This window comes from Scomber japonicus, chromosome 18, assembly GCF_027409825.1.
Source record: "Scomber japonicus isolate fScoJap1 chromosome 18, fScoJap1.pri, whole genome shotgun sequence".
NCBI classification, from domain to species: Eukaryota; Metazoa; Chordata; class Actinopteri; order Scombriformes; family Scombridae; genus Scomber; species Scomber japonicus.
The window spans coordinates 24,625,598-24,694,251 of NC_070595.1; the positions used below are offsets into that span (position 1 = coordinate 24,625,598).

The 68,654-nt window shown below is 40.3% G+C and overlaps 9 protein-coding genes and 1 long non-coding RNA gene across 10 annotated transcripts; 2 read left to right on the forward strand and 8 right to left on the reverse strand.

Annotated features, from left to right (window-relative positions):
* The first annotated feature begins 1,012 nt into the window (after positions 1-1,012).
* Positions 1,013-1,938, forward strand: LOC128378961 (uncharacterized). The gene is made up of 3 exons (XR_008323376.1): positions 1,013-1,092; positions 1,608-1,640; positions 1,906-1,938. It is a non-coding gene; the product is annotated as an uncharacterized LOC128378961 (long non-coding RNA).
* Positions 1,939-3,056: 1,118 nt separating this feature from the next.
* Positions 3,057-7,277, reverse strand: LOC128378959 (perforin-1-like). The gene is made up of 5 exons (XM_053338548.1): positions 7,149-7,277; positions 4,810-5,388; positions 4,559-4,697; positions 4,250-4,461; positions 3,057-4,132 (listed from the first exon to the last, which is right to left on the reverse strand). Exons 1-5 carry the CDS (start codon positions 7,172-7,174, stop codon positions 3,253-3,255), a joined length of 1,836 nt encoding a protein of 611 aa, XP_053194523.1. The 5' UTR covers positions 7,175-7,277; the 3' UTR covers positions 3,057-3,252.
* Positions 7,278-8,245: 968 nt separating this feature from the next.
* LOC128378931 (perforin-1-like) lies at positions 8,246-10,614 on the reverse strand. Its single transcript, XM_053338517.1, has 4 exons — positions 10,061-10,614; positions 9,772-9,910; positions 9,457-9,668; positions 8,246-9,125 (listed from the first exon to the last, which is right to left on the reverse strand). Exons 1-4 carry the CDS (start codon positions 10,591-10,593, stop codon positions 8,246-8,248), a joined length of 1,764 nt encoding a protein of 587 aa, XP_053194492.1. The 5' UTR covers positions 10,594-10,614.
* A 2,731-nt stretch (positions 10,615-13,345) lies between these two features.
* On the reverse strand, positions 13,346-15,881 carry LOC128379303 (perforin-1-like). Its single transcript, XM_053338923.1, has 4 exons — positions 15,137-15,881; positions 14,855-14,993; positions 14,543-14,751; positions 13,346-14,225 (listed from the first exon to the last, which is right to left on the reverse strand). The coding sequence occupies exons 1-4, from the start codon at positions 15,709-15,711 to the stop codon at positions 13,346-13,348; spliced, it is 1,803 nt and encodes a 600-aa protein (XP_053194898.1). The 5' UTR covers positions 15,712-15,881.
* A 2,647-nt stretch (positions 15,882-18,528) lies between these two features.
* LOC128378929 (perforin-1-like) lies at positions 18,529-20,830 on the reverse strand. The gene is made up of 4 exons (XM_053338514.1): positions 20,271-20,830; positions 19,980-20,118; positions 19,661-19,872; positions 18,529-19,405 (listed from the first exon to the last, which is right to left on the reverse strand). The coding sequence occupies exons 1-4, from the start codon at positions 20,801-20,803 to the stop codon at positions 18,529-18,531; spliced, it is 1,761 nt and encodes a 586-aa protein (XP_053194489.1). The 5' UTR covers positions 20,804-20,830.
* A 3,220-nt stretch (positions 20,831-24,050) lies between these two features.
* LOC128378933 (perforin-1-like) lies at positions 24,051-26,445 on the reverse strand. Its single transcript, XM_053338519.1, has 4 exons — positions 25,889-26,445; positions 25,598-25,736; positions 25,283-25,494; positions 24,051-25,045 (listed from the first exon to the last, which is right to left on the reverse strand). The coding sequence occupies exons 1-4, from the start codon at positions 26,419-26,421 to the stop codon at positions 24,169-24,171; spliced, it is 1,761 nt and encodes a 586-aa protein (XP_053194494.1). The 5' UTR covers positions 26,422-26,445; the 3' UTR covers positions 24,051-24,168.
* Positions 26,446-31,224: 4,779 nt separating this feature from the next.
* Positions 31,225-34,598, reverse strand: LOC128378937 (perforin-1-like). Its single transcript, XM_053338522.1, has 4 exons — positions 34,042-34,598; positions 33,757-33,895; positions 32,409-32,620; positions 31,225-32,104 (listed from the first exon to the last, which is right to left on the reverse strand). Exons 1-4 carry the CDS (start codon positions 34,572-34,574, stop codon positions 31,225-31,227), a joined length of 1,764 nt encoding a protein of 587 aa, XP_053194497.1. The 5' UTR covers positions 34,575-34,598.
* Positions 34,599-38,420: 3,822 nt separating this feature from the next.
* Positions 38,421-41,954, reverse strand: LOC128378934 (perforin-1-like). Its single transcript, XM_053338520.1, has 4 exons — positions 41,397-41,954; positions 41,113-41,251; positions 39,569-39,780; positions 38,421-39,297 (listed from the first exon to the last, which is right to left on the reverse strand). The coding sequence occupies exons 1-4, from the start codon at positions 41,927-41,929 to the stop codon at positions 38,421-38,423; spliced, it is 1,761 nt and encodes a 586-aa protein (XP_053194495.1). The 5' UTR covers positions 41,930-41,954.
* Positions 41,955-45,438: 3,484 nt separating this feature from the next.
* Positions 45,439-48,039, reverse strand: LOC128378916 (perforin-1-like). Its single transcript, XM_053338499.1, has 4 exons — positions 47,507-48,039; positions 47,208-47,346; positions 46,608-46,819; positions 45,439-46,270 (listed from the first exon to the last, which is right to left on the reverse strand). The coding sequence occupies exons 1-4, from the start codon at positions 48,037-48,039 to the stop codon at positions 45,439-45,441; spliced, it is 1,716 nt and encodes a 571-aa protein (XP_053194474.1).
* Positions 48,040-58,362: 10,323 nt separating this feature from the next.
* paqr4a (progestin and adipoQ receptor family member IVa) lies at positions 58,363-66,112 on the forward strand. The gene is made up of 3 exons (XM_053338529.1): positions 58,363-58,543; positions 64,190-64,408; positions 65,679-66,112. The coding sequence occupies exons 1-3, from the start codon at positions 58,378-58,380 to the stop codon at positions 66,110-66,112; spliced, it is 819 nt and encodes a 272-aa protein (XP_053194504.1). The 5' UTR covers positions 58,363-58,377.
* Positions 66,113-68,654: the final 2,542 nt, after the last annotated feature.

Here is a 68,654-nt window from a genome sequence, read left to right on the forward strand (position 1 = left end):
TTAACATGTCTCTCTCTCTCTTTGGGTGTTTGTAGCTATTCTTACAAAGCAGCTGGGTGTTTGTTTGGTTTCTTTAACCTAAAACAGATCAAATAAAACTGAAAAAAAAAGAGATAACACAAAAAAGACAAAACTGTGATAAGACAACTGACAGGGGAGTTGTTTAACACAGAGTTTGAACTCCTAAGGACTTTCTCTCATATCTCTCTATTTGCATTACGAGACAGACCACAAGCACGTCTTGTGATCATAGATAAGGCTGTGCTGTGTGCTGTGCGTGCCTGCACAATATGTCTGTTATGTCTTATCACTGTTACCCATTGTAAAGCCCACATGTTCATTAGTTAAAAGCATTAATCATAAGAAATACAACATGTATTTGGATATGTCTCGCTGCTATAATAATGAGTCAGCTCTTTCTGAGTGTTTAAGCTGCAGTCACTCTCTGATGCAAAGTGTGTGTGTGTGTGTGCATGTCTTTCTATCTTTGCGGGAACCAATTTCATTTGAAAGCATTGTGAGGACATTACTGCGTTGTGAGGACATTTTGGTTGTTTGGCATTTTAAGGTTTAAGACTTGATTTTAAGGTTAAGGTTAGAATTGGTTTAGTCATTTAGTTGTGATGATTAAGTTTAGGGTAATGAGCGTAGGAATGCATCATGTCAACGAGGGTCCTCACAACGATATTAAAACAAACGTGTCTGTGTGTGTGAAACAGAATCGTAATGACTAAGGAAAAGAAAAAAGCTGGTTCGTGGTGACTTAACAGTTCCTAGTGAGCTGAACAAAGACGACGTGCTGCTAAAACATGAGCAGTAAATGCACCGGCGTCCTGCTTACTCACACAGACGGTGTCACGATTTAGCTCCATAAATGACGATCACTCGCAAATTGCAGCTAAATGCACGAGTTTTACAGTTTTGTTGCATCATAGTTAAACGTATCAAAATGAGTTGCAGCAAGTCGCAGTTAGCATGCTCCTCCAACTATTCTCCCTTTACTCTAAAATATCTGTCTCATCCTGGTCAATAATGCATTTTTTGTTTGGCCAGGTTACGGTGGACAGCTAGGACCAGCTCAAGAAATGTTGGGTAAGCAAGAAAAACCCAACCTTCCTCATTCACGACCGACTTCCACTGAATAAGCTGTTGCCTGTGACCTCATTAGTCACACTTTCCTGCATGGTATTACTGCACATTATGCCGTGCAACAAAATAGCCCTCATATCTAATTATTGTGCTACTTTGCATGTCTGTTTCGATATTACTGTGCTTACATACAAGACACACATTTTTATCCTGAGTAAAACAAGAAGAGGTGAAGCAGCTTTTGTTAAATGAACTCTGTGCTGACATATTCCTTTTTACATGCTTTGAACATGTACTTTTACTTTACAGTAGCATGCACACGAAAAGCACAACTGCATGCATTATGGATCATTTTTCACTCAAGGCTCCACAGTGAATTGGCTGAGCTCTTAAATACAAGTCAAAAAGCTTTTTTTAACCAACTCTAGCTGTCAAACCTTTTTTTGTATTTTTGTTGTTGTTGTTACTGCTGCTGTTTTCTTCTGAGCACATTATTAACTGGATTGATCCTTTCACAGGAGAGCAAGTTGGAAAATATGGCGGATACAAAGGTGAGAATGAAGGGAGGTTTAGAAATAGAGCATGAATGAAGTCCAATCAATCACAAAATTATAAAACTGTGTAGAAATTCAGAAGACTGTATATAAAACTCCTCTATGAGATGTTAAGGTGGACATTTTTTAAGTATGACATCTGATATTACACAATGTGTTCTTGTGGTAGTCTGACTAAACAAATGCATCAGTTTTTTACTAACTGAGTATCACTGTTATCATTCCCCGACCCCCATTGTCTTTCTCTCTTTGTCTTCATCAGGCTAATTCATATAAGCTGGACTTCTTCAAGTGGATGATTTCCATCATGTGTTCACTGTAATGTGTTTTTAAAGCTTATTTTTTGTGTGTGTGTGTTTCACTCCTTTCTGTCCAGTTGTGTTGTCTTTTTTGTCTTTTTTAAAGGTTTTTTTTAAGCCCCTTGTTTTTCTCTGTAAGTGGAGGTGTGTTAACCATGTTTGTCTTGTTTGATCCAAACCCTGCTGTGCCCCACCAGTCTGTGCTGAAAAGCTGGTGGTGAACAAGAATACACAACAAGTGCAAGAAAAGTGTCTCTATGTATTGAAATGAATATTAAAATGATGAATTTACTGTTTTAAACCAATAAATTATGTCACATGATGCTGAATTGAAGCCCCTGAGTCAAAGCTTTTTACATCATGTTGTCATGTCATTACATGTTTACCGGTACACGTTGTTCTCTTTAATAGCGTCAACAAAACCTCATCTGCGCACAGGAAATTTAACCACTTCCTTTCTCATAAAGGGCAGCACTGCCTAAGCATATGAATACTAACAGTAAAATCAAAACTAAAAGTAGTAATATGAAAACATTAAATTCAACAAAGACTTAAGATATTGTTTATTTAGAATAATATATGACAAAAACACAATATTTCCATTAAACTACTTACATCATATGAATGGTTATATATACACATTTTTTTTGCTGCAAACATAAGACACAAAACACAACACACACTAATCTGTTTAATCTAAATTATATTTAAAAAAGTGAAGTATAAATAAAGTTGGTAGTAAAAGCTGCATTGAACAAAACTCTTACTGTTATAACCAGTCTAGTGCAATATAATGGACACTGTCACACAAATGTATATACAGCTTATAAAAGTGATGCAAATATATTCCTTTTATTCACTGATGAAACTAATAAACTTAAAGCAATGTATTTCTGCTACATAACTCTTCTGTTCAATAATATTCTTCTGTCAAAACATAAATCATTCAGTATAATACAGAAGCTGTAAACTGGACAACTTGCAAATGATGAGATGAAACTAAAACTAAAACTGAGCACACAAAACATTTTTTTTCAAAATGTTGAGTTGCAACCACTTTGTCAACTTTATGTATGATAGATATACCAAATGAAGAGAGTAAGGTTGCTCTATAAGTCTCAGTGAAGCAGTAGATGGTTATTTTATCTCATCAACATATTTACAGCAGTCTGGTCTCTATGTGGGACTTGTTTCATTCACAAAAACCAACATCTTTAACAGCATGGCCTTTGGAATATGGTGGGCTAAATGCTGCCAAAAGATGATGGTAACACCTTGAATGTAAACCTCAGTAAAGCCAAATACAAGTATTATAACATATCAAACCTTTTTCTCACAGAAGTAAGATTCATTTTTCTCTGTGAGCTTGTTCCATTCACAAAAACCCCCATCTTCAACAGCATTTCCTTTGGAATACGGTGGGCATGACGGGACACATACAGCTTATGCAGACTTGGACTCATAGGTGAAGGTTTATAGTCCTTGCATAACTGTCCACTCAGACTTGGAGCACATATCACCTCCACTTTGTAGAAAAGCTGGCCATGCTGCAGATTGCAGAGATCCTCCTTCACTCCAGCAGATACAGGTCGCCCACATTCTCCCAGGAGGTCGTCGTCCCACTTGTTGTCCTCGTCCCACACTTCAAATCTCACTGCAGGTGCCTCTGACAAACTCTCGATGCCCAGGTCGACGACCGTGGCCCAGCGGGGGTTGTTGTTGTTGTAAAAGACAGGAGTACGCTGCACCATCCGCTTGTTGAAGAACACTTTCACGTACCCGTCTGTGGCAGTTGTGTGGTCTCCCCAAAGACCAGCGGCCCTTTTTACAGTTATGATGACACGTGCCATGCCTCTACGGGCCGGACAGCAGTCTGGGGTGACATTAGGGTTATTATGGCATTGGCAGACACAGGGATCCCTTGAGTCGGTCTTGATGCCAGCCTGACAGCGGTTGCTGCAGTTCCTCAACAGACCTTTCTCCAGGATGTAATGGCTAATGGCTGATCGTAGGTTCTTTCGAGCAGGGTTTTTGACAGGCAGTACCTCATGCAGAGAGTCCAGAGAATATGAGATGATGTCTGGATTGAGTGGTATTGTGGTAAGCCATTCCTTGTAGGCTGATGGATTTTTTTCAGAAGAGAAGAGAAGGTCTGGCTCCGTGGTATGGCCCCCCGTTATTTGTGTGAACCTGTAGAGAAGGAAGTTGTTTCAATTTGAGCCAGTTTGTCTTTTCTAGTGCTGAAAATAGTTATCTATAAGGAGTGTATTCAGTCAAAGCAAATGAATAGAAGAAAATGTTGTATACCTGTCGTTGAAGGTGCTGGAGAAGGATGACTTACTCTCCGTCTTGTCAATGTCATTCTTGCAGTGTTTCGCTTCAGCTTTTGCTGTAGCTTTGATGCTGGCGGACGCCTCCACTTCCAGGCACATCTGCACCTCATCCACACTGAGGCCCTGCAGGCTGGCCATGCACTGCCTGATGCTGGTCACAGATTGAACATCTCCTCCCAATTTCACCTGTAACAGTCAAAATGCGTTACTTTCTATAATTTCCTGGGGTTTTTTTGTGAGGGGTGGGGAGTTATATAATGTGGTTATTATTGATTTGATTTACCTTGGTGATGTAATGGGTGCCAAAGTCGTCAATCAGTTTGTAAAAACGTTGCTTGTACTCAGCACTGTAGATTTTGGGCAGTTCTTTCACCGCTTTGCGAAATTCTCTATGCAACTTGGGAGTCTTGGACACTCGGTAGCTGTTTCCAATGAGACAAGAAACAAAAAGACCAAAAGTGTATAAATTAGTAATAAATGGCATTTGTTTCTGTGAGGGTGTGTAGATATGTTTGTCTCTCATCTTCTTTTTACCTGTAGAATTCACAGGACATGCTTTGGGTTGTGAAACTGTACTTGTCATTCTTTGTTTTCTCCATTGAGTACTCAGCCAGTTTCGAGTCGCTGCCAGCCAGCATCAATGAACCACTTTTATCACCCACATCAACCTCTAGACCTGCCTTCCAGTCGTTGTCAACCTTGGATGTGCTGGAAGTGAGTAGAGACTCACTGGATCGGTGGACTGAAGTCGCCACTTTAGCATTGCAGGACTGCTTCGTTCTCCAGTCCACCACCGACAAGGGGAGCTTCTGCTTTTTGTTCTCCAGGTAGGGGTTGGTACACAGGGTGCATGTTTTGTCTTTTTTCCGTTTCCACAGTTTCATATCGAGCACATAGGCTCCTTTACGTTCCATTTTCGTGATATCGAAACCTTCCCCGGCCAAATTGGAGCCTGGAGCAAAATCTGCTTCTAGGCACTCTTTGGGTTTCCCATCTGTGCATGACTGATACGTACACTGAGGCAGGGACAGCACGAGGCCGACACAGATGCAAACATTCAACACGGACATGTTGATGTTAATTTGATTTATAGGTGCAAACTGATGGTTTAACCTGACAAAAAAAAAAAACCAATAACATTTTAGTTGAATAAACATGAGCAAGTGAAGCAGTTAGTAATTAGACATACAGTAATAGTAAGAACAAGTTTTCCATTTTATGGCTCAGAGATTTTTTCAACCAACATTTAAAAAAAACCATGTCAATCATGTAGTAATAGACTTTTGATCATAGTTTCTCTCCTTTGTAGATCAAAACATATGACTTCAGTGTTGTCTTCTTCATATTCTAAAGAAATAGGTCATTTTATTTCCTCACTCATGTCGTTGTAATCGGTGTAAGGCCTTGTGGTTTCTTATCTTAGATTGATATCAAGTATGAGTGCTGATTTTTCTCCTGCTTTGATTTTCTTCTTTTTTTCTTTTTTGTGGTGTACCTCAAGGCATGGTTTAAAGATTTATTTTACTATACTCTCACTGGGTTCTGTTTTTAGAAAATATGACATCCCATGTGGAGTTTTCAACTACCAGTACCGCATCGTAGCAACTTTGGCACCCGTGGTTAACCTATTTTGTGTGTATTGTGCATGCGCTCAAGGACGCACATGCTACTTCACTGACAGGCAGTAACAAAGGCAGTGAAGAAATGCTTGTAGCTTGTTTGTTGTTTGACGTTAAGAATACACACTACAGTATGTTTCAGGGTAAAAAAAAAAGCTAAATTTTGATTTTGATGAGGCACCTTTAAGCCTCTTCTAAGTTGCCTCGAGGATAGTCAACTACAGGATGGTTAAAAGCCTTCTCTAAGTTAATGAGTGAGACAAACTTCATTTTCAGGCCCTCAGTGGTTTCAACAACCTTCTTGGAGCTCTTTTCTCAACATACAGGAAATCCACGTGTCACTTTTGAATCTGCCTTAAAATTTGCCATCATTGTCATGCCTTCAGCTTCACTGGTACCAGCACCATCAGCAGGTTAACATGTTTTTTCGTGATATGTATACAGGGTGTCCACAAAGTGTCTTTACAATTTAAAAGAATCATTACAAAAACAATTGATGAGATATGTTAATCAGATTTGTTCTTTCTATGGGGTTAAGATATCGTGTATCGAACAAAGATACGGGACATCAACGACCTGAAGCAAAAGATCACCGATGCCATTGCCACCATTGATGATGCAATACTACAGTGAACATGGCAAGAAATCGAGTACCGTCTTGATGTGCTTCATGCAACTAATGGTCCCCAACATAGAGGTGTATTAAATAAGGCAAAAAAACTTCAATATCTACTCCTTATTTTGTGATAGTTTCCACAGATTTGTCTATTCAATTGCTTTTGTAATAAATGTGTTAAATTGTAAAGAGACTTTATGGACAGCCTGTATATCTCACTTTAACTTTGAATAGATTGCTATGAAACATAGTACAGACATTCATGTACTCATGAACACTTTGGTTTAGGACCACAAACACCTCCAACATTTATGTAATTCCCATCAACCTCTACTACACTTACACTACTACTGTAGTGTTTACCGCTGTGCCTAAATGGAGGCTCATAGAGTTGCTGCCATGACTCTTAGTCTTATAAATAAATTGATATAAGTTACAACACAATAGTTAGCTGAATGTGTGCTCAAAGGTCTGTCAGGACTACATTATAAGACAGCATTTTCCACTGACACAGCAATGAAGAGTTTCCACCACAGGCAGAACAACTCAAAGTTAAAACAAAGTTTAGAAAAGCCCACAGAGAATGCTACGTATATTAAATGTGAAAGAACATTTTTATATGAGCAAATGATCTAGACTCACCCTCGTCTTGTCCACGGTGCATGTATGAAATGAAACTCGTTGTGAGCAAGAATATCAGTGCTTTGTGTTAAAAGTAGGAAAAACTGAGCGGGAGGTGGTGAGGAGGTGAGGTGACAGTGGTCGTTAGAGCAGGGGAAAAAAAGTGGTTTGATAGTTTCATCGATGTTGAGAACATCCAGCTCAGAGGGGGAGGAGTTGGTGGTCTATTGAGAAACTGAAATATGTAGTCACAACATGAAAGTAAGGCTGGCTTTCCAGTTACTAACGAACGAAAGACCACATTGCTCTGAAGTGGTGGTGGGCTGTAGCCATAAAGAGTTAGAAAAGTAGCTTGTCTTCATAAATTAATATGGCATGTGGATGTAAAGTAGAAGATTAAATAAAACTTGAGTAGAACAATCAAATCTTTGTGATCTCTAGTGACAATTGGGCTTGTTCAGCAGCAAATATGAAGAAAATACAAAATGATTCATTCATGAAAAACCAGTTTATTAACCAGGAAGGAAAACATTAAAATAACAAGAAAGCAATGAATGAAAACCAATAAATGCAGATTCGTACAGACCACTAAAAATATATGTTGCACAAAAGTGATGGAGGATGAAGAACTACTGTAACTGAGGCCTTGTATGAAATCACATGAAGCTTCAATGTACAATTCTTCACTTCCCTCTCCTTTTCTTACATCATGTCAAAACCCAACAAAGCAACATATGTGAATGAAATGCTTAAAACATTCTAGTACATTTGTGTAGAAACATTGAACTGCAAAAAATAAATGTGGAAGTTTAAAACAGAGTCAAAAATAAGCCAAAAAATAAATTTGTAAAAGCTACATTGAATCACAGTAACCTTTTAGATGATCTTGTGTATCTAAAACCCAAAACACAAACTTTACTTTAAATCCATGAAGACCTTAATAAAGATTTAACTGCAATAAAAATTGAACACACACAATATAAAGCAAAGTAACCTGAATTGGAGCCACTTCATTATAATTCGTCACATCGTTTTTGCTCAGCAGGGATTTCATGAGGGGTAACGATGATGGTAATACCATGAATGTAAACCTCAGTAAAGCCAAATACAGGTATTATAACATATCATACCTTTTTGTCTCAAAAGTAAGACTCATTTTTCTCTGTGAGCTTGTTCCATTCACAAACACGCCCATCTCTAACAGCATTTCCTTTGGAATAGGATGGGCGTGACGGGACACATACAGCTTCTGTAGACTCTGGCTCATAGGCGAAGGTTTATAGTCCTTGCATAACTGTCCACTCAGACTTGGAGCACATATCACCTCCACTTTGAAGAAAAACTTGGCCTTATTCATATTACAGACATCCTCTTTCACCCCAGTAAACAGACTTTGGTCACAGCCTCCCAGTTTGTCGTCGTCCCAGCCGCTGTCCTGATCCCACACTTCAAATCTCACTTTATTGCCTGCTGACAAATCCTGGCTGCCCAGGTCGAAGATCGTGTTCCAGTGTGGGTTGTTGTTGTTGTTAATGACAGGAGTACGTCTCTCCTTATCATTGTTGAAGAGCACTTTCACATAGCCGTCTGCGGAAGTGAATGTGTCTCCCCAAAGACCAGTGGCTCTTTTTACAGTAATAATGACGCGTGCCATGCCCCTACGGGCTGGACAGCAGTCTGGGGTTACACCAGGGTTATTATGGCATTGGCAGACGCAGGGATCCCTTGAGTCGGTCTTGATGCCAGCCTGACAGCGGTTGCTGCAGTTCCTCAACAGACCTTTCTCCAGGATGTAATGTTTAATGGCTGATTTCAGGTTCTTATGAGCAGGGTTTTTGACAGGCAGTAAGTCATGCAGCGAGTCCAGAGAATATGAGATGATGTCTGGATTGAGTGGTAATGTGGTCAGCCATTCCTTGTAGGCTGATGGATTTTTTTCAGAAGAGAAGAGAAGGTCTGGCTCCGTAGTATGGCCGCCCGTTATTTGTGTGAACCTGTAGAGAAGGAAGTTGTTATAACAACTGATAGCCGGGGAATACATCAACAGAAGAGAGGCCCATGACTTTTGGATGTCTAACTCTACTCCATGACGCCATTGCATGCAATATCACTAGAATGAATATTGCCTTACATGATTTTCACAGTCTATACCATGTTTAATCTAGGAGATTTTGAAATTTCACATATTTCAGTTCTGGCATTAAAATCAATGACAGTTTGGCTCTTTTCTTGTTGGAAATGTGTGGCCTGTACTGGAGTGTACTTATTCAAGCATACAATTAATACAATGCATCTGACAAAATATATAAGAAAAAGGTTCTGTACCTGTCGTTGAAGAGGCTGGAGAACGCTGACTTACTCTCTGTCTTCTCAATATCTTTCTTGCAGTGTTTTGTTTCAGTAGTTATTGTAGCTTTGTAGGTGGCAGATGCCTCAACTCCCAGGCACATCCCCACCTCATTCGCACTGAGGCCCTCCAGGCTGGCCTCGCACTGCCTGATGCTGGTCACAGATTGAACACCTCCTCCCAATTTCACCTGGAAAGACAGATTTAAACACCATATACACAAACATATTGCTTTCTACAATATCCTTTCTGTGTAAATGCTTTGTTACAACCATGCCACCCTTGTGGTTTACCTTGGTGATGTAATGGGTCCCAAAGTCGTCAATCAGTTTGTAGAACTGTTGCTTGTTCTCAGGGCTGTAGGTTTTGGGGAGCCTTTTCAATGCTTTTTTAAATTCTATGTGTAACTTGGGAGTCTTGGACACTCGATAGCTGTTTCCAGAGAGTTACAAGACAAGACAAGACAAGACAAGACAAGACAAGACAGACCACAATGAAACAAATATATAAAAATATTTCAATTAGGCATTAAAGTTCATTGCATTTATCTGCAAAAAACATTAATTAAAGCTCTGATCTTACCTGTAGTACTCACAGGACATGCTTTGGGTTGTGAAACTGTACTTGTCTTTCTTTGTTTTCGCCATTGAGTATTCGGCCAGTTTAGAGTCGCTGCCAGCCAGCATAAATGAGCCGCCTTTATCACCCACATTAATATCTAGGCCGACCTTCCAGTCGTTTTCAACTGAAGATGTGCTGGAAGTGACTAGAGACTCACTGGATCGATGAAGCGAGGTTGCCACTTTTGCACTGCAGGACTGCTTTGGCCTCCAATCCACCACTAACAAGGGGAGCTTCTGCTTTTTGTTCTCCAGATAGGGGTTGGTACACAGGGTGCATGTTTTCTTCTTTTGTTTCCACCGATTCATGTCGAGCACGAAGGCCCCCTTACGTTCCATTTTCGTGATATCGAAGCCTTCCCCGGCCAAGTTGGAACCTGGAGCAAATTCTGCATCTAGGCACTCTTTGGGTCTCCCCTCTGTGCATGACTGATTCGTACACTGAGGCAGGAACAGCACGAGGCCGACACAGACGCAAACATTCAACACGAACATGTTGATGTTAAGTTGGGTGACAGAGGCAAGCCTGAGAAAACATGAAGTTGGAAAAAACATTAAGTTTCTTGTTGCACAGGTCTAAACTACTATTAATTCCACACATCAATGAACAGTTTCTACCCAGTTCTAAACAACTTAATACCTTATTCAGTCACTTCAGTAACTTCTCAGACAACTGCTGACTATTTCACTTTCAAAATGAACCACCTACTCTTATGACTGCATATCCCCCCTCTTTTGAAAGCAGCCTTTTAGACAGTCTTTCCAGACATCGTAGTCATTAAATGTCCAAATTTAAAATATGTCGCAGTTTACCCCCTCTAAAAGACACTATCCACTGAATATCTGTAATTTTAGACCCATCTCAAAAGCTGTGTACACCATGTTTAATGGATGGGAAAGATTAGAGAAGTGCCTCGCCTGAGGCATCTGCAGGCACAAAAAGAAAAAGTTGCTGGAGCTTTGACTTTTTGCCTTGTCCATGCACCTGGGAAGTGAATTAAGTTGTGCCAGAAACCTCTACTATGCTTCTACAGCATTGACAAAATTACATGACATCCATTAAATTTGGGTTTAATTACATTGAACAATGCACTTTGGCAGATGAGGTGTCCATGAGTCTTCACTTTTCAGGTACTTACAGTATATATGAGCTTTCAGAAAAATCCCAGTTTCCGAGGTGTGCAGTCATAACGCTTTTCACAAGTGGGGAACTGGTAAATACAGTAACCCCAAAAGTGGCATAAACTGGATTTATTTATCCAGTGAAGAAATATATCTCTACACAATTGGTGTAGTTACTTAAAAACAATAAAATCTAATCTTACTTTCACTCTCCACACAGCACTGGGACTGCTCTGGTCAAAGTCAGCAGTGAATTATTGCTCGGTGCTTGATGCAGGCATGTAATCCATTTTAATTCTCCTTGATCTCAGCTCAGACTTCAACACAGTGGACCACAATGTCTTAATCAGCTGTCTGGAAAAACTATGTTCCCATCAGTGATGTGGCTCTGGATCTATTTATCTCTTATCTGTCTGATAGATTCTTTTTTGTGTTTGTCTCTTTTGTGGAGTGCCCCAGGACCCTATCCTAGGTCCCTTTTTTATTCACATGCTAAGCTTTATTTATATAACTGTTAGGAGGTTAAAACACATCTGTACATCCCAATAAAACCCAGAACCACCAATGTTTTCTGTATCTTGCTTTTCTGAAATGAAGAACTGGATGTCCATAAATTTACAACAGTCAAATGAAAAGCGCATAACGTAGTTGTGGTTTTTCACTCTGAGTGACGTTCTGATGCTCAGGTGACTAAATGAATGCAGTTCTGCTGCATTTACATTGAACAAAAGATTAGGTCATTACTTTCATTTGCAGATCTAGAGAAGGTAATCTAAGCTTTTATATCCACCAGACATTACACTTACAATGTACAGGCACATGTAACATCTAAAGACTCCGCTTTAAACAAAACAATGTCAATCTTTTAATATGTAAATGAACTATAAGATTTTACAGCTTGTTTTTTAAGCGTTGCACCATCAGGCACCTGCTTACATCTGTGATCTGTTAACTCCCTATGAGCCTGATTGGTAGTTTTAATGTGAAGCCCTTTGTAACTTCGTTTTAGAAAGGTGCTGTATTAATAGTTATTATCACAAAGGTTATATGATTTCAAATCAAGTTAGAAAATATTTTTGCAAACGAGCAAATCGTCATAGACTCACCTTAACCTGCCTGTGCAAAATGCATGCGTGAAACCAACTGTGAGCATCTATATCTGTGGTTTTACTTTTTATAGGGCGAATAAGTGGGCTAAATGGGGAGGGGGGTGGCAGGTCAGTGGTTTTTAAGGGAATTGGGCAGGAAATTGCTGTGGTTTGACAGTTTCATACACGCAACGTATCATTTCTCACTAATGAGACAGCAGTCGTGAGAACAGGACAAAGTAACATGCAACATGGCCCAACATGCATGGGAGTGCGAGGGTACGTAGTTTCTAGTTATTTTTGACTCGTGAAAATAGTGGGCAACTGCAGTACAGGCCAGTAAAATGTATGTAGCACTAAAGTGTTGGAGGATGAAGGAGAAGAACTATTGTAACTGACAAAGAATATATGAAACATGATTAATATGAAAGCTTTATTGTTCAATTCTTCACTTATCTGTCTCTCCTGATGTCAAAGCCCCACAAGGCAAAATATGTGATTGCAATGCATAAAACAGACTAGTACATTTTACAGATGTTTGTATAGAAACATTAAAATACAAAAAAATTAAATGCACTTTATCAATACTTTATCAGCACATATGATTAATATGAAGATCTTGCATGAAAATATTAAGCTTCAATGTACAATACTTCACTTCCCTTCTCTTACTAGGAATGTAAATTGAGCATCATGTCAAAATGCCACAAGGCAAAATATGTAAAAGAAATGCATAAAACACTCTAGTATATTTGTATAGAAACTGCAAAAAAATAAATGCGCAAGTAAAAAATAGACGGCGTAAAAAAAGCCAAAAAATACATTCGTAAAAGCTGCATTGAATGAATCACCATTTCAACAACTGCAGGAACTTTTAGATGATCTTGTGTATCTAAAACTCAAAACGCAAACTTTACTTTAAATCCATGAGGACCTTAATAAAGATATGACTGAAATGAAAATTGAACATACACAATATGCAAAGTGTCCTGAATTGGAGCCACATGAGGGGTAACAGTGATGATAATGCATTTTAACTAGAACATATCAAACTTTTTTCTCACAGAAGCAAGACTCATTTTTCTCTGTGAGCTTGTTCCATTCACAAACACGCCCATCTCTAACAGCATCTCCTTTGGAATAGGATGGGCGTGACGGGACACATACAGCTTCTGCAGACTCTGGCTCATAGGTGAAGGTTTATAGTCCTTGCATAACTGTCCGCTCAGACTTGGAGCACATATCACCTCCACTTTGAAGAAAAACTGGCCCCTCTTCAGATTACAGACGTCCTCTTTCACCCCACTAAACAGACTTTGGTCACAGCCTCCCAGAAAGTCGTCGTCCCAGCGGCTGTCCTGATCCCACACTTCAAATCTCACTTTATTTCCTGCTGACAAATCCTGGCTGCCCAAGTCGAAGATCATGTTCCAGCATGGGTTGTTGTTGTTCTTAATGACAGGAGTACGTCTCTCCTTATCATTGTTGAAGAGCACTTTCACATAGCCATCTGTGGAAGTGAACCAGTCTCCGCAAAGACCAGTGGCTCTTTTTGCAGTTATGATGACCCGTGCCATGCCCCTACGGGTCGGACAGCAGTCTGGGGTTACAGCAGGGTTATTATGGCATTGGCAGACGCAGGGATCCTTCAGGTCAGTTCTGATGCCGACCTGACAGCGGTTGCTGCAGTTCCTCAACAGACCTTTCTCCAGGATGTAATCTCTAATGGCTGATTTCAGGTTCTTATGAGCAGGGGAGTCAACAGGCAGTAAGTCATGCAATGAGTCCAGAGAATATGAGATGATGTCTGGATTGAGTGGTAATGTTTTCAGCCATTCCTTGTAGGCTGATGGATTTTTTTCAGAAGAGAAGAGAAGGTCTGGCTCCATAGTATGGCCTCCCGTTATTTGTGTGAACCTGTAGAGAAGGAAGTTGTCAAAACAACTGATAACCGGGGCAAATATCAACAGAAGAGAGGCCCGCGACTCTACTCCATGAAGCCATTGTATGCAATATCTCTGGAATCAATATTGCCTTACATGATTTTCACAGTGTACAGCATGTTTGGTTTGATCACAAATTTAATCTAGGACATTTCGAAATTTTACATATTTCAGTTCTGCATTAAAATCAACTTTGGCTCTTTTCTTGTTGGAAATAGTTAAAGTGTACTTATTCAAGCATTAAATTAATACAACGCATCTGACAAAATATATAAGAAAAAGTTTCTGTACCTGTCGTTGAAGAGGCTGGAGAACGACTTATTGTCTGTCTTCTCAATGTCCTTCTTGCAGTGTTTTGTTTCAGTACTTATTGTAGCTTTGCAGGTGGCAGCTGCCTCAACTCCCAGGCACATGTCCACCTCATTCGCACTGAGGCCCTCCAGACTGGCCTGGCACTCCCTGATGCTGGTCACAGATTGAACACTTCCTCCCAATTTCACCTGGAAAGATAGATTTAAACACCATATACACAAACATATTGCTTTCTACAATTTCAATGTTGCATAAATTCTTTGTTACAACCATGCAACCCTTTTGGTTTACCTTGGTGATGTAATGGGTCCCAAAGTCGTTTATCAGTTTATAAAACTGTTGCTTGTTCCCAGGGCAGTAGGTTCCGGGGAGCCGTGTCAATGCATTTTCAAATTCTCTGTGTAACCTGGGAGTCCTGGACACTCGGTAGCTGTTTCCAGAGAGATACAAGACAAGAAAAGACAGACCACAATGAAACAAATATATAAAGGTATTTCATTTATGCATTGAAGTTCATTCATTTTGTTCATTGCATTTATCTGCAAAAAACATTAATTAAAGCTTTGATCTTACCTGTAGTACTCACAGGACATGCTTTGGGTTGAGAAACTGAACTTGTCTTTCTTTGTTTTATTCATTGAGTATTCGGCCAGTTTAGAGTTGCTGCCAGCCAGCATAAAAAATAAATCTTTACTTCTGTTCCTAAGATCTAGATCAACCATCCAGTCGTTTTCAATTGAAGATGTGCTGGAAATGACTAGAGACTCACTGGACCGGTGAAGCGAGGTTGCCACTTTTGCACTGCAGGAGTGCTTTGACCTCCAGTCCACCACTGACAAGGGGAGCTTCTGCTTTTTGTTTGCCACATAGGGGTTGGTACACAGGGTGCATGTATTGTCGTGTCGCTGCCAGTGATTCATGTCGAGCACGAAGGCCCCCTTACGTTCCATTTTCGTGATATCGAAGCCTTCCCCGGCCAAATTGGTACCCGGAGCAATATCTGCATCTCGGCACTGTTTGGGTCTCCCATCTGTGCATGACTGACACGTACACTGAGGCAGGGACAGCATGAGGCCGGCACAGATGCAAATATTCAACAGCAACATGTTGAAGTTAAGTTGGCTGACAATGCGAACCTGAAAAAACATAAAGTTGAAAAAAATGAAGTTGCTTGTTGCACAGGTCTAAACTACTATTTATTGCCCGTCTTACTGTGAAGCCCTTTGTTTTAGAAAGGTGCTGTATAAATAGTTATTATTACAAAGGTTATGTATTTTCAAATCAAGTTAGAAAATATTTTGCATAACAAGCAAATCAGCATAGACTCACCTTCTCTTGCCTGTCCACTCTGCATGTGTGAAACGAACTGTGAGCATCGATATCTGTTGTTTTGGTTTTTATAGGACAAAAAAGCACTAATAACGGGAGGTGGCAGGAGGCGGCTCCGTGGCTATTCATGCAACAGGAGCAGGAAATTGCTGTGGTTTGACAGTTTCATCATGCTAAGTATAATTTCTTACTCATGAGATGGCTCTGGTGAGAACAGAACAAAGTAATATTCAACATGAGCCAACATGCATGGGGGTGCAAGGGTCCCTTCATCATTGCTTGCAGTTTTAGGTGGGTAGCAAATCAGCAAATACTTGTCTGTGTATTTGCATTGATGTAATTCTACTGCTTTCTGCAGTAACTAGTAATATAACTAATTACTTTTTCACATTAAATAATGCAATTACTACAGTTTAAATGGGCTTGTTGCTCATTACTTTTGTCTTCTGTGAAAATAGTGGTCAACTGCAGAGGACAGCAGCCAAACACAGCCACAACACTAACAGCAAAACTGATAAATGCATGGATTTGTATGGGCCATTAACATATATGTAGCACTAAAGCGATGGAGGATGAAGGAGAGGAACCACTGTAACTGACATGTAAAATATATGAAACATGATTAATGTGAAGGCCCTGCATGGAAACATAAAGCTTTAGTGTTCAATTCTTCACTTCTCTCAAAGGCCCACAAGTCAAAATATGTGATTGAAATACATAAAACAAACTAGTACAATTTAGAGATGTTTGTATAGAAACATTTAAAAAGTAAAGAAGCGTAATAATCAAAACATGACTCTCATTTTACTTTAAATTCATTAACACCTCAAGATAGATGAAACTTTAATAAAATTGAACACACAAAATATAAAGCAAAGTGTCCTGAATTGGAGCCACTTTATCAACACTTTTTTCAGGAAATATGATTAATATGAAGACCTTACATGAAAACATAAATCTTCATTGTACAGTACAATTGTTCACTTCCCTCTTCTTCTCTGCATACATGCATAACACATTCTAGTATATTTGTATAGAAACATTAAACTGCAAAAAAGCGCAAGTAAAAAAAAGCGTAAACAATGCCAAAAAATACGTTTGTAAAGGCTGCTTTTAATGAGTCACCATTTTAACAACTGCAGGAACTTTTAGATTATCTTGTGTATCTAAAACTCAAAACGCACACTTTACTTTAAATACACTAAGACGTTAATATAGATTTAAAGGTTGAATATGTAGAATATTTATTAAAAGCTATATATATTTTTTGAAATAATACACCCAATGACTTTCTGTCACGTTCTGTTTACGCCGGAAGTGCGGGTTGCCAGGGTTGTCTGTTGTTCCGGTGCAGCTGCTGTAGGCTGGCACTGGGTGAAATGGAGTTGTAAACAAACACAGCCGTGTTGGACTCACTAAAACCAGCGTTTTTTGCTCTCAAGTACAATCACAAAACTTCGAAGGTAAGACAGAATATCTGTTAGTCGCTGTAAATAAGTGGTTGTTTACCTTTGTATTCTTTGGCTGCTGGTTCACTGAGTTTTTTGTCGTAGCGCAATAATAGTGGTACTGTTGAACTCGCCAGGGTCTTAGCTTTCATATGAGATGCTATTTGTTTGTGTACCATGAAGTATCAGAGCGGTAGCAATGGAAATGTGGAGAGTGGATATTTGATCATTAATATGCTTGGTGTTTGAGTTGTGTTTGGTGTGTGTAAAAATGACGTGCTTGTAGCGGAGTTTCTCCTGTTTAATTTGATGTGCAGTATGACTGTATTGCTACATAATGAGGGCAGCGTTTTATGTCTTTTGCTGCGGAGAGTCTCAGGGTCCCCCAATTTGGGGTGGACCTTGGAGTTTAACAGGTTTAACTGTTACTCCCACTGCCGTTACAATGTAACCGTTACAACTAACGTTGGCAGTGTTAACTCCGCTATATGACCATACTATATTTTGCCAGTATATATATCAGTTTACCCATCTCTATATTCATTATCACCACACCACTGCCTGACAGCTATCTTTGTGCAAACCTCAGTCTCTCCATCTCTCCATCTGCCTTCAGCCTCACTGTCACTGCTGTGGAAGCTGCTGGACTGCTCACGCTGATCATGCTACAGAAACAAGGGATCATTTTGAGTTGAGAGCTAGCTAGCTAATCGATTACACACCACTCAAAGAAAGACTTCCAGTTGAAGACTGGCTAACGTTAAATACTGTTGAAAAATTAATTGGTCGAAATTAGTCGTTACCCTGAATGATTCATCACTTGACATGGCACAGGCTGATCGATTGACACACTCGGCAACGAACCTGGCAACCTGACTGCTGGAATTATTTTTGGTTGTTGCGACTATAATCTCGAGACACTAGATGGCGGTGTTCTGCTCATTCTCCATATTCAACCTTTAACTGACATGAAAATTCGAACATACACAATAGCAAAGTGTCCTGAATTGGAGCCACTTCCTCAAATAATTCCTCACATCTTCCCTAAGAGATGTACCTGTCATGTTTTTTGCTCAGCAGGGATTTTATGAGGGGTAACAGTGATTATAATGCCTTTTAACTGTACATGTTGCCAAAAGATGATGGTAATACCATGAATGTAAACCTCAGTAAAGCCAGATGCAGGTATTATAACATATCATACCTTTTTCTCTCAAAAGTAAGACTCATTTTTCTCTTTGAGCTTGTTCCATTCACAAACACGCCCATCTCTAACAGCATTTCCTTTGGAATAGGTTGGGCGTGACGGGACACATACAGCTTCTGCAGACTCTGGCTCATAGGCGAAGGTTTATAGTCCTTACATAACTGTCCGCTCAGACTTGGAGCACATATCACCTCCACTTTGAAGAAAAGCTGGGCCTTATTCATATAACAGACATCCTCTTTCACCCCAGTAAACAGACTTTGGTCACAGCCTCCCAGAAAGTCGTCGTCCCAGCCGCCGTCCTGATCCCACACTTCGAATCTCACTTTATTGCCTGCTGACAAATCCTCGATGCTCAGGTCGAAGATTGTGTTCCAGTGTGGGTTGTTGTTGTTGTTAATGACAGGAGTACGTCTCTCCTTCTCCTTGTTGATGAGCACTTTCACAAAGCCGTCTGCGGAAGTGAACCAGTCTCCCCAAAGACCAGTGGCTCTCTTTACAGTAATAATGACCCGTGCCATGCCCCTGCGGGCCGGACAGCAGTCTGGGGTTACAGCAGGGTTATTGTGGCATTGGCAGATGCAGGGATCCTTTGAGTCAGCTCTGCCGGCCTGACAGCGGTTGCTGCAGTTCCTCAACAGACCTTTCTCCAGGATGTAATGGCTAATGGCTGATTTCAGGTTCTCATGAGCAGGGTTTTTGACAGGCAGTAAGTCATGCAGAGAGTCCAGAGAATATGAGATGATGTCTGGATTGAGTGGTATTGTGTTCAGCCATTCCTTGTAGGCTGATGGATTTTTTTCAGAAGAGAAGAGAAGGTCTGGCTCCGTAGTATGGCCGCCCGTTATTTGTGTGAACCTGTAGAGAAGGAAGTTGTTATCACAACTGATAGCCGGGGCAAACATCAACAGAAGAAGAGGGTTAGGATTAAGGTTAGGGTTGTGACCACAAATTTAATCTAGGACATTTTGAAATGTTACATATTTCCATTCTGGCATTAAATTCAATTACAGTTTGGCTTTTTTTCTTGTTGAAAACCGAGTGTATCTATCCAAGCATAAAATTAATAGAAAGCATCTGACAAATAGAAAAGAAAAGAAAAGGGTTCTTTACCTGTCGTTGAAGAGGCTGGAGAACGCTGACTTACTGTCTGTCTTCTGGATGTCCTTCTTGCAGTGTTTTGTTTCAGTACTTATTGTAGCTTTGTAGGTGGCAGATGCCTCAACTCCCAGGCACATCTCCACCTCATTCGCACTGAGGCCCTGCAGGCTGGCCTCGCACTGCTTGATGCTGGTCACAGATTGAACACCTCCTCCCAATTTCACCTGGAAAGATAGATTTAAACACCATCTGCACAAGCATATTTGTTGCTTTCTACAATATCTTTTCTGTGTAAATGCTTTGTTACAACCATGCCACCCTTGTGGTTTACCTTGGTGATGTAATGGGTCCCAAAGTCGTCAATCAGTTTGTAGAACTGTTGCTTGTTCTCAGGGCTGTAGGTTTTGGGGAGCCTTTTCAATGCTTTTTTAAATTCTCTGTGTAACCTGGGAGTCTTGGACACTCGATAGCTGTTTCCAGAGAGATACAAGACAAGAAAAGACAGACCACAATGAAACAAATATATGAAAGTAATTAATTTAAGCATTAAAGTTCATTACTTTTTCCTTTATCTGTGTAAGTGTGCAGGGAAAAATGTTCATTGGACGTCTCATCTTCTTACCTGTAGTACTCACAGGACATGCTTTGGGTTGTGAAACTGTACTTGTCTTTCTTTGTTTTCGCCATTGAGTATTCGGCCAGTTTAGAGTTGCTGCCAGCCAGCATAAACGAGGCGCCCTTACTTCCTATCCTAAGATCTAGACCGACCTTCCAGTTGTTTTCAACCGAAGATGTGCTGGAAGTGACTAGAGACTCACTGGATCGATGAAGCGAGGTTGCCACTTTTGCACTGCAGGACTGCTTTGACCTCCAGTCCACCACTGACAAGGGGAGCTTCTGCTTTTTGTTTGCCAGATAGGGGTTGGTACACAGAGTGCATGTTTTCTTCTTTTGTTTCCACCGATTCATGTCGAGCACGAAGGACCCCTTACGTTCCATTTTCGTGATATCAAAGCCTTCCCCGGCCAAATTGGAACCTGGAGCAAATTCTGCATCTAGGCACTCTTTGGGTTTCCCCTCTGTACATGACTGATACGTACACTGAGGCAGGGACAGCATGAGGCCGACACAGATGCAAATATTCAACAGAAACATGTTGAAGTTAAGCTAGGTCACAGAAGCAAACCTGAGAAAACATGAAGTTGGAAAAACATGAGCTTGCTTTTGTTGTACAGTCTAAATAACTTAACACCAAATTCAGTCACTTCTTTCAAAATGAATCTTATGACTGCATATCCCCCCTTTTTTTAAAAGCAGTATTTTAGACAGTCATTCTAGATATTGTAGCAATTAAATTCCCAAATTTTAACAATGTCACTGTGTACGTGTGTAAAATATGCTCTACTCTGGTAGAAAGATTGCACGACAACTGAATAGGTCATATGAGGGTTTAAAAAACTGCTTTGTCAAAAAGACTAAAAAAGTGAAAGCCCTAGCAGAGTATGTGAGTGGAGCTGGCAGATTTTGGAAAGAGCGGGTGAGAAGCTCAGTTATCTGGAGGGAGCTCGGAGTCGACCCGCTCCTCCTCCGAGTCGAGAGGAGTCAGATGAGGTGGCTCGGGAATCTAGTCAGGATGCCTCCCGGACGCCTCCCTGGTGAGGTGTTCAGGATACCTGAAAAATCTACTTATGTAGCTACTTCCCACCTCTGCTTTTGGATGTAAGGCTTCATTTTAAGATATAAGTTAAATAGGCATGCACATCTTTTTTTTTGAGTGAGTGGGGAGCGATTTCATTAGAGCGGGATGCAATATTTGAGTGGGGGAGGCGAACAACTCCGTGAGTGAGGAGCGGAAAATTCTCACCGCTCCACTCCGCTCATATGCTCTGAGCCCCAGCAACATCTTTTATAATAAACCAATACGTTTTGGATTGCAGCCTTTCTCAGGGTCATCATAAAACATTACAAGCAGTATTTAAGTAGGGTATTTAAAAAACTGAAAAAAGATGAATAAGTTAAAAAAAATATGTGTGTTGCTGCAGCTTTGACTTTTCTCCTTTTTCATGCACCTTGGAAATGGATGAAGTTGTACCAGAAACCTCTACACTGCTTCTACAGCTTTGATAAAATTATATGACATCCATTAAATTTATGTTTAATTACACTGAACAATGCACTTTGGCAGACAAAAGTTGTCCAGTGTGTCCATGATTGTTTTCAGAAAAATCCTAATTTCCCAGTCATAACGCTTTTTACAAGTGGGGAACTGGTTATTACAGTAAGCCCAAAATAACATGAAAGTGGAATAAACTGGATATTTTGTCCAGTGAAGAAAATTATCTCTACACAATTGATGTACTTCCTTAAAAACAATGAAATCTGATCTTGTTTTCACTCTCCACTCTCTTATTGCTTGATGCAGGCATGTAATCCATTTTAATTCTCCTTGATCTCAGCTCAGACTTCAACACAGCTGTCTGGAAAAACTATGTTCCCATCAGTGATGTGGCTCTGGATCTATTTATCTCTTATCTGTCCAATATATCCTTTTTCATGTTTGTCTCTTTTGTGGAGTGCCCCAGGACTCTATCCTAGGTCCCTTTTTTATTCACATGCTAAGCTTTATTTATATAACTGTTAGGAGGTTAAAACACATCTGTACATCCCAATAAAACCCAGAACCACCAATGTTTGCTGAATTATGTCTTGCGTCTCTGAAATTAAAAAGTGGATGTCCATAAATTTACTGCAGTTAAATGAAAAGCACACACTGTAGGCGTGATTTTTCACTGTGAGTGACTTTCTGATGCTCGGATGACTAAATTCATGCCGTTCTGCTGCATTTACATTGAACCATCGACTAGGTAATTCCTTTCAGTCTCGGATCTAGAGAAGGTCATCTGTGCTTTTATCTTCTCCATAAATTACAATTGCAGTGCACTTTAGTCTTTCAGGCACATGAAACATCTAAAGACTCCAGCTTTAAACAAAACCATGTCAAATCAAGTTACAAACTATTTTGCAAAGAAGCAATTCAGCATAGACTCACCTTGCCTGTCCAGGATGCGCGCATGGAACTAACTGTGAGCATCGATGTCAGTGGTTTGGTTTTTATAGGGAAAATAAGCAAGCGAAATGGGGAGGGGGTGACAGGTCAGTGGTTTTTAAGAGAATAGAAAATCACTGTGGTTTGACAGTTTCATCCATGCAAAGTTTCAATTCTCACTTATGAGAGATCTGTGGGAGCAGAACAATTAGTGGGTGTTCTCTAACGCCACAAAGTGGAAACAGTACGTGTTAATTGACCCCTTCTTGCAATTTATGACAAGACCCAGGGTGTGAAACCATCTACATGCCCACGATGCCAGCCCTTCGACTTCGCCATTGCATGGGGGTGCGAGGGCCCCTTCATCGCTGCTTGCAGCTTTATTTGTATTGTTCTCACATGATGCAAACTTGTGTTTAAACAAATTATCATAAACTAACTGACACATCAGTGTAGGATGACTTGTTGACAGTTAACACAATGTGCACAGGGTAAAAGGTGGAGTATGGATAAGCAAATATTTGTCTGTGTATTTGCATTACTGCGATTCTACTACTTTCTGCTGTAACTAACCAGTAATATAACTAATTACTTTTTCAAATTAAATAACACAATTACTTAATATTTATATGGCCTTGTTGCTCGTTACTTTTATCCTCTTTGAAAATAGTGGGCAATTGCATAGGACAGCAGACAGACACACACATCCCAAACAACAAAACTGATAAATGCATGGATTAGTCTGGGCCATTGAAATATATGTAGCACTAAAGTGATGGAGGATGAAGGAGAGGAACTCCTGTAACTGACATAAAGCATATATGAAACATGATATTGCATGGAAACATAAAGCTTTATTGTTCAATTCTTCACTTCTCTCAAAGCCCCACAAGTCAAAATATTTGATTGAAATACAGTACATAAAACACACTAGTACATTTTACAGATGTTTGTATAGAAACATTAAAATGCGAAAACTTCAAATTGAACATTGTGTCAAAACACATCAAGGCAAAATATGTGAATGAAATGCATAAAACACACTAGTACATTTATATAGAAACATTAAACTTAAAAAAAATGCACAAGTAAAAAAAGTCTAAACAATAAGTCAAAAAATACATTTCTAAAAGCTGCATTGAATGAAAGCCACCATTTTAATAACTGCAATAACTTTTAGATAATCTTGTGCATCTAAAACTCAAAATACAAACTTTACTTTATATCCATGAAGACCTTAATATAGATTTAACTGAAATAAAAATTCGAACACACACAATATATGGCAAAGAATTGGAACCACTTCATCAAGAAATTTGTCACATCATCCCAAAGAGATGTACCTGTCATCTTTTTTGCTCAGTAGGGATTTTATGAGGGGTAACAGTGATTATAATGCCTTTTAACTGTAAATGTTGCCAAAAGATGATGGTAATACCATGAATGTAAACCTCAGTAAAGCCAAATACAGGTATTATAACATGTCATACTTTTTTCTCTCAAAAGTAAGACTCATTTTTCTCTGTGAGCTTGTTCCATTCACAAACACGCCCATCTCTAACAGCATTTCCTTTGGAATAGGTTGGGCATGACGTGACACATACAGCTTCTGTAGACTCTGGCTCATAGGCGAAGGTTTATAGTCCTTGCATAACTGTCCGCTCAGACTTGGAGCACATTTCACCTCCACTTTGAAGAAAAACTGGGCCTTATTCAGATTACAGACGTCCTCTTTCACCCCATCAAACAGACTTTGGTCACAGCCTCCCAGAAAGTCGTCGTCCCAGCCGCTGTCCTGATCCCACACTTCAAATCTCACTTTATTTCCTGCTGACAAATCCTGGCTGCCCAAGTCGAAGATCGTGTTCCAGTGTGGGTTGTTGTTGTTGTTAATGACAGGAGTACGCCTCTCCTTCTCCTTGTTGAAGAGCACTTTCACATAGCCGTCTGCGGAAGTGAACCAGTCTCCCCAAAGACCAGTGGCTCTTTTTGCAGTTATGATGACGCGTGCCATGCCCCTACGGGTCGGACAGCAGTCTGGGGTTACACCAGGGTCATTGTGGCAGTGGCAGACGCAGGGATCCTTTGAGTCAGCTCTGCCGACCTGACAGCGGTTGGTGCAGTTCCTCAACAGACCTTTCTCCAGGATGTAATGTTTAATGGCTGATTTCAGGTTCTTATGAGCAGGGTTTTTGACAGGCAGTAAGTCGTGCAGAGAGTCCAGAGAATATGAGATGACATCTGGATTGAGTGGTAATGTGGTCAGCCATTCCTTGTAGGCTGATGGATTTTTTTCAGAAGAGAAGAGAAGGTCTGGCTCCGTAGTATGGCCGCCCGTTATTTGTGTGAACCTGTAGAGAAGGAAGTTGTTATCACAACTGAAAGCTGGGGAATACATCAATAGAAGAAGAGGGTTAGGGTTTTGACCACAAATTTAATCTAGGACGTTTTGAAATTTTACATATTTCCATTCTGGCATTAAATTAAATTACAGTTTGGCTTTTTTTCTTGTTGAAAACCGAATGTATCTATCCAAGCATAAAATTATTAGAAAGCATCTGACAAATAGAAAAAAAAGGGTTCTTTACCTGTCGTTGAAGAGGCTGGAGAACGCTGACTTACTGTCTGTCTTCTGGATGTCCTTCTTGCAGTGTTTTGTTTCAGTAGTTATTGTAGCTTTGTAGGTGGCAGATGCCTCAACTCCCAGGCACATCCCCACCTCATCCACACTGAGGCCCTCCAGACTGGCCTGGCACTCTCTGATGCTGGTCACAGATTGAACACCTCCTCCCAATTTCACCTGGAAAGACAGATTTAAACACCATATACACAAACATATTGCTTTCTACAATTTCAAAGTTGCATAAATTCTTTGTTACAACCATGCAACCCTTTTGGTTTACCTTGGTGATGTAATGGGTCCCAAAGTCGTCAATCAGTTTGTAGAACTGTTGCTTGTTCTCAGGGCTGTAGGTTTTGGGGAGCCTTTTCAATGCTTTTTTAAATTCTATGTGTAACTTGGGAGTCTTGGACACTCGATAGCTGTTTCCAGAGAGACACAAGACAAGAAAAGACAGACCACAATGAAACAAATATATGAAAGAAATTAATTTAAGCATTAAAGTTCATTACTTTTGAATTTATCTGTGCAAGTGTGCAGAGAAAAGTGTTCATTGGATCTCTGATCTTCTTACCTGTAGTACTCACAGGAAATGCTTTGGGTTGTGAAACTGTACTTGTCTTTCTTTGTTTTCGCCATTGAGTATTCGGCCAGTTTAGAGTTGCTGCCAGCCAGCATAAACGAGGCGCCTTTATCACCCACCTTAATATCTAGACCGACCTTCCAGTTGTTTTCAACCGAAGATGTGCTGGAAGTGACTAGAGACTCACTGGATTGGTAAAGTGAGGTTGCCACTTTTGCACTGCAGGACTGCTTTGACCTCCAGTCCACCACTGACAAGGGGAGCTTCTGCTTTTTGTTTGCCAGATAGGGGTTGGTACACAGGGTGCATGTTTTCTTCTTTTGTTTCCACCGATTCATGTCGAGCACGAAGGACCCCTTACGTTCCATTTTCGTGATATCAAAGCCTTCCCCGGCCAAATTGGAACCTGGAGCAAAATCTGCTTCTAGGCACTCTTTGGGTCTCCCCTCTGTGCATGACTGATACGTACACTGAGGCAGGGACAGCATGAGGCCGACACAGATGCAAATATTCAACAGCAACATGTTGAAGTTAAGCTAGGTCACAGAAGCAAACCTGAAAAAACATGAAGTTGAAAAAACATGAGCTTGCTTTTGTTGTACAGTCTAAATAACTTAACACCAAATTCAGTCACTTCTTTCAAAATGAATCTTATGACTGCATATCCCCCCTTTTTTAAAAGCAGTATTTTAGACAGTCATTCTAGATATTGTAGCAATTAAATTCCCAAATTTTAACAATATCACTGTGTAAGTGTGTAAAATATGTTCTACTCTGGTAGAAAGGTTGCACGACAACTGAATAGGTCATATGAGGGTTTAAAAAACTGTGCTTTGTCAAAAAGACTAATAAAGTCAAAGCCCTAGCAGAGTATGTGAGCGGAGCTGGCAGATTTTGGAAAGAGCGGGGTAGGGGTGGCAATACTTATTGCTTATACTTAATCCCCGAACCCGCTGGTGGACACCGGCAGTGAGGGATGCCATCAAGCTGAAGGAGTCCTATAGGACCGATCCTGTTCATAATCTTTATGGACAGGTTTTCTAGGCGCATTCAGGGCATTGAAGGGGTCCGGTTTGGTGACCTCAGGATTGGGTCACTGCTCTTCGCAGATGATGTGTTCCTTTTGGCCTCATCAGACCGTGACCTCCAACTCTCACTGGATTGGTTCGCCGCCGAGTGTGGAGCGGCCGGGATGAGAATCAGCACCTCCAAATCCGAGTCTACGGTTCTCACCCGGAAAAGGGTGGATTGCACTCTCCGGGTCGGGGATGAAATCCTGCCCCAAGTGGATTAGTTCAAGGAGCGTGAGATCAACAGGTGGATCGGTGTGGCGTCTGCAGTAATGCGGACTCTGCACAGATCCGTCGTGGTGAAGAGAGTCTCGATTTACCAGTCAATCTTCGTTCCTACCTTCACCTACGGTCATGAGCTTTGGGTAGTGACCGAAAGAACAAGATTGCGGGTACAAGCAGCCGAAATGAGCTTCCTCTGTAGGGTGGCTGGGCTCTCCCTTAGAGATAGGGTGAGAAGCTCAGTTATCTGGAGGGAGCTCGGAGTCGACCCGCTGCTCCTCCACGTCGAGAGGAGCCAGATGAGGAGGTTCGGGCATCTAATCAGGATGCCTCCCGGACGCCTCCCTGGTGAGGTGTTCAGGATACCTGAAAAATGTACTTAAGTAGCTACTTCCCACCTCTGCTTCAGGCTTCATTTTTTTCATTTTAAGATATAAGTTAAATAGGCATGCACATCTTTTTTTTTTTGAGTGAGTGGGGAGCGATTTCATTAGAGCGGGATGCAATATTTGAGTGGGGGAGGCGAACAACTCCGTGAGTGAGGAGCGGAAAATTCTCAACGCTCCACTCATATGCTCTGAGCCCCAGCAACATCTTTTATAATAAACCAATATCTTTTGGATTGCAGCCTTTCTCATGGTCATCATAAAACATTACAAGCAGTATTTAAGTAGGGTATTTAAAAAACAGAAAAAAGATTAAAAAATGAAAAACATATATGTATGTTGCTGCAGCTTTGACTTTTCTAGACTTATTTCCTTTTTCATGCACCTTGGAAATGGATGAAGTTGTACCAGAAACCTCTACACTGCTTCTACAGCTTTGATAAAATTATATGACATCCATTAAATTTATGTTTAATTACAATGAACAATGCACTTTGGCAGACAAAAGGTGTCCAGTGTGTCCATGATTGTTTTCAGAAAAATCCTAATTTCCCAGTCATAACGCTTTTTACAAGTGGGGAACTGGTTATTACAGTAAGCCCAAAATAACATGAAAGTGGAATAAACTAGATATTTTGTCCAGTGAAGAAAATTATCTCTACACAATTGATGTACTTCCTTAAAAACAATGAAATCTGATCTTGTTTTCACTCTCCACTCTCTTATTGCTTGATGCAGGCATGTAATCCATTTTAATTCTCCTTGATCTCAGCTCAGACTTCAACACAGTGGACCACAATGTCTTAATCAGCTGTCTGGAAAAACTATGTTCCCATCAGTGATCTATGTATCTCTTATCTGTCCAATATATCCTTTTTCGTGTTTGTCTCTTTTATGGAGTGCCCCAGGACTCTATCCTAGGTCCCTTTTTTATTCACATGCTAAGCTTTATTTATATAACTGTTAGGAGGTTAAAACACATCTGTACATCCCAATAAAACCCAGAACCACCAATATTTGCTGAATTATGTCTTGCGTCTCTAAAATTAAAAAGTGGATGTCCATAAATTTACTGCAGTTAAATGAAAAGCACACACTGTAGGCGTGATTTTTCGCTGTGAGTGACTTTCTGATGCTTGGATGACTAAATTCATGCCGTTCTGCTGCATTTACATTGAACCAACAATTAGGTAATTCCTTTCAGGCTCGGATCTAGAGAAGGTCATCTGTGCTTTTATCTTCTCCATAAATTACAATTGCGATGCACTTTAGTCTTTCAGGCACATGAAACATCTAAAGACTCCAGCTTTAAACAAAACCATGTCAAATCAAGTTACAAAATATTTTGCAAACAAGCAATTCAGCATAGACTCACCTTGCCTGTCCAGGATGCACGTGTGGAACTAACTGTGAGCATCGATGTCAGTGGTTTGGTTTTTATAGGGAAAATAAGCAAGCTAAATGGGGAGGGGGTGACAGGTCAGTGGTTTTTAAGGGAATAGAAAATCACTGTGGTTTGACAGTTTCATCCATGCAAAGTGTCAATTCTCACTTATGAGAGATCTGTGGGAGGTTAGAGCAGAACAAAATAACACCTTAACAATTTTTCTCAACAGATGCAGGCACAGAAAAGAAACTAGCTAACTGTATATAAAGTAGTGTAAACTAGCTAACTGTATATAAAGTAGTATAAACTAGCTAACTGTATATAAAGTAGTATAAACTAGCTAACTGTATATAAAGTAGTGTAAACCAGCTAACTGTATATAAAGTAGTGTAAACTAGCTAACTGTATATAAAGTAGTGTAAACTAGCTAACTGTATATAAAGTAGTATAAACTAGCTCACTGTATATAAAGTAGTATAAACTCGCTCCACCTCCAGCAGCTACAACAGTAACATGCTGCTCTAACACTGATGCTTCACTATTAATAATCTAATGATGTCCTATATAATAATATATCACTACTTTTACTGTAATACTGCATACTACATCACTCATAGTACTTATGTGCTTTTACTAAAGGTGCAGTGTGTAGGATTTAGTGGCATCTAGCAGTGAAGTTGCAGACCAATTGAATACCCCTCTTCTTCCAAGCATGTAGACCACATGGTGGCTGCCAAACAGGCCCTCGCTAGTGTTTGGTGTGTCTGTTCTGGGCTACTGTAGAAAACATGGCAATGCAACAGGCGGGCTCCATGGACGGTGAACCTGTATCTATGTGGCTATAAAGGGCTCATTCTAATGCAATGAAAACACTGTTCTTACATACTGACTATTATAGCCTATTTCTGCTAACTCCATTCAGTTCAGTGACACTAAATTGAACATACTACACACCTTCAATGCAGGATTCAATATTGTCTCTTAGTCATAGCGCCACCTACTGTACACAGGAAGTTATCCTTGTGTGACACATTGTAAAGTGCAACATGACATGTGATTAGTGGGTGTTCTCTAATGCCACAAAGTGGAAACAGGACATGTTCATTTACCCCTTCTTGCAATTTATGACAAGACCCAGGGTGTGATACCATCTACATGCCCATGATGCGAGCCCTTCGACTTTGCCACGGCCCGACATGCATGAGGGTGCGAGGGCCCCTTCATCGCTGCTTGCAGCTTTATTTGTATTGTTCTCACATAATGCAAACTTGTGTTTAAACAAATTACCATAAACTAACTGACACATCAGTGTAGGATGACTTGTTGACAGTTAACACAATGTGCACAGGGTAAAAGGTGGAGTATGGATAAGCAAATATTTGTCTGTGTATTTGCATTACTGCGATTCTACTACTTTCTGCTGTAACTAACCAGTAATATAACTACTTACTTTTTCAAACTAAATTACTTAATATTTAAATGGGCTTGTTGCTCGTTACTTTTATTCTCTTTGAAAATAGTGGGCAACTGCAGAGGACAGCAGACAAACACACACATCCCAAACAACAAAACTGATAAATGCATGGATTAGTCTGGGCCATTGAAATATATGTAGCACTAAAGTGATGGAGGATGAAGGAGAGGAACTCCTGTAACTGACATAAAGCATATATGAAACATGATATTGCATGGAAACATAAAGCTTTATTGTTCAATTCTTCACTTCTCTCAAAGCCCCACAAGTCAAAATATTTGATTGAAATACAGTACATAAAACACACTAGTACATTTTACAGATGTTTGTATAGAAACATTAAAATGCGAACATTGTGTCAAAACACATCAAGGTAAAATATGTGAATGAAATGCATAAAACACACTAGTACATTTATATAGAAACATTAAACTTAAAAAAAATGCACAAGTAAAAAAAAGTCTAAACAATAAGTCAAAAAATAAATTTCTAAAAGCTGCATTGAATGAAAGCCACCATTTTAACAACTGCAATAACTTTTAGATGATCTTGTGCATCTAAAACTCAAAATACAAACTTTACTTTATATCCATGAAGACCTTAATATAGATTTAACTGAAATAAAAATTTGAACAATATATAGCAAAGAAATGTACCTCTCATCTTTTTTTGCTCAGTAGAGATTTCATGAGGGGTAACAGTGATTATAATGCATTTTAACTGTAAATGTTGCCAAAAAATGATGGTAATACCATGAATGTAAACCTCAGTAAAGCCAAATACAGGTATTATAACATATCATACTTTTTCCTCTCAGACGTAAGATTCATTTTTCTCTGTGAGCTTGTTCCATTCACAAACACGCCCATCTCTAACAGCATTTCCTTTGGAATAGGTTGGGCATGACGTGACACATACAGCTTCTGCAGACTCTGGCTCATAGGCGAAGGTTTATAGTCCTTGCATAACTGTCCGCTCAGACTTGGAGCACATATCACCTCCACTTTGAAGAAAAACTGGCCCCTCTTCAGATTACAGACGTCCTCTTTCAACCCAGTAAACAGACTTAGGTCACAGCCTCCCAGTTTGTCGTCGTCCCAGCCGCTGTCCTGATCCCACACTTCAAATCTCACTTTATTGCCTGCTGACAAATCCTGGCTGCCCAGGTCGAAGGTCGTGTTCCAGTGTGGGTTGTTGTTGTTTTTAATGACAGGAGTACGCCTCTCCTTCTCCTTGTTGAAGAACACTTTCACATAGCCGTCTGTGGAAGTGAACCAGTCTCCCCAAAGACCGGTGGCTCTTTTTACAGTTATGATGACGCGTGCCATGCCCCTACGGGTCGGACAGCAGTCTGGGGTTACAGCAGGGTCATTGTGGCATTGGCAGACGCAGGAATCCTTCGGGTCAGTTCTGATGCCAACCTGACAGCGGTTGCTGCAGTTCCTCAACAGACCTTTCTCCAGGATGTAATGGCTAATGGCTGATTTCAGGTTCTTCCAGGCAGGGGAGTCAACAGGCAGTAAGTCATGCAGCGAGTCCAGAGAATATGAGATGATGTCTGGATTGAGTGGTAATGTGGTCAGCCATTCCTTGTAGGCTGATGGATTTTTTTCAGAGGAGAAGAGAAGGTCTGGCTCCGTGGTATGTCCGCCCGTTATTTGTGTGAACCTGTTGGCGCACATTTACAGAAGAGAGGCCCATGGCTTTTCGATGTCTAACTCTAGTCCATGAAGACATTGTATGCAATATAACTGAAATGAATATTGCTTTACATGATTTTCACAGTCTACAGCATGTTTGGTTTGATCACAAATTTCATCGAGGACATTTTGAAATTTTACATATTTCCATTCTGGCATTAAATTCAATGACAGTTTGGCTTTTTTCTTGTTGAAAATAGTTAGAGTGTACTTATTCAAGCATAAAATAATTAATAGAACACTGACAAATATATAAGAAAAAGGTTCTGTACCTGTCGTTGAAGAGGCTGGAGAACGCTGACTTACTGTCTGTCTTCTCAATGTCTTTCTTGCAGTGTTTTGACTGAGTATTTATTGTAGCATGGAAGGTAGCAGACGCCTCCACTTCCAGGCACATCCCCACCTCATCCACACTGAGGCCCTGCAGGCTGGCCTGGCACTGCCTGATGCTGGTCACAGATTTAACACCTCCTCCCAATTTCACCTGGAAAGATATATTTAGGCACCATATACACAAACATATTTGTTACTTTCTACAATATTACTGTATGTTACAACCATGCCAACCAGGCTTCTACCGTCACACATCACAAGCATCATCCCTTCTGACTTGGACAAGCATCAGTTTGCCTACTGATGAAATTGTGCAACAGAGGACGCCATCTCCACAGCACTCCACCTGGTACTGACCCATGTAGAGGAGCCGAACAGCTTTGTGAGGATATTATTTGTGGACTTCAGTTCTACTAATACGGTTATCCTTCACAAGCTGACCAGTAAGCCGAACATCTCTGATCTGTTAACTCCGGGTCGGCCACAGTGGGTCAGAGTCAGCAAGCACACTTCTTCCACCCTCACATTAAACACTGGAACCCCACAAGGCTCTGTGTTGAGCCCTATGCTCTATGCACTCTTCCAATACGACTGCACCCTGATCTACCCATCAAATTCCATTATAAAATTCGTGGACAACACAACAGTGGTTGGCCTGATCTCCAACAAGGGTGGAGGTGGAGGTGGACCAGCTGATCGTGTGGTGCAAAAACAATGAACTGGTCCCCTATGCGTCAAAGAGAAAGGAGATGGTCATTGACTTCAGGAGGCCAAAGGTCAATGAACACTCTCCATTCCACATACAGGGAGAGACTGTAGAGACGGTGGAATCGCTGAAGTTTCTGGGGGTCACCATCTCCAAACAGCTGACATGGACTACCAAAACGTCTCAGCTTGTGAAGAGAGCCCAACAAAGGCTCTTTTTCCTAAGGAAGCAGAAGCAGGCCAAACTCCCACAGAAGCTGCCGTTAAACTTCTACAGGAGCACAGTTGAGACCAATAGACTAAGAAAGTTTCTACCCTAGAGCTGTTGCCTCCATTACTCCCCTCCTCACAGAAAAATGAAACACTTGCACTTGACTCTTTTTGACATTTATGCTGCTACCTCACACAAAGGCTGCTCTGATGGTGTAACATTGTATCTCTTTTAGATTTGTATAGTGTTGTGTTTGTTTGCCTTATTTATTGAGAGAAAGCCTCACAAAAATGTTATTGTACTGCTGGTATAATGACAATAAAGTTAATTCATTCATTCATTCATTCATTCATGCCACCCTTTTGGTTTACCTTGGTGATATAATGGGTGCCAAAGTTGTCAATCAGTTTGTAGAACTGCTGCTTGTTCTCAGGGCTGTAGGTTTCGGGGAGCCGTGTCACTGCGTTTTCAAATTCACTGTGTAACTTGGGAGTGCTGGATACTCTGTAGCTGTTTCCAGAGAGATACAAGACAAGAAAAGACAGACCACAATGAAAAGAATATGTAAAAATATTTCATTTAAGAACTGTAGTTCATTCATTTTGTTCACTGCATTTATCTGTGCAAAATATTAATTTGACCTCTGATCTTCTTACCTGTAGTACTCACAGGACATGCTTTGGGTTGTGAAACTGTACTTGTCATTCTTTGTTTTCCCCATAGAGTATTCGGCCAGTTTAGAGTTGCTGCCAGCCAGCATAAACAAAAGACCCTTACTTCCTATCCTAAGATCTAGACCGACCTTCCAGTCGTTTTCAACTGAAGATGTGCTGGAAGTGACTAGAGACTCACTGGATCGGTGAAGCGAGGTTGCCACTTTTGCCCTACAGGACTGCTTTGACCTCCAGTCCACTACTGAAAAGGGGAGCTTCTGCTTTTTGTTATCCAGATAGGGGTTGGTACACAGGGTGCATGTTTTGTCGTTTCGTTGCCAGTGATTCATGTCGAGCACAAAGGCCCCCTTACGTTCCATTTTCGTGATATCGAAGCCTTCCCCGGCCAAATTGGAACCTGGAGCAAATTCTGCATCTTGACACTCTTTGGGTTTCCCCTCTGTACATGACTGATACGTACACTGAGGCAGGGACAGCATGAGGCCGACACAGATGCAAATATTCAACAGCAACATGTTGAAGTTAAGCTAGGTCACAGAAGCAAACCTGAGAAAACATAAAGTTGGAAAACCATGAAGTTGCTTGTTGCACACCCAGTTCTAAATAACTTAACACCTTATTCAGTCACTTCAGTATCTTCACTTCACTTCAGACAACTGCTGACTATTTCACTTTCAAATGAACCACCTACTCTTATGACTGCATATCCCCTCTTTTAAAAGCAGTATTTTAGACAGTTGTTAGATTAAGTGTACTACATTTTTTATGTGCATGCGGTTTAGTAAAATTTAAACGGGCAAAAATGTTACTGTAAACATATGAATAACTTCTATTGATTATTTTTTTGTGGACCCAGCATAACATTTCTGCTTTTAATCCTTTTTGAGATAATATATAAGAGGATTATGGCAAAAATGTGTAACCATATAAACTTTGTACCAAATATTAAACTTAAATAATAAGCTTAAAACTGCTCAATAATACACCATATCAAGCTTGGCATGATCTTAGATTGTAACGTTTTATATTAAATAAAGATGAAATACAATTGTTCTAAATATTGCATTTAATCTGGGGAATCATGCACATCAGGAAACATTGAATTAATTAAATTTAAGTAATTATCTGTATAAGTACACAAATACACTGTAGGTGGATTAAATGTTCTTTTGTAGGTACAATATTTGAAATTTTCAAGAGAATTCAATCTTACTTTTTTGTCAAAAATGGCGCAAATACAGTATAATTTCAATTGACATAAATAGAAAAAAAATAAAATTTGTACATATTAACAAACCCGATGCTGCTTAAAGATATTTTTAAATTGCTCATCTTGCCAACCTTTAAATGTTACTGTGTACCCCCTCTGAAATATGCTCTTCTCTGAATATCTGTAATTTTAGTCCCATCTGTAAAGTAGCGTACACCATGTTTAATGGATGGGAATTGCCTTCAGACGTGAAGGCACTTGCGAGCCTTCACGTCTGAGTAGGTTGTATAAGGGTTAAAAAAAAATTGACAAATTAATACAAGTCTAAAAAAGTAAAAGCCCCAGCAACATCTTTACTACTAAAGCCTTCATCAGGGTCCTCATAAAACACATTACAAGTATTTAAATAGGATATATAAAAAAAAAATAAATGAAAATGGCATAAACTTTTTGATTTTTTTTGTCCAGTGAAGAAAAATGTCTACACAATTGATGTATTTCCTTAAAATCAATCAAATCTAATCTTGTTTTCATTCTCCACACAGCACTGGGACTGCTCTGGTCAAGCTCAACAGTGACTTACTGTTCACTGCAGATGCAGGCATGTAATCCATTTTAATTCTCCTTGATCTTAGCTCAGCCTTCAACACAGTGGACCGCGATGTCTTAATCAGCTGTCTGGAAAAACTATGTTTGCAACGACGATGTGGCTCTGGATTTAATGTACGCCTGTCTGTCCAAGAGATCCTTTTTGTGCTTATTTCCTTTGTGGAGTTCCCCAGGGCTCTATCCTGGGTCCCCTTTTATTCACATGCTACACTTCTTTTATATAAATGTTATGAGGATGATACATACGGAAGAGGATTAGGGCCACTTTTTTGAATTCTGAGAAAAAACTCAATTCAGAGAAAAAAGTCAGAATTCTGAGATTAAAGTCAGAACTCACTTTTTTTCTCCTGTACATCCTGATAAAACAAGGTATCACCAATGTGAGTGGTATTATGTCTTTGCTGAAATTAAGATATCCAGAAAAGTATTGCAATTTAACGAAAAGCGCATAATGTAGGCATGTATTTTTACTGTGAGTGACTTTCTGATGCTCGGATGACTAAATTCATGCATTTACATTGATCCAAAGATTAGGTCATTCTTTTCATTTGCAGATCTAGAGAAGGTCATTCGTGCTTTTATCTCCTCCAGAAATTACAATTGTAATACACTATAGATACTTTTGTTTTTCAAGCACATGAAAAATCTAAAGACCCCAGCTTTAAACAAAAGACTATCAGTCCTTTAATATGTGAACGACATGTTTTACTGCTTGCTTTTTCAGCACCATCAGGCACCTGTTTACATCTGTGATCTGTTAACTCCCTATGAGCCTGAATGTTACTCGAGATACTTGACAATATCCTACTACATTTTGTAACTTTAACTTTTTTATTCCTTGTTTTACTGTGAAGCCCTTTGTAACTTTGTTTTAGAAAGGTGCTGTATAAATCGTTATTATTACAAAGGTTATATATTTTCAAATCAAGTTAGAAAATATTTTGCAAACAAGCAAATCAGCATAGACTCACCTTCTCTTACCTGTCCACGCTGCATGCATGAAACTGTGAGCAAATGTATCAGTGGTTCGTGTTTTATAGGGCAAATAAGTGGGCTTAATGAGGAAGGGGGTGACAGGTCAGTGGTTTTTAAGCGAGCAGGGCAGGAAATCTCAGTGGTTTGACAGTTTCATCCAAATGGTAATTTCTCACGCATGAGAGGGCTGTAGGTGAGAGCAGAACAAAGTACCATCCTAATAACTTTCTCAGCAGATAGAGGCACAAAGAAAAGAAATGCAATATAAGTAATAATAGAAAATGCATGGATTCACTGGAACCACTTGACTAAACTAGCTAACTGTATATAAAGTAGTGTAAACTAGCTAACTGTATATAAAGTAGTATAAACTAGCTAACTGTGTATAAAGTAGTATAAACTAGCTAACTGTGTATAAAGTAGTATAAACTAGCTAACTGTATATAAAGTAGTATAAACTAGCTCCACCTCCAGCAGCTACAACAGTAACATGCTGCTCTAAAACTGATGCTTCACTATTAATAATCTAATGATGTCATATATAATAATATATCACTACTTTTACTGTAATACTGCATACTACATCACTCATAATACTTATGTGCTTTTAGTAAAGGTGCAGTGTGTAGGATTTAGTGGCATCTAGCAGTGAAGTTGCAGACCAATTGAATACCCCTCTTCCTCCAAGCATGTAGACCACATGGTGGCTGCCAAACAGGCCCTCTCTAGAGGTAGTGTTTGGTGTCTGTTCTGAGCTACTGTAGAAAACATGGCAATGCAATAGGCGGGCTCCATGGAAGGTGAACCTGTATCTATGTGGCTATAAAGGGCTCATTCTAAATGCAATGAAAACACTATTCTTACATACTGACTATTATAGCCCATTTCTGCTAACTCCATTCAGTTCAATGACACTAAATTCAACATAATACACCTTCAATGCAGGATTCAATATTGCATTATTATTGCAGTGTGTAGGATTTAGTGTTATCTAGCAGTGAGGCTGCAGACCAATTGAATACCCCTCTTCTTCCAAGCATGTGAAGACAGCAGACAAACACACACAATCCAAACAACAAAACTGATAAATGCATGGGTTTGTATGGGCCATTAAAATATATGTAGCACTAAAGTGATAGAGGAGGAAGGAGAGGAACCACTGTAACTGACATAAAGCATATATGAAACATGATATGAAGTATGAAGGTTTTGCATGGAAACATAAAGCTTTATTGTTCAATTCTTCACTTCTCTCAAAGCGCCACAAGTCGAAATACGTGTTTGAAATACAAAAAACACACTAATACATTTTACAGATGTTTGTATAGAAACATTAAAATGCGAAAAAGAAATGCAAGTTTGTAAAAGGTGCATTGAATTGAAACAACTGCTAGAACTTTAAGATGATCTTGTGTATGTAATACTCAAAACACAAATCTCATTTTACCTTAAATTCAATAACACCTCAATATAGATTAAACTGAAATAAAAATTGACAACACACAAATAAAGCAAAGTGTCCTGATTTGGAGCCACTTTATCAACACTAGCAGGCCAAATACAAGTATTATAACATGTCATACTTTTTTCTCTCAGAAGTAAGACTCATTTTTGTCTGTGAACTTGTTCCATTCACAAACACGCCCATCTCTAACAGCATTTCCTTTGGAATAGGTTGGGCATGACGGGACACATACAGCTTCTGCAGACTTTGACTCATAGGCGAAGGTTTATAGTCCTTGCATAACTCTCCGCTCAGACTTGGAGCACATTTCACCTCCAATCTGTAAAACAGCTGACCGTGCTTTAGATAACAGAGATCCTCTTTCACCCCAGTAGACAGACCCTGCTCACATTTCCCCAAAAGGTCATCATCTTCCCAGTTGTCCTCATCCCACACTTCAAATCTCACTTTATTTTCTGCTGACAAATCCTGGCTGCCCAGGTCAATGATTGTGTTCCAGTTTGGGTTGTTGTTGTTTTTAATGACAGGAGTACGCTGCATCTGCCCATTGAAGAGCACTTTCACATAGCCGTCTGTGGCAGTTGTGTAGTCTCCCCAAAGACCAGCAGCGCTTCTTACAGTTATTATCACCCGTGCCATGCCCCTACGGGTCGGACAGCAGTCTGGGGTTACAGCAGGGTCATTGTGGCATTGGCAGACACAGGGATCCTTTGAGTCAGTCCTGATGCCAGCTTGACAGCGGTTACTGCAGTTCCTCAACAGACCTTTCTCCAGGATGTAATGTCTAATGGCTGATCGCAGGTTCTGCTGGGCAGAGGAGTTGACAGGCAGTAAGTCATGCAGCGAGTCCAGAGAATATGAGAAGATGTCTGGATTGAGTGGTAATGTGGTCAGCCATTCCTTGTAGGCTGATGGATTTTTTTCAGAAGAGAAAAGAAGGTCTGGCTCCGTAGTATGGCCGCCCGTTATTTGTGTGAACCTGTAGAGAAAGAATTTGTTATCACAACTGATAGCTGGGGAATACATCAACAGAAGAGAGGCCCATGGCTTTTGGATGTTTAATTGTAGTGCTTGAATTAATATTGCATTGCATGATTTTCACAGTCTACAGCATGTTTGGTTTGATCACAAATTTAATCTAGGACAATGACAGTTTGGCCCTTTTTTGTTGGAAACAATTAGAGTGTACTTATTGAAGCATAAAGTTAATCGAATGCCTCTGACAATCATTTCAGAAAAAGGTTCTGTACCTGTCGTTGAAGAGGCTGGAGAACGCTGACTTACTCTCTGTCTTCTCAATGTCTTTCTTGCAGTGTTTTGACTGAGTATTTATTGTAGCATGGAAGGTAGCAGACGCCTCCACTGCCAGGCACATGTCCACCTCATCCACACTGAGGCCCTGCAGGCTGGCCTGGCACTGCCTGATGCTGGTCACAGATCTAATACCTCCTCCCAATTTCACCTGGAAAGATATTGTAGTGTGTTGGGAGTAGGTGGACTGAGTTCCCAGCATGTTCTGAGACAATCTGTTTACAGAATTAAGTTAGGTAAATTGTGCTCCAAATCACCACAGATGTTATCTATTACACAGTGATTAGTGCTACTATTCTTCACACTAAACCTACAATGTTTATAGTAGTTTACTGTTTGCCATTATGAAAGAAGGCAGGTTGTCACCATGAGTGAAGTTATGGGCACAATTATCTACTGAGTGCAAGGGTGCTTGTGCAGTGTTGAAGGTGTATTTTGTTACTAATAAACAGGAGGCTCCCATGCTGTCTTACCCTGACCTATGGCAGCCATTTAATGTGAACACCAATGCCCATAACGTTGGGCTCTTCACTGTCCCAGGAAGGGGAGCATGGTGAGCAGGTCATCGCCTACTACAGTTGCTCCCTCAGCCATCCAGAGAGGAGCTACTGTGTTACCCACTGAGAGCTGCTGGCCATCATCCTAGGATTCAGCCATTTCCGGCCTTACATTTAAGGGGAGAGATTACTCCTGGCCATGCCTCCCTCACCTTGCTCCTTAACTTCCAGGAGCCAGAAGAGCATCTGGCACGGTGGCTTTGAAACACTACTGATTCGCCACCAGGCCGCACATCTCCATGCCAAAGTGTATGTCCTGTCCAACGCTGCAAGGAAAAAGAGGGCAGGGACTGCAAGAACATTGAGGACAGGGATGCAGTCACCCCAATGGTGGTGGCCCTGTGCCCTTCAGATAGCAGTGAATGCATCTCCCAGATCCCATCGCCAGCAGGAACTGATGATGGCAGCTTGGAAACCATGATCTACAAGCAGCTCCAACATGACCGGGGCCAAGACTCTGTCTTCTCCTGGGTCCAGGATTGGGCGGGGGTAGGCCAATGACCAGTGTAGGCAGCAGTATCTGCACTGAACCAAGGCCCTTTATGCACAGTGGCTCAGCCTCACCAGCCAGGACAACCTCCTCCATCTCCCCTGACAGGCCCCCAGGGACTATCATGCCATCTTTGAGTTATTGGTGCCCAATCAACTACACTCAAGGGTCCTCCAGTTTATCCATGGGTCAGGCCTCTTCAGGGTCCTGGTTCTGCTGGCCAGGGTGTTGCCAAGATAAAGAGCTCTGTGCTCGGAAGGGAAAGAGTGGGGCACATGGGCTGCTACAAAATCTGAATCTATTTCTCTGCCTCAGTTCATGTCCCTACAAAAACCTCAGCTTCCTACAATAGAGTTAAACACCCTCTGCACAAGTAGATTTGTTGCTTTCTAACATTTCACTGTTGCGTAAATGTTTTGCCTTCCTTTTGGTTTACCTTGGTGATGTAATGGGTCCCAAAGTCGTTTATCAGTTTGTAAAACTGTTCCTTGTTCTCAGGGCTGTAGACTTCGGGGAGCTGTTTCAATGCTTTTCTAAATTCTCTGTGCAACATGGGAGTCCTGGATACTCGATAGCTGTTTCCAGAGAGATACAAGACAAAAAAAGACAGACCACAATGAAACAAATATATGAAAGTATTTCATTCATGCATTGAAGTTCATTTATTTTGTTCATTGCATTTATTTTTGCAAAAAACATTAATTAAAGCTTCGATCTTACCTGTAGTACTCACAGGACATGCTTTGGGTTGTGAAACTGTACTTGTCATTCTTTGTTTTCGCCATTGAATATCCAGCCAGTTTAGAGTTACTGCCAGCCAGCATCAATGAACCGCCTTTATCACCCACATTAATATCTAGACCGACCTTCCAATCGTTTTCAACCGAAGATGTGCTGGAAGTGACTAGAGACTCACTGGATCGGTGAAGTGCAGTTGTCACTTCAGTGTTGCAGGACTGCTTTGACCTCCAGTCCACCACTGACAAGGGGAGCTTCTGCTTTTTGTTCTCCAGATAGGGGTTGGTACACAGGATGCATGTTTTGTCGTTTCGTTGCCAGTGATTCATGTCGAGCACGAAGGCCCCTTTACGTTCCATTTTCGTGATATCAAAGCCTTCCCCGGCCAAATTGGAACCTGGAGCAAATTCTGCTTCTAGGCACTCTTTGGGTTTCCCCTCTGTACATGACTGATAGGTACACTGAGGCAGGGACAGGATTAGGACAGCACAGACACAAAAATTCAACACAAACATGTTGAAGTTAAGTTGGGTGACAGATGCAAACCTGAAAAAAACATGAAGTTGAAAAAACATGAACAAGTTGCTTTTTGCACATTTGAAATAACTTAATACCACATTCAGTCACTTTAGTGATCTCTCTGACAACCTGTAATACAGTGTTGCACTTTAAATGAACCACCTAAAAGCAGTATTTTATACAGTTGTTCCTGATATTGTAGCTAACACATTTCCAAATGTTCAACATATCACTGTTTTCCTCTGAAAGGCCTACTCTGAATCTTTGTAATTTTTAGACCCATATCTCAAGCTCTGTCATTTATCAGAATGTATGCATGGAAAGATTGAAGACTCCTGTGTTTAAGTCTTGTGAGCATTTATGGCTGACTCAGGGAGGTTGTATAATAACTGAGTTAGTTGTGTAAGGATTTGAAATACTGTGCATTGGCAAAATGATATAGAATCCATAAAATGTGGGTTTAATTACATTGAACAATGGACTTTGGCAGTCAAGAGGTGTCTATGTTTGTCCGATTTTCAGGCACTTGCAGCAGTGACGTGCGGTGAGGTTCATGTCTGGTGAGGCACTGACTTCATCACAATCAGATTTACAATTTACAATTTACAATAATGTTGCTATGTAATCCTCCATACTGAAAAAAGGCCAGCCAAGAAGGAAAAAAAACGGATGACTTGCCGACTTGCTCACTGTAGTTGTAGCTTACTGTCACTTATTCTGCAGCTAATGAGTCGTAATAAGAATCACTGGGATCAGGAGCGCCCCCTGCCATGAGGCCAGAGAACTGCGTGCCTCACTTAGTGACTTTTTGCAGCCGTTTTATGCTGCTCAGCACATGAAACACGCTACAAACACTGTACATTATATCATCAGCTAAACTATGGAAATTTAGTTCATATAGTGAAAGTGTTTGAACATGTTAATAGCGACATACAGAGAGACAGATGTACAGCTGTACAGTCTCACTGCATAGCATGCCAGCGCAGTAAGCTGAGTCATTGCGCAATCCATGGTGAGGCTCGTCTCGCTGCTGCCTCACTGCGCGTCTCTTTTCAGTGTTTGATCAGTACATGTGAAAATTCAGCGATTTTGAATTAAAAATAATCTTGTCTTTTTCCATGATAACATTGTGAGGTGCCTCACCTGCCTCCCCTGACCGCACGTCACTGACTTGCAGTATATCTGAACTTTCAGAAAAGTTCGAATTTTGCAGTTGTACAACCACAACGGTTTTTACAAGTGGGGAACTGGTAACTACGGTAACTCTAAGATACCAACGTGAAAGTGGCATAAACTGCTTGTTTTCTAAGCCTTGCACAATCAGGCCCAAATGCTACTTGAGATACTCTGACAACGTCCTACTAAAGCCACTGTACCTTTTTTTATTGCTGTATGAATAGTTATCATTAAAAAGCCATCGAAGGTTACATATTTTCAAATCGAGTTAAAAAACAAGTTTAGAGCAAGCAAATCAGCATAGACTCACCTTCTTCTGCCTGTCCACGCTGCAAGTGTGAAACCGACTGTGAGAATTGACAGCAGTGGTTCATGTTTTATAAGACAAATAAAACTGAGCAGGACATAATAAGGGGGAGGTGAGAAGACAGTGGGTTTTGAGGGAGGCAGAAAATAGCAGTAGCTTGAAATAACAGTAGCTTGATAGTTTCATCCATGCAAAAGGTCATTTCTCTCACGTAAAATACAACACATTGTTAAAATGAAACCAGTGGTTTTCCACCTTTTTGTCTTTTGATGTCTTTACAAAAAGCAGTGCGTAGTCAGGCTCACATTTCAGATGTCTATGAGTTGTTAACAGCTCCACCAAATAGTGATTTTTTCCCTTTAAACTTCTCACATGGTTGAGGACCACTGGACTAAACTAGCTGTATATAAAGTAGTGTAAACTAGCTAACTGTATATAAAGTAGTGTAAACTAGCTAACTGTATATAAAGCAGTGTAAACTAGCTAACTGTACATAAAGTAGTATAAACTAGCTAACTGTATATAAAGTAGTGTAAACTAGCTAACTGTATATAAGTAGTGTAAACTAGCTAACTGTATATAAAGTAGTATAAACTAGCTAACTGTATATAAAGTAGTGTAAACTAGCTAACTGTATATAAAGTAGTATAAACTAGCTAACTGTATATAAGTAGTGTAAACTAGCTAACTGTATATAAAGTAGTATAAACTAGCTAACTGTATATAAAGTAGTGTAAACTAGCTAACTGTATATAAAGTAGTGTAAACTAGCTAACTATATATAAAGTAGTTAAACTAGCTAACTGTATATAAAGTAGTGTAAACTAGCTAACTGTATATAAAGTAGTGTAAACTAGCTAACTGTATATAAAGTAGTTAAACTAGCTAACTGTATATAAAGTAGTGTAAACTAGCTAACTGTATATAAAGTAGTGTAAACTAGCTAACTGTATATAAAGTAGTGTAAACTAGCTAACTGTATATAAAGTAGTATAAACTAGCTCCACCTCCAGCAGCTACAACAGTAACATGCTGCTCTAACACTGATGCTTCACTATTAATAATTTAATGATGTCATATATAATAATATATCAGTCAGAGGGACCAAACCACTACTTTTACTGTGATACTTTAGCTACATCAAGCTCATGATACTCAAGTGCTTTTACTGCAATGGAGCAGTGTGTGGGATTTGGTGGCAAATGACATTTGGAATAAATGAAACATGATAAATGTGAAGGCCTTGCATTGAAATATCAAGCTTTATTGAAATGCATAAAACACACACAATTTTTTTTTCATTTAAATGTATTCATATCTGGGAACTTGTACAAAACACATTCATCCCAAAACAGAAAAAAATGGCTGTGAACTAGATTTAGCTACCAGCGCATTTCCATCTGAAGTCCCAAAGGCAGGTAAAGGAAACAAAAAACACAGAGTAAAACCTAACATCACCACTACAAATAAGCCACGTTACTATTCATACCAACCCACACACACACACACACACACACACACACACACACACACACACACACACACACACACACACACACACACACACACACACACACACGTGTGTGTTTAATTCCTATTGTGTGTGTACACACACACAATAGGAATAAACACATAACAATATAGATATTAAAATGCACACTTACATATATCAAAGTTATAAAATCAGGTCATTACAATGTCATATTAATGATGTTTGTATAGAAACATTAAAATGCAAAAAAAGAAATGCAGGAATAAAAACAAGTGAGGCAAAAAATACGTTTGTGAAAGCTGCCTTGAATCAAAGTCACTGTTAAGCAACTGCAGGGATTTTAAGATGACCTTGTGTATCTAATATTCAAAGCATAAATCTAATTTTACTTTAAATGCATTAACGCCTCAATATAGATTAAACTGAAATAAAAATCGACCACACAAAATATAAAGCAAAGTGTCCTGAATTGGAGCCACTTTATCAATAGGCCAAATAAATGCTTTTGGCTCTCAGCAGTAAGACTGGTTTCAACGTGAGCTTGTTCCATTCACAAACACGCCCATCTTTAACAGCATCTCCTTTGGAATAGGTTGGGCATGACGGGACACGTACAGCTTCTTTAGACTTGGACTCATAGGTGAAGGTTTATAGTCAGTGCACAACTCTCCGCTCAGACTTGGAGCACATATCACCTCCACTTTGAAGAACAGCTGACCGTGCTTCAGATAACAGGAATTCTCTTTCACCCCACTAAACAGACTTTGGTCACAGTCTCCCAGTTTGTCATCGTCCCAGCCGCTGTCCTGATCCCACACTTCAAATTTCACTCTTTTTCCTGCTGACAAATCCCTGCTGCCCAGGTCGATGATGGTGTTCCAGTGTGGGTTGTTGTTGTTGTAAATGACAGAAGTTTGCTTCACCATCTGTCCGTTGAAGAACACTTTCAGATAGCTGTCTGTGGCAGTTGTGTGGTCTCCCCAAAGACCGGTGGCCCTTTGTACAGTTATGATGACACGTGCCATGCCCTTACGGGTCGGACAGCAGTCTGAGGTTACAGCAGGGTCATTATAGCATAGGCAGGCGCAGGGATCAGAGTTGCTTCTGACGCCGCCCTGACAGTGGTTGCTGCAGTTCTTCAGCAGACCCTTCTCCAGGATGTAATGCCTAATGGCTGATCGCAGGTTCTTCCAGGCAGGGGTGTTAACAGGCAGTAAGTCATGCAGAGAGTCCAGAGAATATGAGATGATGTCTGGATTGAGTGGTATTGTTTTCAGCCATTCCTTGTAGGCTGATGGATGTTTTTCAGAAGAGAAGAGAAGGTCTGGCTCCGTAGTATGGCCTCCCATTATTTGTGTGAACCTGTAGAGAAAGAAGTGATAGCGGGGAATACATCAACAGAAGAAGAACCCACGACTTTTGGATGTCTAACTCTACTCCATGAAGCCATTGCATGCAATATCACTGGAATTAGCATTACATGATTTTCACAGTCCACACCATGTTTGGTTTGATCACAAATATCGTCTAGGACATTTTGAAATTTTACATATTTCAGTTCTAGCATTAAAATCAATGACAGTTTGGCCCTTTGCATGTTGGAAATAGTTAGAGTGTACTATTCAAGCATAAAGTTAGGATAGGTTGTAGGTTAGTATAGGATGCATCTGACAAAATATATAAGAAAAAGGTTCTGTACCTGTCGCTGAAGACGCTGGAGAACGCTGACTTACTGTCTGTCTTCTCGATGTCCGTCTTGCAGCGTTTTGATTGAGGACTTACTGTACCTTTGAAGGTAGCAGACGCCTCAACTCCCAGGCACATCCCCACCTCATCCACACTGAGGCCCTGCAGGCTGGCCTGGCACTCTCTGATGCTGGTCACAGATTGAACACCTCCTCCCAATCTCACCTGGAAAGATATTGTAGCATGTTGGGGGGTAGAACAAAGTGATTAGTGAAACTGTTCTTCACACACTAACCCTACAGTATTTCTAGTAGTTTACAGTTTGCCAGTATGGGAGAGGGCAGGTTGCACCATTAGTGAAGTTATGGTGCACAGTTAGTTACTTTCCTCCAGTATGAGTACTCTGTGTTGAAGTTGTGTTTTGTTACCAATAAACAGTATATTCCTGTAGCCGTGCGCTGTGTTTGGCACGTGGGCTGCTAGAAAATCTGAATCTATTTCTCCGTCTCAGTTCATGTCACTACTAAAGAGTTAAACACCCACTGCACAAGTAAATGTATTGCTTTCTAACATTTCACTGTTGCGTAAATGTTTTGCCTTCCTTTTGGTTTACCTTGGTGATGTAATGGGTCCCAAAGTTGTTAATCAGTCTGTAAAACTGGTGCTTGTTCTCAGGGCTGTAGGTTTCGGGGAGCCTTTTCAGTGCTTTTCTAAATTCTCTGTGCAACTTGGGAGTGCTGGACACTCGATAGCTGTTTCCAGAGAGATACAAGACAAGAAAAGACAGACCACAATGAAACAAAACTATAAAAGTATTTCATTTATGCATTGAAGTTCATTCATTTTGTTCATTGCATTTATTTTGTAAAACAAACAAACAAAAAACAACATTAATTAAAGCTTCGATCTTACCTGTAGTACTCACAGGACATGCTTTGGGATGTGAAACTGTACTTGTCATTCTTTGATTTCTCAATGGAATAAGCAGCCAGTTTAGAGTCGCTGCCAGCCAACACCAAGGAGGCGTCTTTATTTCCTACCTTAAGATCTAGACCGACCTTCCAGTCGTTCATAACTGAAGATTCGCTGGAAGTGACTAGAGACTCACTGGATTTGTGAACTGCAGTTGCCACTTTCGCCTTGCAGAACTGCTTTGGCCTCCAGTCCACCACCGACAAGGGGAGCTTCTGCTTTTTGTTCTCCAGATAGGGGTTGTTACACAGGATGCATGTGTTGTCCTTTCGTCTCCACTGTCTCATGTCGAGCACGAAGGCCCCCTTCCGTTCCATTTTCGTGATATCGAAGCCTTCCCCGCCCAAATTGGAACCTGGAGCAAATCCTGCATCTTGGCACTGTTCAGGTGTCCCCTCTCTGCATGACTGATATGTACACTGAGGCAGGGACAGCATGAGGCCGACACAGACGCAAATATTCAACAGAAACATGTTGAAGTTAAGTAGGGTGACAGATGCAAACCTGAAAAAGTTGAAAAGACATGAACAAGTCTTGTGAGTATTCATGGCTGAGTCTGGGAGGTTGTATAATAACTGAGTTAGTTGTGTAAGGGTTTAATTAAATAGAATAATGGATATCTGAGCTTTCAGAAAAATCCCAATTTCGCAGTTGTACAACCAAAATGCTTTTTAGTGGGGAACTGGTAACTACGGTAACTCTAAAATACCAATGTGATAGTGGCACAAACTGCATTTTTTATCCAAGATTTTTAAAAGAAAAACAAACAATCTAATTTTGCGTTCACTCTCCACACATCACTGGGACTGATCTGGTCATTGTACCAATGATTTACTGCTCGCTGCCGATGAAGGCATGTAATCTGTTTTAATTCTCCTTGATCTCAGCTCAGCCTTCAACGCCGTGGACCACGATGTCTTCATCAATCAGCTGTCTGGAAAAACTAAATTCTCATTCATGATGTGGCTCTGGATTTATCTCTCATCTGTCTAATAGATCCTTCTCTGTTACCATTTGTTTCATGCTTTTGTGGAGTCCCCCAGGGCTCTATGCTGGCTCCTCTTTTATTCATATGCTACTTCAGAGGAATTAAGTATTTCATGAATTAATAAGTAATTGTACAATAAAAGGGGAATTATAAAAAGGGTCAAAACGTCATCGGGTGGGAATCCGTCCGGACGATGTGTTTCGGCAGGAATCCCAGACCCTCACCCGTGTTCACACCCAAGTCAGTGTGTGTGTAAAATAATGTTAATTTGTCAGAAGCACAAATTTAGCAGTTTTGGGATCTGGGCAGTAGGTTTACTTCATAAATTAAATATTTCTGCATTAATTTACGACTGTCTGGTAGACCTTTGCAGCGTTTCTAGAGGATGTCTAATGTTGGCGGCCCTCGTGTTAGTACAATCATATTCATGTCAAGCTGGCGATATCTGTACGTATCGAGCGCAGAGGCAGCGCTGTTTTTCTGTCCAGTAAAAACATGAAGCTTGACTTTACATTCAGACAAATATATGTGGCAGCTACAACTGTACGATTTCATCTGTGAGACCAAAGAGAATTCAAATCTCCCTCAGATGACCGGTTGATCATCTCAGAGTCTAACAGCTGAGATGCTAACAGCTTTACAGATGTCCGAAAATGTCGCAGCAGATTTGCAAACAGGCGTTATTTTGATAAACTGACCAGATTTTGGGAATCTACATAGTTGCTTTCTCACCTGAAAAAATATTAAATCTTAATAAAGTGAGTTATAAACGGTCCCGCTGTGAAAATCGCGACTGTTAAGTTTAGTTTGTCTCCGTTCTGATCTCAGCTACAGTGCAGTCTGAACAGCGTCCCTCCCACATCTGAATGTCAGGTGATAGCCAATCAGATAGCTTCTTACATCTCAGCTCATGGTCAATTTGCATTTGCACAGTTTTTACCATATAAGGCAATGATGAGGCGAAATGGAGAGGGTAAATGACTCAGCAAATCGATTAGCGAATAGAATAAGGAAAAGCAACAAGGAAATGGAAATACAAATAGAAAACGGAATTGCCCTTTTAAATGCCTGAGTTGTATTCTTAATTCAGTCATTAATTTCTTTTTTTAAAACTGCATTTTTCAATAATACCTTTATTTAATTGTATAATTACTTATTAATGAAACACGTTATTCCTCTTTCTGTGACCCTTGTGGTCCTCCATACACATCTGTACATCCCAATAAAACCCAGTACCACCAATGTTTGCTTTATTATGTCTTGCTTTGCTGATATTAAGAAGTGGATGTCCATAAATTTACTGCAGTTAAATAAAAAGTGCGTAACCTATGATTTTCCACTCTGAGTGGGTTTCTGATGCTCAGGTTACTAAATGATGACGATTAGGCCATTCCTTTCATTTGCACATCTAGACATTACAATTGCAATTCAGGGTGCGCAGGTGGTCGAGGTTTTAGAGCGCATGCCATATACACAGCCAACCCCGGTTCGAATCCCGGCCAGAGGTCCTTTACAGCGTGTCACACCCCCGTCTCTTTCCCGTGTTTCCTGTCTATCTACTGTTGAATAAAGGCATCTACGCCAAACAAAATGCAATGCACTTTAGACTAGCATCTTAAAAACGAGCTTTAAACTCTATGAGTCTTTTGATATGTGAACAAAGATTTTAATGCTTCTTTTTTTAAGCCTTGCACAATCAGGAACCTGCTTACATCTGTGATCTGCTAACTCCCTATGAGCCCAAAGTTACTTGAGATACTCTGAAAATGTCCTACTACATTTTAGATTAAATTTTTTTTTTTGTATTCCTTGTTTTACTGTGAACCTTTTTACTGCTGTATAAATAATTATCATAAACAATGGCATCAAAGGTTACATATTTTCAAATCAAGTCAATAACAGTTTTTTAAAACAAGCAAATCAGCATCGACTCACCTTCTTCTGCCTGTCCACGCTGCATGCGTGAAACCGACTGTGAGAATTGACAGCAGTGGTTCATCTTTTATAAGACGAATAAAACCGAGCAGGACAAAATAAGGAGGGGGTGAGAAGACAGTGGGTTTTGAGGGAGGCAGAAAATAGCAGTAGCTTGATAGTTTCATCCGTGCAAACGGTCATTTCTCTCAAGTGAACGAGCTATGACCAGATGAGAGCAGGACGATGTAAAACCCAATCAATTAGCCATGCCTGACTGTACATGGCATACATATATGACATATAACGTTATGTATTTATTGTTACTAAACAAATTAATTTCAAAATACAATAATTAACATTGAAAACAGAAAATGCATGGATTCAAACGTTAAAAATATTATATTAGCATTAAGAAATGTATAACGTAGCAGAGCAAGAGGAACAGTGGTGGAAAGTAATTAAGTACATTTACTCAAGTACTGTGGTTAAGTAGAGTTTTGAGGTACTTTTGTACTTTACTTGAGTATTTCCATTTGATGCTACTTTATATTTCCACTCTGCGTCATCTCAGAGGGAAATATTGTACTTTCTGCTCCACTACATTTATTTGACAGCTTTAGTTACTTTTCAGATGAAGATTTGACACAATGGAAAATATAACAAGCTTTTAAAATACAACACATTGTTAAAGATGAACCAGTGGTTTCCAACCTTTTTGTCTTTTGACGTCTTTACTAAAAGCAGTGTGTAGTCGGCTCACATTTCAGATGTCTATGAGTTGTTAACAGCTCCACCAAATAGTGATTTTTCCCTCTAAACTTCTCACATGGTTTCATTTCAATAAATGTTCAAATGATCCAATATCTCACTATTCTTCTCTTTGTTTTTTCTTCTTTCCTCTCAGATGTATCTGGTGATCTTATGGAGCGACCCCAACAGCTGCACTGGACCCACTGGAATAAACTAAACATGGCGGGCTCGGGGAAGGTTACTCTGCATCCTTACATACAACGAGTGAGTGAACCGGCGACGAAATCTTGCGCCGAACTGTCCTGATATGCAGCGTGACGATTTTATTGCGAGTATATTCCAAACCAATCAAATTATTGAGGTGGCTAGCTAGCTTGTCAACAGGAAGCAGCGTGTACATTTTCAACCGATAAGAAGTGTTTAGGGGCGGGAAACGGCCGCGAAATTTCGTCCAGATAGAGACAGAGCGAGCGATTTTTTTGAGGGGTGAGCGTCATCGCTGGACAGGGCGATGTCGCTCGCAGCATGTCAGGAACGACTGATTGAGAACTCATGCATTTAATCACTTTTTCTCGCATCGCTGTATGTCAGGACGCGGTGTTATTCATATATTTATTTTCATGAGATTAGACACTAATTAACACATACTGAGTATTATATTCCATTTTTTGACAACTCCGTTCAGCTAGATATCACTAAATTCTACATACTGCAGCTTTAATGCAGGAACATTTTCAAGCAGGACTTTTACATTGCTGCATTTGTACTTTTACTTTACTCTTCACTCTTTCCACCACTGGAGGAGAACTATTTAAAAACGTAAACATGTATAATATGAAGGCATTTCCTGTTTAACGTACATGTAATGTGTGCGTCTGTAATCTAAACATCTTCTATTATTTCTTTTTGACATCTAAACCACATCTGTACAACATGTGACATGTGAGCCTGTCTGGAGAGAAAGGAGGTTTGTCTTTGTCACAGTTTCACAGAAGTGGGGTTGTAGGCGGCTTCATGTTATATGGTCAGAGAGGGGTGAGAGGTGGAGGTGGTGTGATTCATCCTCAACAGCCCTCTCCCATTAGAGGATTACACTGCGTCACCTGCTGCCTTAAGGTGCTCCTCGGAAACTTCAGTTTTCTGAGCTCCTGCTGTCTTTATTAACATCTGCCTCAGAATCCTTGTTTTTTGTGCAGTAATAAAAGCTATTTTGTTGAAATCAAATATACTAAGCATGAATTTGAGCATTGCATTTACATCGTCATTCATCTGGATTCATAGATCTGCAGGTTTTTAGACTACAGAATATTATTATCACACAATAAATGTGATTACAGAATCTTTTGATGGATTGGCAGCAGGCCTTTGATGTTCTCCAGTACTTCACATGTGAGTTTTGCAGTGTGTGAATAATAATTAAAATATACAGCGGGTAGGCATCCAACTGTGAGCCCCACGACAGCACCTTATTCATGAGGATGGTAATTCTTGTCAGCTTTTGCTTTTTTTTTAACACAGTGGTTAAATGACCTTCACTTACAACAGCACATCAGAGGCCAACTTCAAGTTTAAGTTCTTCATCATGAAAATCTCCTATATTTTATAATTCAACATAATTAGCCAACATAATAAATAGTATTTGTTTTAATGGGATAATTATACTTTTCAGAAAATTCAACACAGGTGTTTTGTTGCATTCATGGAAGGTTGACCTCATTTATTTATATTACTACACAAAGAAACTCACCTTGTGTTGCTGTAATTAAATCTGTTATTAGTAGTAATTTACAACTGTTATCTCTTGTTTCCTGTTTGCATCATTCATGTGAGCAAAGGTGACAATTGCAATATTTCCGGCTGCTTTGAAGGCAGCTGTAGGTCAGTCCTGGAATTTTACTCTCAGTCCGTCAGAGCAGGACAGGAAGTTAAGAGAGTCTGCCTTCAAACTAAAAGCGGATCAGAAAAAATAAAAGTCAGTGTGGGCAGCTACAAGTCGAGTGTGTCTCTGCTGGTTTGTGTGAGTTCATTAAGTGCAAATTAGACCACGGACCCCCATTTGATGAGATTTTAGATGTTTTATTACAGAAAGTGTATGAAGTCCATCACTAAAACAGTCATACATTCAATCATTGTGTAAATCCCTCCCATCTTTTGACCTCCCCCCCCCCCTCTAACTAACACAGTTGCTGCATTATGTAGTAGTGAGTCTTCTAGAGCGGCCTTGTGCTCGGCTTTACAGTCTTAATTCACATTGTTCTCACATGACGCACACTTGTGTTTAAACAAATTACCATGAAGGAATCAGAGCAGGAGGACTTGTTGACAGTGAACACACACACACTGTGCACAGAAGGTGGAGTCGGTATAGGAGGAAGCAAATAAGCAAATATTTGTCTGTGTATTTGTGTTTACCGTCGTTAGCTAAACTCAACTGAACAGTGAGCATGTATAGTCTCGCTGATCTTAACTGCCTGCTTCAATACCTGTGTGAACATTTTAAATGATAATATACTTGCTGCTACCACTGCAATCTGCTACTATATACTACATAATACATATAAACTGGGATGACGGGCCTACTGCTGACATTTGAGAAACTAACAGGAAGTTTTTATATTATTATTGTCTTTGGGTCGTCCTCCCGGGTCAAATTGACCCCGTCTGTTTTGACTGTTCCTTCTTTCTTCCCTTCCTTCTGTCCTTCCTTCCTTCCTTCCTTCCTCCTTCCTTCCTTCCTCCCTTTCCTTCCCTCCCTCCTTCCTTTCTTCCTTCCTTTTTCCTTCCTTCCTCCCTTTCCTTCCTTCCCTCCCTCCTTCCTTCCCTCCCTCCTACCTTCCTTCCTCCCTTCCTTCCTTCTGTCCTTCTTTCCTCCCTCCCTCCTTCCTTTCTTCCTACCTTCCTTTCCTCCCTCCTTCTCTCTTTCCTTCCTTCCCTCCTTTCCTTCCTTCTTCCTCCTTTCCTTCCTCCTTTCCTCCCTTCCTAACTTCCTTCCTTGACTCCAGGACAACAGGAGGGTTAATTAATTGACTAATCATATGATATGAGCACAAGGTGATACCATATTATGATATAGAGTCCAAAAATACCCAAAATATTCATTTTACTATCATGCACGACTAGGAAATGCAGGAAATTGTCACATTTTATAACCTGAATTAATGAAAGTTTTTTTTATTTGTGCTGGAAAAACGTCTTAAATGATTAATGCATTACCAAGATAGTTGCCAATTAGCTTCAACTAATCAGTTTCTAATGATTGAATATCTAGCTGACATGTGCTGTGTCTCAAAATGCAAAACTATGTTGAACATCACAGCATTATACAAACCAACGTGATACTGGTGTCACATATAAGCCTTCAGTAGGTTCATTGGATTAATTTAGTGGTCAGTAATGATTTGGTAGTCTAATATTCATGCTGCAAACTGTGCAAACTGTGCGTGAGAAAGACAGTCTGCTAAAGTTTGGTAGAAATCTAAATTTAGAGCATGCTGTCAGATGATAAAAACCACATTGTGGTGCTTTACGTGAGCAGAAACAGGAAGGTTTACTGCTCGGAAAAGAGAAAAGATTGTTTGCTTTGTGATTTAAGTGAAACCGAAGACAAAAAAACCCTCAATTGTACGTTTTATTGCTCATAAAGATGGTTTTAACCCCAACCTGACATTGTTTAGTGAAATGTCATCAAGGCCGTAAAGTGAGTCAAAAGCAAACAGTGAAAATTTTAAAATCAATTCATCTCAGATAACCGATGCAACGAGGCGAGAATCTGGGGAAATGTGCTTGTAAGAATCCCCAGCTTCTGCATTTAGTGAGAAATGGAGGCTATTGATTGATTGATTGATTTTTGGGGCAGCCCGGCATAAATAATGAGTTATGGTAATCTAGCTGACTGGAGACAAAAGCATGAATGAGAGATTATGTATCGTTCAGGAAAATCAGAATGAGAGACCCCCCCCCCCCCCCCCCCCCCAGAACCAGGACCACCCCAGTCACCCCCATCTCCATATGTCATTCAAATTCATACTGTCTGTCCTGCACTGTGTAGATGTAGATAGATTTTATTTTTTTAAATAGTCAAATCATACATAAACATCTGCTTTATGCACATACATCATTTATTTACCCTCAAATTTAACTTTATATCAACTTTGGTATTTATTTCTATTCATATTCTGTTTTTTTGCAAACATCATGTCAATATGCATGCACACAGTTGTTTTTTGCACACATTTCTATATTGCATCAATATGCATGTACAGTCTTTATATTCCTATTTATATTCTGCTGTTTTGCACACATGTTTATATCATGACGTTAGCATGGCTACAGTCTTTATACTTCTATTTGTATTTTGCTTTTTTGCACACTCATGGTCTTTTATCATGTCAATATGCATGCACACAGTTGTTTTTTGCACATTTACACATATTTCTATTTATATGCTGCTGTCTTGCAAACATATTTATATCATAACATTAGCGTTTTTGCACATTCATGGTCTTTTATCATGTCAATATGCACGCACACGGACTGTAAACTTACCCTATTTATATATATTTTTGCTCACACACAGCTGAAATCATGACAATATGCATGCACAGTCTTTACACATCTATTTATATTTTTGCATTATTGCACATTCATAGTCTTTCATGCATGCAGAGCCTTTATATTTGTATTTACAGTTAACAGCCTCCTCATTAGGTATCCTAATATTTTGCCCTTCTCATGTATGTTAATGGAGTGGACAAAATATTAGGAACACCAGTCAATATAATGCACCCTAATACACCACCATCACCCACTATAACCTCAATAATAAACATAATTATCACCTTTCTGATGTATAAACTTCATAAATGTAGAATTTAAAGCAGAGCTGGATTGAATCAGATTGCACAGGTGACCCTTATGAAGAGGCCAGTGAGTGTGTTTTCTGTCTTTCTGCATGCACAGTGTTTATACTTCTATTTATATTCTGCTTTTGTATCCTGTCAGTATGCATGCACACAGTCCGGCCCCATTACACAGTAGTGCTGCCAGTGATTTTGGGCCTCATCCCATGAAAAGACATCACATTGGGCCCCACCACACACACACAGGCCACGCCAAACATGCACAATTGCTGTAACCACACCTTGTGCTTGTGCAGGCTTGCAACTCTATTGTAATCATTTTTGCAACCCTGATTGCATATTATGAAGCTGTTAAGACACTATGCTCATGTAGTGCTCCTCCTTACTCGCAATCCACTGCTAGGAAGAGGGGGTGGGGGGTGGGGGGTGTTTGGGCAATACAGAGGCGTTGGATGGTTAATTGTTACCATCAATCCATCCATCCATTATCTGCCACTTATCCGAGGCCGAGTCCCAGTGGCATTAGGTTAAGCAATGGAACCCAGACATCCATATCGCTTTGGCTGGTTAATTGCTGCCAGAAATAACAGAAATAAAGCGTTAGTTTAATGAGTATATTATAAATAAAATATTCTATTAATGTCTAATAATGATGACAGGTAAAAAAGAACAACAATATTTTCAAGGCCCCCTGAATTGTCCTATCCCTGCCACTATGCAGAAATGTTAAATAACCACATTTATCTTTTCTTACATTGTTATATTTATGTTTATTTTTCACGTTGAATCCTTTTTCTGATAACATCTGAACTACATTAAATTCCTTGTATTTGCTACTTGACCACTAAAACAACATCATATGAACAAATATTCAAAAAACTTATTAAAAATTATGATAAATAAAAAGGTAGAGCAATAGCATTGTATTGGTCATATTGTGGTATGGGTGTATGCATATGTATGTGTGTGTATATGTATAGGTATGTATGTATATAGGTGTGTATATAAGTGTATGTACAGGTATACATATCTTCTTTTTTTACTTTATTATGTTTTAATGTTATATTTTGGTATGCTTTGTGCACTTTCATGCTTATGTTTGGACCCTGATCCTAATAAAACTAAACCAAACCAAATGTGATTTTACTTTAATAGATGCAGGTTTTATTTCGAAAGCATTGACCGGATGTGTCGTCACGTGTATTACATGCAGCTTGACACCGAGGTAAAGGCGATGCAGGGGACCTAAAGGCCGCCAGGGAAAGAAATACCGCGAGCCGGGGATAATGGTGAACAATAAATGGATAAAAGCGAAGTTGAAGAAAGTAAATAATCGCTCTGCGGATCGGACCGCATGTGTTTGGAGTCAACCGGCTCCGATATCCTCATCTCCGGCGAACAGAGGACGCCTCGCTTAGCCCGCAGTCCTTCCCCAAAAACCGCCGCTCCAAAATCACGGAGCTCATCTGCTGCTTTTTTTTTAATAGCGTTACGAAAGCCTGCAAGCAGACCTGACCCGACCGTGCGCGCGTGTGTGTGTATGCGTGCTTGTGCTTGTGCGTGTGCATGCATGTATGTAAACGTGTGTGTGTGTGTGTGTATAGATACGTGAGTGAGTGTGTCTATGTGTGTGTGTTTCCCGTTTTTTTTCTATCTATTTGACCGCTAAGGATCCCAGCAGCAGCAGCAGCAGCAGCAGCTATATAGCATCCTCCGGTGCTGGATGGTACGGAGGCTGCCGCTCAGCATCATCCCTGCAGCCCGGGACACGTACGAGCCTGCTGCCCCGTGCAATGCAATAACCAACGAGGAAGCAGCTCCTTCTTCTTCTTCTTCTTCTTCTTCTTCTTCTTCAACATCAACATGACGAGCAACATTTTGTCTGCAAGCCTCTCATGGGGTCCAGGTGCAACCACCACCAACACCACCACCATCACCACCACCAACACCACCAACACACTGACATCAGCCTAGATGCCACATGTAATGATAATCCCGAGTTTGCAGCAGCAGCAGCATGTCCGTGGCTGGCCGAGTCTGCCTGCAGCCCTGCGGATGACACCGACACCGGCACCGGAGCTTCACAGCGAAGAAGAGGAGGAGCACCGGCTTGTGCTGAGAGACTTCACCTGCTCAGCACAATTGCACAACATTTAAAACAAGGAAACTCTAAATACACACCAACACCAATGGTATCCCACAAGGTTTTAGTCGCAATAATCTTATTAAACGTGTATATAGGCGTCCAGTCTATTTTTTACTTATTTGGCGGCGTCCTTTTAACAGTTTTGTTTGCTATGGCATTTTTAAATGGACCCAGGCTGCTGGACTGGGCGAACTCACCTCCACATCTTCAGTTTAACAAATACGTCTTAACGGGATATCGGCCAATCTCCTCCGTGCAAGACTGCATCAGGAGCCTGTTTTACCTGCACAATGAACTTGGGAACATATACACTCACGGTGAGTGAATGATATATAGTGTGTGAGCAGGTGAGGTGATATGTGTCTCTCTTTGTGTGTGTGTGTGTGTGTGTGTGGCTTTTAGAGTTATGAGCCCACACACACACACACAGGTGCAAGATGTTGTAGGTCATAAAGCCACACACACTACACAGACACACACAAATCTTTAATTTCTGACCCACATATGCTACATACAATCACACAACCTCTGTGTTATATAGGCTTGTGTGTGATTTTTAGAGTTATGAGCTCACACACAAGTGCTATACTGTAGGAGTGGTTGTTAACTGTTTAAAAAGAAGAAGTCATGAAGCCACACACACACACACACACATAAATCTTTCATATCTGACCCACATACGTTAGATAAAATCACACATATGTATCAGTGCAAGTTGTTTTAATTAAGAAAAAGTGTCATAAATCAAAGTTATAAAAACACACAGCAAACAGGAAACATTAATAACTCAACTATTTGAAAGTCATAGCAATGTGAAATACCCCCTTTATTAACAGTCTTTGATCTTTATTGGTGCTATATAACATAACAGAGTGATGTAAGGTAAGATGAGGAAGTGAGACAGTCTACTTTATTGGTTTTGAGGAGGCTTCAGGGGGGAATATGATTTTAATTTCAGTTGTTATTTCATTGACTAAAAGTTTCCCCAGTGAGAGAATCTATAATGAGTACTGTCGCTCTGTTCACTGTTAGTCTGCCAGTCTACAGTAAAGACAGGCATGGAATAACTACAGCTTATATTTGAGACTCTATTAGACTACTTCCTGTTAGATATGGGTCTGTAGCCTGACGTGAGATAATTTGGGGTTCATTGACACCTCAAAAAGGTTGAGAACAACTGGTTTGCTTTAAACTGGGAGGCTGAGTTTAACAAGCTGAGGCAGTGTCACTTTTAAAAGTTGCCTCAGTTTCACTTTTTTCTTTACACTATACACTATATATTTATATCTAGAGCTTAAAATCCTCAATTATTAGGCCTGCAATTAACTTTTAATGTAATTTATTCATGTGTTGATTGTTTCCGCCCATTAATAAATTAGTTGTTTGGTTCATAAAACGTCAGAAAGTGGTGAAAAATGTTGATAACTGCTTTTTAAAGACAAAAGTGATGACCTCACATGTCTTAGATATTCAGTTTACTGTCACAGAGGACTAAAGAAACGCAAATATTCACATTTGAGCAGCTGGAATCAGAGAATCTGGACTTTTTTGTCTTAATAAATGACTCAAAATCATTATTATTAAAATAGCTGGCTAGTAATAGTAATCATTTAAGTCATTTTTTAAACTTTGAGCTTTAACTTCCAGCTTCACAGTTGTTAGGATGTGTTTGATAATAAATTACATTAAATATCTCGATCACAACGGAGCTTTAAGAAGCATTGACGGACTTTATTCATAATTTTCTGACATTTAATCGACCAAAGTGATTAGAGCTGCAGCAATTAGTCGAATTGATAGATAATTATTAATCAACACCTATTTTGTTAATCAGTTAATTGGTTCAGCAAAAAATGTCCAACACTCAAATGTGAATATCTTTAGGTTTCGACTTTTGACGGACAGATTGATGGATTGTCATGGAAAATAATCGTTAAAATTGACTCATGAATTGTAACTATTAATATGATGGTATTAATAGTAACAGTCATTATAATTAATTTTAGTCTTTAGGTCACATTTACAAGAACTACCAAGATAACTTTAAAACTAAGTGTTAAAAACCACAAAGTTGGACGTGAAACTTTTCCACCGAACTTCACCAAATGACGTGACAGAGCGGCTGCAACCAAAATAAAGTTATAAGCCACCGGTTCTTTTAATAGGTTTTGGAGAATGGGTGGGGGGTGCGGAGGGAGGGGGGGGGGGAATCCAAAATCCAAAATTCATTGCAGTAATGTGTTAATCTGTGCATCAGGGGTGAGACTGATGTGTCAGTCCGTTAGCAGCAGCTCCGCTTGATGTTGCTCTGCTATGATTTGACTGACAGTAGTATGACATCATGACATCACAGCAACACTTCACGCTCATCATCACCGTAGAAACTCGGGGGGCTGTGGAGAAGCCGACACCACCACGTCATATCCGCGCGTTCAATCTAACGACTTCCACACAGAGTGAAGGTCAACGCTTCCACTGCCAGAGCTCACTGTAAACTGCAGCAGTCATCAGGAAAGTCTTTACTACACTCGACGAGGCAGACCCTGGAGGAGCTGCAGCCATTAGTCCATACACTCATCAGTTTGAGCTGCAACTGTTCAAATAATCAAGTATTAGTTTTAATTATTAAGCTTATTATATTTTACCTCGAAAGATCATGAATCGTGAAGTTAAAATCAGTTTTAGGGAGGTCTGAGTTAAGGCCATTGAACAGCTGTAGAGGCGTTTAACCCTCCTGTCGTCCTCCCGGGTCAAATTAACCCCGTCTCTTTTGACTGTTCCTTCTTTGCTCCCCTCTTTCTTTGCTCCCTCCTCCTTCCATCCTTCCTTGCTTGCTTCCTTCCTTCCCTCCCTCCCTACTCTTTTCCTTTCTTCCTTCCTTTCCTTCCTTCCTTCCTACTTTCCTCCTTCCTTCCTTCCTTCCTCCCTTGCTTCTCTCCTAAATTCCTTCCTCTTTTCGTCCTTACTCCATTCCTTCCTTCCTTCCTTCCTTCCTCCCTTGCTTCCTTCCTTCCTCTTTCCTTTCTTCCTCCCTCCCTACTCCTTTACTTTCTTCCTTCCTCCTTTCCTTCCTCCTATCCTTCCTCCCTTTCTTCTCTCCTAAATTCCATCCTCTTTTCGTCCTTACACCTTTCCTTCCTCCCTCCCTCCTTCCTTCCTTCCTTCCTTCCTTCCTCTTTTCTCCCTCCTTCCTCCTTTCCTTCCCTCCTCCTTTCCTTCCTCCTCCTGTCCTTCCTTGAGGACAACAGGAGGTTTAAAGAATCTAATTTTAAGGCCTTTTGCAGATTTTGAGCAAATATGCCATAAAGTTGCTTCGTTTAGCGCTTCAGATGTGATGATTTCAGGTCTTTCTTTGTCGTATGTGATGGTAAACTTTAGTACTTGACCTCGATTGGCTCGATAGGTCGATAGTTACCAACTATTAAATAAACCACCAGCTGTTTCCATCAGCTATTAATCATTTTGAGTCATTTTGTTTAAGAGAAAAAGTCAAAATGATCTGATTCCTGCTTCTCAAATATGAATATTTTTAGGTTTCTTTAGTCCTCTGTCATAGCAAACTAATTATCTTCAGGTTGTGGATGAAACAAGACATTTTGGGAAACAGTGATTGACATTTTTTACTATTTTCTGACATTTTATGAGATAAAAAACGAATCGATTAATCAGGAAAATAGTCAACAGATTGATAAAGTTGACTCTGGGAAGTTAAAACAGATATTTTCTTCCACTTAATACTCAAAACTATTAATTAATTAACTGAGAAAATAATCTGCAGATGAATTTATAATGAAATCAGTTGCAGCCTAAATCTCAGTACCTATATAAATAAGGCAGCAAATGTTTAATCCAGTAAGTCTAGTTTTCATAATTTAAGAGGAACAGCTGCTTCAGGTTTATTTTATCATGTCATAACATTTTCAGATAAGTTACACGAGCCGGTTAGTTTGCCTGCAGCTCACCGGCTTCATGCTGCAGGCCTTTAGAGGATGTCCTCTCCGCTGTGTCCATCCCTGAGTGCAGCCGGTTCGCTGTAGGAGAGGGGGGGGTGGAGAGGGGGGGGGGAGATAACACACTGAAAATAGATGTAGACCGGCATTGCCTGTATCACCCTGGCCGCCGTGACATTGGGAAAGGTGGAGTGAGCAGAAAAAAAAGCAGAGGAAGGTTAGGCGTGATATGTGAGTGGTAGGGTGATAAATGTTTGTAACAACTTCTACGCGGATCAGATTCAAGGTTTAAAAATCTGCTCACATAGCGGTCAATGAATCCCCCCCCCCCCCCCTTGCCAAAGACGGAAACTTCAGTTGCAGCTGCGCAGCCATTAGCAGAGCAGCCCCTCACTGCATCAGGAGATAAGCCTCGTCTTTCTCTCAGAGGGTAACACTGATAAAACTTAGTGCCAGTCATGTAAGCCCCCCCCCCTCCTCCTCCTTCCTCCTCTCCGCTCCACATTATTCCTGCTGGTGTCTGCACACACTCAGCAGAGTTGGAAGCCGTTCACAGCTACGAGCTCTTGTACAGCTTTTGGGGGGGGGGGGGGGGGGGCTCGGGAAGTCCTGAGTTGAGATAATCCATCACAGTAAACATGACACCTTAATTTGGTTTTGTCAAAGTTTCTGTTCTGCTTCAGCTGATGGTTTTCATACCAGCGTACAGGATCAGTGTCTGTTTGTCTCTGCAGAGGAAATCATCAATAAGAGATGTAAATTTATACGTTTTATTGCCAAAAATATGTAATTACATGCAGAGTACTTTGCTAAATGATTGCACATAATATTTGTTTAGTAAGAGTGGTGAAAGTTATGAAGTACAATTGGTTGAGTACAGTTTTAAAGTTGTTGTACTTGAGTGTTATCCACTACACTTATTTGACAGCTTTAGTTACTTTTCAGATGAAGATTTGACACAATGGATAATATAACAAGCTTTTAAAATACAACACATTGTTAAAGATGAAACCAAAAAGCAGTGTGTAGTCAGCTCACATTTCAGATGTCTATGAGTTGTTAACAGCTCCACCAATAGTGATTTTTCCCTCTAAACTTCTCACATGGTTTCATTTCAATAAATTTCAAATGCTCCAATATTTCAGCAAAAATCAAAGATTAGAGAAAAAGTCCCAAAACTGAAAACACATTTGTGTATCAGAACTTTGTTTTTTCTTCTTTCCCCTCCATTAATCATCTCACCAGCCCTCACATGTATCTGCTGACCCTTTGGAGGGGCCCCACCCCTAGGTTGGGAACCACTGGACTAAACTAGCTAACTGTATATAAAGTAGTGTAAACTAGCTAACTGTATATAAAGTAGTATAAACTAGCTAACTGTATATAAAGTAGTATAAACTAGCTAACTGTACATAAAGTAGTGTAAACTAGCTAACTGTATATAAAGTAGTATAAACTAGCTAACTGTACATAAAGTAGTGTAAACTAGCTAACTGTATATAAAGTAGTATAAACTAGCTAACTGTATATAAAGTAGTATAAACTAGCTCCACCTCCAGCAGCTACAACAGTAACATGCTGCTCTAACACTGATGCTTCACTATTAATAATCTAATGATGTCATATATAATAATATATCACTACTTTTACTGTAATACTGCATACTACATCAGGCTCATAATACTTATGTTTAAACAGCTGTGTTGGTTGTTGGTGCTTTTACTTGAGGAAGGATCTGAATACTTGTTCCACTCCTTAATGATTCAGTGTGACAGATGTTCACACTTGTTGAAATCCTTGAGCAACACATGAGCTTTATCTTAAATTACAGCTGTTAAACGCCTTCTCTAATCACCTATTCTCTCTCTCTCTCTCTCTCTCTCTCTCTCTCTCCTCTCTCTCTCTCCTCTCTCCTCTCCTCTCTCCTCTCTCTCTCTCTCTCTCTCTCTCTCTCCCTCCTCTCTCTCTCTCTCTCTCTCTCTCTCTCTCTCTCCTCTCCCTCTCTCTCTCCAGGCATCCCTTTGGTTTGCTTCCTGGTGCTGCTGCCTCTCAACATCCCCTGGTCTCAGATCAGCGTCACGTGGTTGGGCGTGGTCCACTTCCTGGCATGCCTGTCGCCCCAGCTGGGCTCCGTGCTGTATCACCTCTTCATGAACCACGAGGGAGGGGAGCCCGTTTACCACACCCTTCTCAAACTTGACGTGTGTGGAATCTGCATGATCAACACGCTGGGTGAGTCCTCCGCCTTTTATCTTTGTGGATTGTTTTGCCGCCCGTCGCTCTTATTGCTGCTCTGTTTACTTTGTGGGAGGAATTTTTCTTCATCGATTGCCAATGATTTATCATGGGAGTGTTTCACTTGGAGGTGTACCAGTATTGATTTGTCAGAACAGAAATTGACTACGGAGTACTTTGTGGAGTCAATTGACCAATGCTCCAACCTCTAAAATGAATATTGATCTGCCCATTGCCCACTGCACACTCATATTAACATATTATAAGAAAAAATGACAGGTGCATTATTTTCCATTTATTTACTGATCTCAAACAACCCAAACAGGCCAGCATGCTTTACATATTATACTCATAAAACACAGAAATAGACAGAGATAATTAATAATATGATATGAGGTGTGATGCATGATTTTGGTAACTGCTGTCTTAAGGTAAAGCATCAGTTTGGGGGTTTTAATGCAGAACTTCATTGTAAAAATTCAGATTTTTAGCATTTTTCTCTTCACTTTATGTTCTTTAAATGTGTTTTTGTTTATGTCAGTCAGTGAAGGCATCATGTTTGTGTTTTACTATGTATTTACTTTAATTAGTTTCATATGTATGTGTATGTAAGATTTTATCATACTGACCACTTCCAGCTTTGATGAGCAATCAAGTCAAATATAGTGTGATTTTTTATTTTTTAATGAGATGAACTCATAGCCCGAAGTTACAAACTACTTCCTCCGTCTGAAAAACAGTCTTAAACCCAAAAGATATGCAGTTAAATATGATACTAAATCTGATTAAAGCACTAACTTGTCACATTTGAGGAGCTAAAATCAGAAAATTGTGTTAATTTTTGCTTTAGAAAAGATTTAAATGATGGATTAAGTGGCTCATTTCATCATTTTAACTACAGATGAACCTCATAAAACAGAGAAATATTCCAGCCCTCTAAGTCAACGTCAAATTAAAGTGCTCTGTGAACTTAATGCATTTTTTTCAGCTTTTTCCTTCACGCTGAATAATGTTCTACATTCACCAAAGTATCAGGAAAGCTTAGTTTTTCTTAAGGAGCTTTCACATGACAAGAGTTGAGTGCTGCATTTAACACCCAGTCAGGCGATGCTTGCACATTAGCAGATCTGAAAGCTGTTAAACCCGCCCTGAGAGAGTAGGGGGTCGGCCTCGGTTCAACCTATCTGACCTCAGAGCTTTACAGTGTCGAGGCTGCACCGGCACCGCTCCATGTGTTTGTTGATGTTTCTGTGTTTTCTCATCTCAGGAGCGCTGCCCATTGTCTACAGCACCCTGCTGTGCTACCCGTTCATCCGCACCGTGGCCCTGTTAGTCTACATCCTGCTGTCGAGCCACGCCATCTACTGTGCCGTCACGGCTCGGAGCAGCGTTCGCCGGCTGCGCTCCTTCGCATGGCAGGCGCTGTTCCGCTTCTCCTTCTTCCTGCTGCGCTGGGCGGGAGTGGGCGGCGGCAGCCCCACGTCGCTACGCCACTTCCTCACCATGGACGCGCTGGCCGTGCTGGGCGGGGTCATCAACATCACACGCATCCCCGAGCGCTTTTGCCCGGGCCTCTTTGACTACTGGTGCAACAGCCACCAGATCATGCATGTACTGGTGGTGGGCTCCATCCTCTACCTGCACTGGGGCGTTCTGGACGACCTGCTGTGGATCAACAGCTACAACTGTCCCTCAGACTGACCCCCTCCAGCGTCCCCCGACTCTCCCCCTTACACTGCAAGGAGCACCGGGACCTCTGGGGGGGGGAAGGGGGGAGTGTTGGGGGGGTAGGGAGGGGGGCGTGTCTGGAGAAGTAAAGGGAAAGGAGGGCAAATCAGGGGGAACTGGTGCTGTGAGGTGAGACGATGTGTCCGATCCGTGCATGTGATCACCTCATGCGCTCAAACTAAACTCAGAATGTCCATATCTTCGTCCATCTCGGTACTTTGTGCAAACGTATGTCAAGTAACACGCACAAACATTACTTTTGACTCTCTCAGACATGGACACACACACACACACACACACACACACACACACACACACACACACACACACACACACACACACACACACACACACACACACACACACACACACACACACCCAAACAGCAACACGGAAATACTTAAATGACTGAGTGTAAAACATTGTAAAGTCTCAAGTGAAGGCTCCAAGTCGAGGGTTTAAAGTTTTAAAGCCTTTACTTAATAATAATAATAAATACTAGAAGTCTAAACTTGAGCGTTAGTCGACGTGGTCTGCGGCTAAAACGATTTATATCACAACGCTCCAGTCCTCTCTCTCTCAGATGTCACCGTTGCTACCTATGCAGCACGTCCCATATCTCAGCAACATCACACACACACACACACACTCACTCATACTCAGACACCGTCACACCTATATTTTTATACTACATGTACATAATTCAAGTTGCGGCACAAAAGCACTCATTTAGAGTTCTCGTTACGTCCAATAGAGAATTAACCTCGACTTGAGTTTTACTGGACTTTTGTTTTTTGTTTTTTTTTGGTTCTTGTTTCCTTGTTTTTGTGCCACTGCCTCTTTTCTTTACATGTGAATTGTCCTCCACTGTCACATGATGTCGAGGAAATGGAAAATAAGGGAGGGGAGGGTGGGTTGGTTGGTGTAGGCGAGGTTCATTCCTGTGTGTGAGGTTAGCGCTATAGCATGTTGGCAATGAGTTTACTTCCTGTCGGTTGCTGTTTCGACCACACAGTGTTACACAGGCGTAGTTTGCACCTGAACTCAGTGCCAATGAAATTCAGGCATGTTTTAAAATCAGAAGAAAAAAAAAGTGCACATGTTTACAAAGTGTGCTGTTTTTTTGTTTTGTTGCGTTATTATTACGTTTGCCAAAAAAAGTTTTGTTCATGCAAATGTCCTAATTGTCCATGTTAAGGAAGATTGTCACATACAGTTTACTTTTATTTAATTTAAGGGTGAGGTTTTGTAATGTTAAAGCTAAAGAGTTCTGCACATTTGCTCTGCAGTGCAAACCTCAAATGTGGATTTTAAAATGGAAAAAAAACTTTAAATGATGTAATTTAATGCTTATTTATTACGTTTTTACACTGATTATTCCCCCGTGTGCACATTAGATTTTGATGTAATTGTGGCAGCAGGATGCACTAAAATTAAGATGTTGCCACTTCTCATATAGGCCAACTTGAAAAATGCTTTTACACTGGAAGTAAATTCAGACAAAGTTGCAGAAATGTACGATATTCACTACATATATATATTTAAATATCCTATTTATTTAGCTTTTTATTTCGTTGCTATGACGTACTGATGATACAGATCTGTGTTGTTGCTGTCAGCTTCCTGAACAGTTGCACGTTGTTGCTCTGCAGGATCACCGGCTCGACAGATCAACTAAGAGGTCAAAGAAAAGCTTTTGTTTCATTCAAACCGTGCATTATCCCGAGGATTAGCTCCTCATTTTCTCCCTACAAACCTCTTTTTTTCTTCCCCCCCCCCCTCTCCTAAGTCGCACAATAATATTGTAGGAAAAGAAGGGTTTCTATACATTTCTTCACGTATAATCAGCCGGGAAAAAAACACTATTTGTGACTGTAAGCAGCCATTTTTCTTTTTTTGTTAAGATGTTATTTATGTCAATCTTCCTTTATGCTTGAATGAACATGGTTCTGCTGTATTTGGATGTGTATGTGTACAGTGACCCTGCTCATATTGCTCATATAAGGGTCATTATTGCCACATATTATTGAATGAATGCACTTCTTTTGTTATTTTAATAAGCTGGCCTATGTAAACAGGAATGAACCCCCTCCCGCCCCCCTCCCCCGTCATGTTAAAGTTCTGTTCATGATTGTTCTTGCCTCCATTTATACCTCTGTGGTATTTCAGTTTCTATTCTTGAGTAAAAAGTCACTCTGTTGCTTCGGTTTTTTTGCTCAAGACTACCGGCTGAACCCTTATTCCTTCTCTCCCCTCCCCACCCCCACCACCACCCTCTCGAGGCAGACTTTACTTCTTTCTCTTAATGACATTGCACTCGTTCCCCATGCCAACAGTCACAGCCGCCCAACAACTTGACTAGTTGCCAATCTCGCCAAACCCCTCTGATTCCATCTTGCCAAATTAGCAGCGTTTGAGATCTAGCACATCGTCTGCTTCCTGTGCTAACCCTGACTCATAGGTGACAGAGGATTTCCCACAGTCTCAATCACGTACACTCGCCTCAGACTGCGTC

Excerpts from the sequence above, each read along its gene's own strand:
- LOC128378916 (XM_053338499.1), bottom strand. The coding sequence starts at position 48,039 with ATGTTTCTGTTGAATATTTGCGTCTGTGTCGGCCTCATGCTGTCCCTG. Across the intron at positions 46,820-47,207 it reads GGACCCATTACATCACCAAG|GTGAGATTGGGAGGAGGTGT; the intron begins GTAAACCAAAAG and ends ATATCTTTCCAG. Across the intron at positions 46,271-46,607 it reads TCCAGCGTCTTCAGCGACAG|GTTCACACAAATAATGGGAG; the intron begins GTACAGAACCTT and ends CTTTCTCTACAG.
- LOC128378933 (XM_053338519.1), bottom strand. The coding sequence starts at position 26,421 with ATGTTGCTGTTGAATATTTGCATCTGTGTCGGCCTCATGCTGTCCCTG. Across the intron at positions 25,737-25,888 it reads ATTTCCTGTGAGTACTACAG|CTATCGAGTGTCCAAGACTC; the intron begins GTAAGAAGATCA and ends CTCTGGAAACAG. Across the intron at positions 25,495-25,597 it reads GGACCCATTACATCACCAAG|GTGAAATTGGGAGGAGGTGT; the intron begins GTAAACCAAAAG and ends CTGTCTTTCCAG.
- LOC128378934 (XM_053338520.1), bottom strand. The coding sequence starts at position 41,929 with ATGTTTGTGTTGAATTTTTGTGTCTGTGCTGTCCTAATCCTGTCCCTG. Across the intron at positions 39,781-41,112 it reads GGACCCATTACATCACCAAG|GTGAAATTGGGAGGAGGTAT; the intron begins GTAAACCAAAAG and ends ATATCTTTCCAG. Across the intron at positions 39,298-39,568 it reads TCCAGCCTCTTCAACGACAG|GTTCACACAAATAACGGGCG; the intron begins GTACAGAACCTT and ends CTTTCTCTACAG.
- paqr4a (XM_053338529.1), top strand. The coding sequence starts at position 58,378 with ATGGCATTTTTAAATGGACCCAGGCTGCTGGACTGGGCGAACTCACCT. Across the intron at positions 58,544-64,189 it reads TGGGAACATATACACTCACG|GCATCCCTTTGGTTTGCTTC; the intron begins GTGAGTGAATGA and ends CTCTCTCTCCAG. Across the intron at positions 64,409-65,678 it reads CTGCATGATCAACACGCTGG|GAGCGCTGCCCATTGTCTAC; the intron begins GTGAGTCCTCCG and ends TTCTCATCTCAG.
- LOC128378931 (XM_053338517.1), bottom strand. The coding sequence starts at position 10,593 with ATGTTCGTGTTGAATGTTTGCGTCTGTGTCGGCCTCGTGCTGTTCCTG. Across the intron at positions 9,669-9,771 it reads GGACCCATTACATCACCAAG|GTGAAATTGGGAGGAGGTGT; the intron begins GTAAACCACAAG and ends CTGTCTTTCCAG. Across the intron at positions 9,126-9,456 it reads TCCAGCCTCTTCAACGACAG|GTTCACACAAATAACGGGCG; the intron begins GTACAGAACCTT and ends CCTTCTCTACAG.
- LOC128378929 (XM_053338514.1), bottom strand. The coding sequence starts at position 20,803 with ATGTTTCTGTTGAATATTTGCATCTGTGTCGGCCTCATGCTGTCCCTG. Across the intron at positions 19,873-19,979 it reads GGACCCATTACATCACCAAG|GTGAAATTGGGAGGAGGTGT; the intron begins GTAAACCACAAG and ends CTATCTTTCCAG. Across the intron at positions 19,406-19,660 it reads TCCAGCCTCTTCAACGACAG|GTTCACACAAATAACGGGCG; the intron begins GTAAAGAACCCT and ends CCTTCTCTACAG.
- LOC128378937 (XM_053338522.1), bottom strand. The coding sequence starts at position 34,574 with ATGTTGCTGTTGAATATTTGCATCTGTGTCGGCCTCATGCTGTCCCTG. Across the intron at positions 32,621-33,756 it reads GCACCCATTATATCACCAAG|GTGAAATTGGGAGGAGGTGT; the intron begins GTAAACCAAAAG and ends ATATCTTTCCAG. Across the intron at positions 32,105-32,408 it reads TCCAGCCTCTTCAACGACAG|GTTCACACAAATAACGGGCG; the intron begins GTACAGAACCTT and ends GTGCGCCAACAG.
- LOC128379303 (XM_053338923.1), bottom strand. The coding sequence starts at position 15,711 with ATGTTTTTTCAGGTTCGCATTGTCAGCCAACTTAACTTCAACATGTTG. Across the intron at positions 14,994-15,136 it reads ATGTCCTGTGAGTACTACAG|CTACCGAGTGTCCAGGACTC; the intron begins GTAAGATCAAAG and ends CTCTGGAAACAG. Across the intron at positions 14,752-14,854 it reads GGACCCATTACATCACCAAG|GTGAAATTGGGAGGAAGTGT; the intron begins GTAAACCAAAAG and ends CTATCTTTCCAG.
- LOC128378959 (XM_053338548.1), bottom strand. The coding sequence starts at position 7,174 with ATGCACCGTGGACAAGACGAGGGTGA. Across the intron at positions 5,389-7,148 it reads CGTGGACAAGACGAGGGTGA|GTTAAACCATCAGTTTGCAC; the intron begins GTCTAGATCATT and ends TTTTTTTGTCAG. Across the intron at positions 4,462-4,558 it reads GCACCCATTACATCACCAAG|GTGAAATTGGGAGGAGATGT; the intron begins GTAAATCAAATC and ends TGACTGTTACAG.